The 52,669-nt window shown below is 39.5% G+C and overlaps 1 protein-coding gene across 1 annotated transcript; it reads left to right on the plus strand.

The window, feature by feature from the left end:
* The first annotated feature begins 9,239 nt into the window (after positions 1–9,239).
* Positions 9,240–28,689, plus strand: NAA30 (N-alpha-acetyltransferase 30, NatC catalytic subunit). The gene is made up of 5 exons (XM_026480310.4): positions 9,240–9,422; positions 9,696–10,467; positions 15,266–15,389; positions 17,184–17,239; positions 25,271–28,689. Exons 2-5 carry the CDS (start codon positions 9,697–9,699, stop codon positions 25,406–25,408), a joined length of 1,089 nt encoding a protein of 362 aa, XP_026336095.1. The 5' UTR covers positions 9,240–9,422; position 9,696; the 3' UTR covers positions 25,409–28,689.
* Positions 28,690–52,669: the final 23,980 nt, after the last annotated feature.

Consider the following 52,669-nt stretch of genomic DNA (forward strand, 5'->3'; position numbering starts at 1 on the left):
AGGACCCCTCAGGCGCACCGCAGCTGAAGGGCTGCTCTTGCCACCTGTAGTTCAGCGGCAGTCCTTGATTCCCTTAACTCGCATTCCCACCCAGTTTTCAGACTGCGGAGAGAGTGGTCTTTTCAAAGAACAAACCTTCCACAGATTCTCAGTACCTTTGGAGATAAACTCTAAATTTATGGGGGTTGACAAGGCCCTTGATGATCCGACGTCAGCTACACACAGCCAGCTTCCTCTTCTGCTTTCTCCCTCCACCTTCCAGGCATTCTGATCTTCCCCAAGCTTTGCCCATCCTGTCTCTTGTCTGGTTAACTCCTGCTTACTTTTTTTTTTTTTTAAGATTTTTTTATTTATTTGACAGAGAGAGACACAGTGAGAGAGGGAACACAAGCAGAGGGAGAGGGAGAGGGAGAGGGAGAGGGAGAGGGAGAGGGAGAGGGAGAAGGAGAGGGAGAGGGAGAGGGAGAGGGAGAGGGAGAGGGAGAGGGAGAGGGAGAGGGAGAAGCAGGCTCCCCACGCCAGAAGGCAGATGCTAATGACTGAGCCACCCAGGCGCCCCAACTCCTGCTTACTTTTCAAGTCTCTGGTTAAATGTTGCCTTCTTTGGGAAAACGCAGCTGCCCCTCTATGTGCAGCTACCATAATCCCAGCTTTCCCTATCACAGCCCTTTGTGTGTGTTCTTAAATTCTCTGCTTCGATTGTCTTTATTTGGACTGTAGGCTCTGCTCAAGGCAAGGGCTGAGTCTGCCCTTCACCTCGATACCTACGATGCCTAACAGGGGGGCAACAGGTGTTTGCTGGATAAATGAATGAATGGATGAATTAAGTGAGATAGCTTGATTCTATTCAACTTCCCCAAAACTTTCTCTCTAAAGAGGTTCTCTAATGGATGAAAGTGCGTATTAATATCAAGTGCGTATTAATATAAAGAGGATATGTTGCGATGATGGTGGTCCTGGGGACGCTGTGAGTTCTTCATTCAGCACTGCAGTTCTGAAGCCTATTCTCGCTTAACAGATACATGTGCCTGTGTGTATATGCTTCCAGAGATTTTTCAAATTAATTTTTCAAACCCCTTATGGGGGGAAAAGGGGACACTCTGATACATTAACCAATTGTTTCTTTTTTTTTTAAAGATTTTATTTATTCGACAGAGATAGAGACAGCCAGCGAGAGAGGGAACACAAGCAGGGGGAGTGGGAGAGGAAGAAGCAGGCTCACAGCGGAGGAGCCTGATGTGGGGCTCGATCCCAGAACGCCGGGATCACGCCCTGAGCCGAAGGCAGACGCTTAACCGCTGTGCCACCCAGGCGCCCCCTAACCAATTGTTTCTAATTGTTAAAAAAAAGATATTTTCATCCAACAATAGGGGAATAAATCAATTATGATTCATAAAATAATTACAATCTTTAAAGACATAAGAAGATAATATAATACCAAATTTTTATAAAAGTATTACAAACTACATATACAGAACAAGGTAATCTCTCCTACATATAAAAGTACATGTCATACATTTACATAATACAAAGATTGGAAGAAAATGCATCAAAATGTATATCGTGATTATTTCTGAGAGTCATCACACGTAACATAATTTTCTTCCTTATACTTTTTAGCATTTCTCAGAATAAGTATGTGTTACTTCAGTTAAAACACTGAAAGTTATCAAAAAATCTTTAGAATAAGACGAATTCCTTTGTGGGTAGGTAGTTGTTTCAAAAATTGTTTTAAGACTAAAGGCTAGGTATGAATATTTTTCACACAGCACATATATACTTAAAATATTTTACTGAATAGATTTAATAATACAAATATTTTATACTTAATAGATTTACTAATGCAATGACCTTTATTGCAGATGCTACTAGAAGACACTACAAAACTATAATCATTTTGAATTTGACTTCTCCGATATCCTCATGTTCAGAGTTTTTTGTATTTCTCGAGGGAAGACAAAGAATATTTTATGAAATGGTTTGGAAAGTCAATTAATGCACTTATTATTGTGCCAAGCACAAATGAGATGACATTTTTAAAAAAAGACTAAAGGATGGGCTGGAGGCAATTAACGAACCATATAGGTACCGGAAGTTGATTGGGGGAGAGGCTAACGTAGGCAGAATTACCTCTTGAAACAAGCCACCAGCAGCAGCAGTCCGACCGCGAGTCTGGGAAAGTCCCTCACCTGTACCACCTATCTCAATAGATCTAGGAAGTTGCTTTTTGTTGTTGTTTTTGTTTAACAATAGGTCCAGTGATAAGCAAAATTGCCCTGCTCCAAAGCTCCCTGAAGTGCAAAAAGACTAAGAAGATCAAAGGGACCATTAACCACTCCCTGAACTTCAAAGGTTTCTCGTGTGAGAATTCGGAGAAGCGGCTGAGTTTACAGATGACTTGGAGGCTTCGTCGGCAGTACAGAAATGGACCAAATATCTTGGTTATCATATTCTCTTTATTTCTTTCTGTGGTTGCATTTTAGATTTTACAATTTTGTCCACATACTAAAATGAGTAATAAATCAAAATATATTAGGACTAGAGACTTACACATTCCCAATGAGCCCAGCGATGCTAATAGCACTACTCTCTTTTTGTGCTTTCTAAACCTAGCTTTTTAATGTCTTGGCTGTTTCTATATTTTCCCATTCGGAAAGAAAGTAATAAAACAACCACTTCACATAGTTTGTATTTTAGTGCAATATTCGAATAAAGTCTACAAAATCACTTGCTTTTCCTGGACTGGTTTCCAGACTCTGGTCCCCGATGAAAGTTATCTCTTCACTAAAGCATTTCATGCAGGCTGTGATGACCTACAGCCCGAACAATTCAGTCTGCCATGTGTGTGTAGCATTCATTTTTATAGTAAAAAATGCATCTGTGATTTTTTTTTTACTTTTCGTGAAATTCTTTATTAAAAATTAAATTTTGTATTTATATCACAGATCATAAATTTATGGAACAATAAATTTTCACAAAAAGTATACACTCATGTAATAACCAGCACTCAGGTCAAAATATAGATTATAGAATATTTCTAGCACCTCGAAACTCTCTCTTGGACCCTCTACCACATTCCTGACTTCTACCCTGAGATACTGACTATACTAGTCAACAATGGCCAGACATATATAGAAGTAGAGCTCTGGAGGCGCCTGGGTGACTCAGTCGGTTAAGCGGCTGCCTTTGGCTCAGGTCATGATCCCGGGGTCCTGGGATTGCCCAGCCTTGGGCTCCCTATTCAGCGGGGAATCTGCTTCTCCCTCTCTCCCTGCCCCTCCCCCCTGCTCATGCTCTCTCTGCAAAACAAATACATAATAGAGCTCTAACCCACAAGCTGCAACAACCTGCCCACCAACCCCTTATCTATAATGAACTATGAACTGTCTATGCAGTGAACATAGAATGTCTATGCAGTGAACATAGAATGTGGCCTCCTAGCATCCATTCCCCATTCTTCTAACAGAAACTCCATTTTGTTTGGTATACACCCTTCCCCCACCACACATACACCTCCAAAGACGCTTACTCTCTCCTAGTTCCAGGTAGCCTAAGTGGGGGTACACTTAGTCTCTTTCCAGTGACAGACTTGGGAATAGCACATGACCAATTCTGATAAATGACACACCAAGAGAGGTCTGCTAGAGGCTTCTGGGAAAGTAACTCTTTGTGAGTTACTGAAAGCCTCTCCTTCCTCTCACTGGGCATGAATCAGGAAATACATAGCCCCAAACACTTATGGCAACCATATTATAACTATGAAGGAAGCAGCTTTAGGATGGAGCTGACTCTGAATGGCAAGAGAGAGAGAGAGAAACCTGGGTTCTCAAATATCATCGAACCAATTCAACCTGAACGTCGCCCTGCCTCTCATAGTCTTTTGCACGATCTAGTTCACTCCCTTACTTTTTGAAGAGCTAGATTGAGTTGGTTTTTCTGGTTTTTGTGACCACAGCACCCTAACCCAGATTTGATTATTAGGCAATGGGGAGTCACTGAAGAAGTTTAAGCAGGAGATGGACATAGTTTGCATTTTATGAGGACAGCAGTGGCAGAAATGTTGAGGATAGACGGGTGGGTTGGGAGACTGGCTAACATTTACTGAGGGCACACCATGTGCTTCTACTAGGCTAAACACTTTACGTATATTAATTCATTTAACCCTTCCCAACCCCTATGAGGCATGTAGTATTATCTGCATTCAATAAGAACAATCTGAAGCTCAGAGATTTTAAGTTGTCCAAGGTCACAGAGCTAGTACGTGGCAGAGCCAGAATCTGAGCCCCAATTTTATCATAGACATTTCTTCACATCCCTTTTACCCCCAATACTACGTATCAGGAGAAGCTCATCTTACTCTCAGCCACAAATAGGCCTCATTGATTTAAGAGTAAACCCACTGACTGGGTTTCCAGTGACTGACTCAGGAACAGGCTGGTGACCCAATTCTGGTCTGGCTTCTAACCCCCAATTCACACTGCGTATTTCATAGCATTATTGTGAGAACCAAAGTGGGCTATTGCCTATAACATAGTTAATATACGGTAGGCCGGCAATACATGCTCGCTGCTGCTGTGGCGATTACAGACCACTATATGTCAAGAAGAACTGAGAAGGAATGTTCAGAGAAGGAGGGCAAAGAAGTATGGTGTGACAGAAGCCAAGGGAAGAGTTTCGGAAGGGCATGCAAGATCAGGTGCCATGGGAACATAAAGTGACATGAGAGTTGAAGAGTGTAATGGGTCTCACCTTTGGGACATAACAGGTGACTTCTGCCAGGGAGGTGTTAGTGGAAGGGTTGAGGTGGAAGGGCCACGGATAGGCTAAAGAGCAAACTTGCATCTGAGTGGAGACAGTGACTATTATCGCAGATTAGTAGTTTCACTGTGCTGGAAAGGAGAGAGAGAAAGTTAGCAGGAGTCTCCGGAGGCAGGGTATTTATAAACTTTGAGGCAATAGCCAGCAAAGATACCACCGAAAATTCAGGAGAGAGAACAATGATGGGACAGGTACCAAAGGAGGCTGAAAGAGATGACATCAAGTTCACAGGTAGAGGGAGGTATAAGTCTTGAAGAAATGGGCCATCTTCAACCCTCTAATGTTTTTTTTTTGGGGGGGGGAGAAGGAGATAAGGGTAAGTTCAGATATAGATGCATTTATTGACATGGGGGGTGGGGGTGGAGGGAGTTCACCTTTGGAATAGTTCATTTTTCCTAGTGAACAGGAAGCAGGGTCATCTGCTGTAGAGAGTGTGAAGCAAGTAGTGGTCAAAGTTAGTTGCTGTTGGATGAAGCTAGCCTGGAAACTGGTAAAATCATCGCTAGAGTACTGATAGCTGAGGCCATAGCTAAATTGGAGACCAAGAATTTTCAATGGCTTTAATATATAGGAATATATGTTCTCTTCAGCACCTCTCACCTGCCCAGGTGGAGGTAGAAGAATCAGCCTGTCCGTGCCCTCAGGTTATGAAAGTATGAGATTGGAAGTAACGGAAATAGCGACCATTTGACCACAGTCTTCTCTGGTTCCTCATACACCCCCAAGGCCTTCGTCATACAAACGAAATCTATGCCAGCAATGGGACTGCCAACCACTGTTCTCAAAGGGTCAGAGGGTTAAAGAACAGACTGTCACTCCCTCAAATTCAAACAGAAGAATCAAATTGTTAATGAAAGCACTTTACCTGGGAATCTCACAGTGTTCCAGGATTATAGGTGGTAAAACAATATTCATCCTTTGATTAAATGCTATAAATCTCAAATATGATGTATCCCCTTTCTTTCATCTAGGATAAAACAAAGCGAAGGACATTCATATTCAAGGCTTTATGTATAATAGATAGGAGTAGTGGGATTAAGAGTCACATGGCATGTAAAATAAAACTACACAAATATTTAAATTATTCAGTATGTGTGCCTATGGCACATAACATGAGATCCTGCTGAGTCAGGAGAACTTAAACATCTCTCCGTTATTAACATCTTCATTCCCACAGCTGCCTTTCAGGTAGGTGCACAGCTAGGATTCCCTCCTCAACCTGGCCAACAAGAGAAAAATGTCTACCTGACAGAATTACGAAGGAACTTTGCTCCTTCAGGAAGTTGCTTTAGGATATTTTTTCAAAATTAATGTTGGTTATTTTAATTGATTTAATGAGTTTTTTCTTCTAAAAAACTTAAGGTGTGTCCTTTCATTGTTCAAAAGAGAACAAAGACAATAGTAAACAAGTGACTATTGTATCATAAGATATGACAAAACAATGAAAATACCAATTATCCAGATAGAAGACTATCACTGGTTATACCTCCCCTGTCCCGAGACCATTCCTTCCTCTGAAATCATTGTTCACAGAGATAGTTGTCTTTTCAGAGCCTCATATTAGGCAAATATGCCTAAAGCATTAGAGTGAACCAATCCTATTTCCATACCTAACATAATGCTGCCACAGTACTCCGAAACACGAGTAAAAAAGAAAAGACTTTTATGAATATAAAGACAGATTTCTTAGAGAAGTCTTCTGACTTAGGAGATCACCATTGGGATTTTAATACTGGCATATAAAGTGGAGTCACTGGAGCTTAGATATCAGAGATCTTATTTGCTTATTAACTAGCAAGGAGGCCAGAATTTACTTTGTAATGATAGACACATCCTAGACTGCTGAGAGAGTAGCATAGTGTAGTAAAAACAAACAAACAAGTCTCCTCTTATGTATTAGATACGTGAATAATAAAAAGACTCAGTTACTGACCTCAAGGAGGTCTTTCTAACTCTCATCTTTCTGAAAATACCTGTGAGACAACATTGAGTGCGCCCCTCCGTGTGAGAAAGCTCAGTGCCAAGTTACAGTATGGAAAGAATACTAAGACTTGTTGCCACTCATTCATTACAATGGAGTCACATCTTTTTTAGGACAGGGTTATAGTCCACAGATAAGGAGAGACATTTTTCTAAAAAATTAACCTTAAATATGTTTGGGGAAATTGTGTGGGGCCATTTTGGTCATTTTTTCCTGCATGGCTTGAACAGATCATTGCTTCTTTGGCTAACCACCCAGATTACACTTCAAACATGTCATTTGAAAAACACTTATTGTTAAACAACGTATGTACATTTGGAAATATGGTTTTGTTTTACTTTTTATAAACCATAAATGGGATCCCATTGTACTTATTAGTTTATTTTACCTCCTCAGGGTGCTTAGGAGATCTTAAATACCTATGACAACTTGTGCTTTCTAAAAATGACCGCAGCAATATTTCTGGTCCCACGTGTCCTTTAAAAACCTTGCCTTCCCCCATCAAGAAGTAGGATCTATTTCCCCTCCCCCTGAGCCTGGATGAGGCTGTGTGAGGGCCTGGAGAAATAGAAGACAGCAGAATTGACACTGCATGACTTCTAAGGCAGATAAAAGGTAATATGGTAGAAACCTGGCTCTCCTTTTCTTGGGATACTCACTCTTGGAACCTAGCCATCATGCTGTGAGAAAGCCCCAAACAGTCCATATTAAGAGACCACCTGGAGAGGTCTACATGGAGTTGAACTGAGGTCTCCAGCCTGCAGCCTCCAGCCAGTATCAACCACCAACATGAAAGTGAAAAGTTTTCAGATGCTTCTAATCCTCAGCCTTCCCAGTTGAGGCCCAATGCATAAAGAGAGCAGAGCAAAGTCATTCCTGCTGTGCGGTCTGAATTCCTTACCCACAGAATCCGTTGGCATAATAAATGGTTGTTTTATACCACTGTGTTGTGGGGGTAATTTACAATGCAATCATAGTAACTGCAAGTGTATCAATATATTCTATTATATTCAATCAATTTCAATCTTACAACAGTAACATAATTAGTTATAATAGTATTTAGGTATCATAAGCTTATTTTAATCATTCCTGTATTGATAGATACTTAGGTGCTTTGGACTTATTTTTTTCCAGTTATAGACAAGACTGAAATAAATAAGCAGCTACATCTCTATTTGTACACAAATATCAATATTTCTATAAAAATCTATAGTTTTTATAAAACCTATAAATGAGTTAATAAACACATGTAAGATACTTAGAGCAGTGCCGGCACATAGTAACACATTTTATTATTGCTATTTTTATCACTATAGATTGAACTTCTAGATAGGAGGTGATAGTTTGTCCTTGCTATCTTTAGTGACAAGGACCCTAACAATTTTATGTAACAGCTATGCTACAATGTATCCCACTTTCTAGAGTTTATCTCATGGCAGAAAGTTGCAAACATAATCAGTCATAGACTTATGTCCCTGAAAACATCCATCTGCTGCTGACATGACTAGCTCTACAAATCAGCTTTTGAAAAACTTAATTTGCTCCGTGTGATGGAGAGTTACAAAAACAGATCTGCTGGAAATCATCATTTGCGGACTAGAGAGGAAAGAGCGAAGCCACATGCTCCAGTGCGTGGGGCTGTTCAATTCCTTTTGCATCCGCTTGGGCAGACCACTTGGTGGAGTGAGTGAGGAGGAGGTTCAGGACATCACTTTCCCCGGGACAGTTTGTGTCACAAGTTTAGGAATGTGCTTTTCTAGCCGTTGTCACTCTAGTCCACCATCTCTAACTCTTCCCCGGACGTGCTTGTACCTGTCCAGCACTTTTAATCACATTTAAATCCAAATTCCTGGGTAGGATAAAGGGGGTAAGGAGAAAGAGGACTACCTGTCCACCTTCTCTTGTCTCGAAGGGGCAGACTAATCAAACTTAACTCACACTGCAAACAACCAGTTTTCAACAGCTTTTAACGTCCTTCCTCTTCCGATTTTCTCCCGTTTTGCTCCATTTTTAAGGGACTCAGGTAACCGCCCCCCCCCCCCCCCGCCTTACTCCCCCGCCCCTCCCCGCTTCAGGGCAAACGTAGTACAGCTGAGGAAGAGCATTTTTAGGGGACTCGTGTGCGGCCAGGTCGGCAGGCCACCAGCCGGCGGGCTTCGCGGCCGCTCCGTGGGGGCGGCGGGCTTGGAACAGGGAGCGCCGGTCCCGCCCATCTCTCCCCGCCCCAGCTTTCTGAGCTCCTCCGGCTGAGGAGTTCAAAGCCTAGGACGGTGGCCTGGGAGCCGAAGACTCCAAAGCCCTCGGCAACTTCCCCGCCCCATAGCCCCACCCATTAGCACGCGGCCTCCCCTAGAACCCACAGGAGACACCTTCGTCCCCGCCCCTCCACAGGTCACCTCCCTCCACGCCCCTTTCCCTTGGCCCCGGCAGCCGGCAGGCAGGGAAGTGTCGTAAAGCCAGGCCTAGGAAACTTTACCCGGGGTAACAGCCGAGGCGCTTTACGGCGACGGCGGCTGAGTGTGAACCTTGGCGGTGGTGGAGGCGGCCGCGGCGGCGAAGGAGGCGGCGGCGGCGGCTGAGGAGGAAGAGGAGTGGCGGCAGTGGCGGCGGGGACCTGTGCGGGGTGAGCCGCGCGGAGGGGGCAGGGAGGGGCCGCGGGTGACAGGGCCAGTGGATGAGTGCGGGCGGACGGGGACGGTGGCCGGCTGAACAGCTGGGCGGCGCTGAAGAGCGGGGGGGGTGCGGAATTGGGGGGGCTGCTCCGTGAGGGACGGTTTCTGCCTTTGTTCCCCCCCACCTTCGCCCCCCCCCCCCGCCCGCCCGCCCGCCGCCCCCTCCGCTGCGCGCTCGTCCGCCGGGTCTCATGGCCTCCCCTCTCGGTCTGTGTCGCCTCTAGGATGGCGGAGGTACCGCCTGGGCCTAGCAGCCTCCTCCCACCACCAGCACCTCCGGCCTCGGCGGCGGCCGAGCCCCGCTGCCCCTTCCCGGCGGGGGCAGCCCTCGCCTGCTGCAGCGAGGACGAGGAGGACGACGAGGAGCACGAAGGCGGCGGCGGCAGGAGCCCGGCGGGCGGCGAGGCGACGGCGGCGGCCAAGGGGCATCCGTGTCTCCGCTGCCCTCAGCCGCCGCAGGAGCAGCAGCAGCTCAACGGATTGATCAGCCCCGAACTGCGGCACCTCCGGGCGGCCGCCTCCCTCAAGAGCAAGGTTTTGAGCGTGGCCGAGGCCGCCACGACCACGGCCACCCCCGACGGGGGGCCCAGAGCGACTGCAACAAAAGGAGCTGGGGTACACTCGGGCGAGAGTCCCCCTCACTGCCTCCCCAATAATGGAAGAACTGCGCTCCCCAGCCCGGCAGAGGCAGTGGCGGCGAGCGATCCTGCGGCGGCGGCCCGCAATGGACTGGCGGAGGGCACCGAGCAGGAGGAGGAGGAGGAAGACGAGCAGGTGCGGCTGCTGTCTTCATCCCTGACCGCCGGCTGCAGTTTGAGAAGCCCCTCAGGCAGGGAGGTTGAGCCTGGGGAGGATCGGACGATACGTTATGTCCGATATGAATCCGAGCTACAAATGCCCGATATCATGAGACTGATCACCAAAGATCTGTCTGAACCCTACTCCATTTATACCTATAGATATTTTATCCACAACTGGCCACAGCTGTGCTTCTTGGTAAGTGGATGGAATGCAAAGAGGGTGAACCCAGCAGAGAGATCCAGGCTGTGCGGGGCAGGGAGTGTGAGGGCTGAGAGTGGCAATGGATGTATACTCCTGCGTTTCATAGTACGTTACATGATGTAAAGTGCGTGTACACACTACTAGTTATTTAATGAAACTGTTTTGAAGGTAAGACATCTTGAGCCGGCTTAACTTGATATGTAAATGCAACAAGCCTGTATGATGCATGTTGGGGGTCTTGGATCCTGTTTATATTAGCTTATAATCATGTTTAACCGTCTTTAATTACCCTCCCTCATCCTCAGAGCACTTTGCAATCATTTAATTTGAACATGGTTCTGTTCGGATACAGGCTTTATTAATCTCTCAATTACAGCCGTAATCAGGGAAGAGTGTATGCATAAACATGTTTTGGTGAACATGATTGTCAGTAAACTTGCTGTGGCCACATTGGAGAATTAAATCTTACAAGCATTTTCTGTAATTATGGAGATTGTCTCCTTTTACTTCAACAGGACAATTAACGGTTGTAGCCAGCCTGTTTTCTGGTGGTAGATTGTAGAAGGCGCTACTGACGCTTCTGGTGGCCGAAAGACTCCTGAAACTTGAACAAAATACCTTTTTGTGGAATACAGGAAACTAAGTGTGAAATTGTTACTAATCTAATTTTTTTCTTTAAGAAACTGGTCATAAATATACCTAAATACTAGTAGTAACACAGGCTTCTGTAAAGCATAGTCGACAGAATTTTTTTACTTATATGTAAGCAAGAAAGATTTGGCTATGAAACAAGCTAAATAGTTTTGTTTTGTTTTTTAATTTTTTTTGAAAATTTATGTAGTGGTGGTACCAGTCGTTTCTTCCCAATAATACTGATCAATTTTAGTCTGTATGAAACCTTTCACTTAAATATTAACTGAAGGTATATGCTTTATATCTGTGTGCTCACAAGCAATTTGTTTCCATTGAATTTCACTGAGGGAAGGCAACATGATTTTAAGAAGTATTTTATGATATGTAAATGGAGAAGCACTACTATTATGTATTGTTTTAGCATTGACTTAGTTGTACTTAGCAAATCCCTGCAAGACGTTTTGACAGTGCTTCAGAAATCCATCTTTTTGATTTTATATGTTGGTAATCTGAAAATATAACTTCAATATTGTAGATAATGGTAGTTCTGCTATTTTCTATGTTCAGTTTGCTAAACTTCAATTTAGTATGTTTGTTTAAATTGTGGGAACTATCTTATATTCTACAAAACTGCTTTTCCAGGATTCTCACCATTGTATCAAAATAGAAGTTCTTAGGCCTTTGCCAATGAATATGGGAAAGTGATTTTATAGCACTATTATACATGTCATATTAAATGCCAGTGTAATTGTTAAAAATTTATGATTGATTTAATTGTAAGTTTACCCACAAAAGCATACAATTGAGGCAAACCTTAAATTGACATATGTATTTTTGTTAATTACCAGAAAATAGATGTATATATAATATTTAGTCAACTTTGGGTTCTGATATTACCTCGACCTCTCTCAACTTGTGTGCCATTTTAGACTCTGATAAACTTAGTAAATTTTAGTTTTGATATTTCATGGACTCCTTCCAATTCACCATCTAATTTATACTTTAGCTTTTTAATAGCCAGTTTGTTTAACATTAAATTCTGAATATCTGGAAATTCAGATGTGTACAGGTGGTTGACATCTAAGATTTACTAGTGCAAATATGTATCTGGGGGTATTGAACATAAAACAGTAGTTAATCAGAGGCCTTTATGTTGGCATTTAAAAAATTTGAGTTTCCTCTAAGAACTAATTTAAAACAAATATAAGTGTATGTTGATTTTAAATCCTGTCATTTTAGAACTGTAAAGAATCTTAAATATAACCTAGCTCAACTTTACTTTTTTTTTAATACAAAAAAATTCAGGACCAAAGTGACTTAAAATGTTTAAATCTTCAAATATTTAGGGGTGTCTGGCTGGCTCAGTCAGTGAAACAGCCAGCTCTTGATTCTTAAGGTTGTGAGTTCGAGCCCCAAGTTGGTGTAGAGATTACATAAAAATAAAATCTTACTAAAAAAAAAAAAGCTTCAGGTATTTAGTGGCAGAGAGGTAAAGCTAGAACTTAACCTGACCTCTCATTATAGAAGTAAGAACTTGAAAAATTACATACTCTTGACAGTGAAGATCTTTGTGTTACCAAGTTATGCTTCATCGAGGGACAGTTGTCCTTGCAAACATGAGTAATCTGAAGAGATTGAAAACCTCCAAAATGCTTCTGGTTTCCATATAAACTGTAATGGATCAAATGGAATGTATGAGGTTGAACCTTAGAAAACTGCCAATACATGACCATATCTGACTAACAAAAATGTCAGTTTCTTATGATTCTTCCTAATAATTGTAACAGATGTGAAAGTAGAGTACCAGACAAATGGGAGACATTGTGAATTACTCTATTCTTAACTAATTTATCTGTCTTTTGAATTCATGGTATTTTCAGCTGTTGGTGGCTTTTTGAACTTCTTACTCTTATTACTAGTGATGTATTATAGTCTGCTTATTCTAAATTTAACTTTCTGGCTTCCTCTGTTTTCCCATGTATAGCATTCTGGAATTTGGGAATTTCTGTTTCACACAACTTAAATTTTTCAAGTTTTATAGATTGACAAGCATTTGGCCTTGTAGAGTTAAGTCTTAATCTTGCCAGGAATTTTTCAGTTCCCATCCTTGAAAAAAGAACACATTTGATAGTATGAGTTCCAAATATATGTGCAGAGCTTTTATTTGGAAAAACTGACAAGCAGTTTAGTGATTCTTGTAAGTGTATATCCATCAGCAATTTATCAGAAAAAAAAAATTACAGCATAGGCCTTCCTCACTACCAACATATTATTAGTAACAGTATATTGTATATTGGGCTTTTATTTTTTTTACTGATTTGTACCACTTGATTTTTGCCCCTACAGATTCTTCATTAGGAAGAAGTCAATCTAGTCCAAGTGTGAACTGATATAATACTTTGTTTGCCCGTTACTTCCTTGGTCAGAGGACAAAGATTTGTTTGCAATATCTATCCAATTTGAAAGTATTGTCCAATTGTATTGTGTCTGGTGGTTCTGATTTTGAAGAGACTTTTTTTGGATGGTTTACTAACTGTGAAGTGTAGCTGTCCTACAGTTTTGTATCATAGATTTATGTAGGTTTCCATTTTCCCTGACTTACGAGATCAGGTCAAAAAGTTTTTTAATGTAACATTAGTTCAAACATGTACACACAACCACATACATATATTTTGAAGTGAGTTATCTTCAAATCAGAAAAATGCTGTCCCAGTTGTTCAGCCAGCCAACTTTTGTGTATTTTTCAGGTCTTATTTCAGAAAGAAATTTTAGTTTTCAAAAGAATTTTGATAGAACCAGATTGATTCATTGTGAATGAAAATGGAAATAGCAGTTTTAGAGGTTTATTGGTTCAAAATAGTTTTAGATTGTGTGATAAAACAGAAATGAATTAGAGTGGATTGTTGAATTTAATATCCCTTCAAAAGGATTTTTCTGACCCAGTTGAGGTTTGTGTGAAATGGATTAGAATTATCTTGCCTACAAGATTTCTCCACAATTAAAAAAGGACTTTTTAATCATTTTACAGAATGATGAACTGAAAAATGTCACATCAAAATTAAGTTAAAATTAAGTATTAAGTATAAACTGAGCTTTTTAATTTCTTAACCTAATTCCTGGTTTTTGTTGTTGAAATAGCTCCTTCTGAAAATTAATTTTATTAAGAGAGAATTTGAAGTTTTCCTATTTTTTTAATGAGTGCTCTTTATAGCAAACACATATTTCTAGCGAGCTGACACATTATTAAACAATTGGGAGTATTGCCCTATTGATATTTACCAGAATACAGCATTAGTAGAACTTTTCATGAGTGACGGAACTTTTGAAAAACATTTTTAATGGTAACACTGGAAATCTTAATGAAAATGGGGGATGATTAGCATTTATGTAACATGTAACCGTTAACACTCTGGAAAGACATACTAAAATAACTATACAATTATATTAAAGCTTTGGCTTTAATATGAAGCTTTAATTTTAAGTTCTAGATATTCTCTGAGCCTAATGATAATGATACTGTCAGGAGAGTCCTAAAAATGAGACCATTGTATATCTAGTCTTCATAGTCCTTCACTAAAAAAACCCCTGGGGTAGGATCCAAGGAATACCTTAAAAACAATCTTTTTTCTGAAAATCATTTACATTTTTTTCCTGATCAGAGTCTAACTCTACTGTTTATGTAAAAATGTTTGTCTTTCACTAAAACTTTATTAGAATTAAGTTTAAATTTACAGTACTTTGATAAGCAAGTTTAATAATATTTTCTTATATCCTGATGAATAGACATTGTCTTAAAAAAATTACTTCACATATTTCCCCCTTCCCAATTCTTAAGCATGGAGGTCTTTATTGCAAATAATTATAAGCACCTCTTATAATGTACTTGAATATTTGCTTTGTGGGAATCTTGCTTTTTTTCCTCCCTAGGCTTTGATCATAAACATAAGCAGTTCATGCCCTAAACAATGTTGAACCATTTTAAACTGGAACATTTGAAGGATTTTTGGGATTTAGATTTCTGAAATTTCTGTGATTGCTCTCTTACTAGAATTCTTACCTCTTCTCAAAAATGTGACCAATGGTTGGTTGCTGTTTCCCTGGGTAATTGTGCAGTACCTGATGGCAATGTATTCTTCATAACTGTTTGTTTATTTTTAAGGCCGTGGTAGGGGAGGAGTGTGTAGGTGCCATCGTTTGCAAGTTGGATATGCACAAAAAGATGTTCCGCAGAGGTTATATAGCCATGCTAGCCGTGGATTCCAAATACAGGAGAAATGGCATTGGTAAGGAGAATATTATGTCACTAAAAGAATACATAAGTTATTTTCATTTCTGTTTTTTGAAGCAAAAGATTTAAATGTAAAGACGTAGAAATGAGAAAGAAGCTAAGGGAAGAATATTAAGACTGTTTTTATTTCAAAATATTTTTAAAATGTTCTTAAAATTAATTGTTTTCTTTATTAATGTTTGGTTTGAGAAATTGTCTTTCTAGCAAGTAACAGGTGATCAGTTTTTACCTCTAAACAGTTTTTTTTTATCCCATTCAAAATGCTTTGTGTTATACTACGTGCTGCAATTTTCAGTAGCATTATTGGGGCACTTGATCACAGCCCTCCAGGAGCTGTCTATGGCTGGGTTAAGTGGGCCTCAAGGCAAAATTATGGAGAAATTGTTACTATTATTTAGTACTAGTCCTCAAACATATTAGCAATTCAGGGAGGACCAGGAGAAAGGAGAATTGTTTCTTAGTATTCCCAATTTCATCTCTTTCTTGGGTCTACTTTTCCTGGCATTTTCAGTTAATCTTATACTTGTGATTTATAATGGTCATTAGAGTCATCTGGGTGTTTTAAAAACAGATGCTTAGGTCCCTCCTCCTGAGAATCTTGTTTGTCCTGTTAGAAGGAGGACTGGGGCTTCCTCAGGTGACTGTGATGTAAGCCTCGTTAAGAGCCACTGTCCTAGTGTCTGAGAGCTACTGGCTCTTTGTTCAGGATGGGGGATCAAGCACTTGTGTGAGCATGTCAAATTCTGGGAACTAATGAAGCTGAGTAAGTATTTGTGAAAGATTTAATGCCTGTACCAGTATTTAATTACTAGCAGTTTTTTGTCACTTGAATTTTTTTTTTAATACAATTGTTATTGTCCAATTTAAGACTGTTTCACACAATCTGAGATGTCATGAGAAATCATGAATAGGATGACTTAATACATTTGGTTTAACCAACCTTTCTTATTAGAGTTAAGAGTTTACTACTAAGGTTTTTAATGGATTGGACTTAACAAGCCAAGTTTAAGTTTTTGACACATTAAAAAGAGCTGATAAGGGCTCATGGCAATCGATAAGCAGTTGTCTGGCTAGTTCACAGGGCAGAACCTGGTGGCTTGAGGGCTGCATCCTAGCCCTCAGACATTTTGTTTGGCCCGTGTAATGTGTTCTTCCTCATGTGCATGGTTGGAAAATTAAGAGAATTCTTACAGAATTTGGATTTCTTAAAATCAGAGTTGGCAGTTGTTTTACCTTTTACGTACCAAATGTAGCTGACCTTAAACTAGGATACGTTTTGCTGGACATTTACAGAGACACCACTGGCATCATTTGGGAATGCTGGACTTCAGTATGCTCAGGCTAGCTATACAGTTTGTAGGAACCAGCCCAGTATCTTGGGCTGTGTCACAGCAGTTTCTGGTGTGATCTTTGGCAAGATTAGCTCAAGAATCTTGTAGTAACTTCTGGCTAGTTCAAGGGTTTCATGGGCTGTTCTCGCCACACCATATCTTGCCTTTTTCTTTTTCCCTTTTCTCTTACCTTCAAACAGAACAGCACAAACTCCTGCTTGGAGCAAGCAATTACACCTAAGAAAAAGGGATACATACGGAGATAGGTCTTTTAAAAGGAAGCTTATATTGCTATGTATAGGTTCTGTTGGCCTCTCAGTTTAAATTTTTTCTCACTTAAGATAGTCTGTATCTGTATTCAAGGTAGAACGCAGCATTTGGTATTTCTGTGCTTACTATAAACATGGTAATTTAAGAAACTAAATTTTCCTTCATTAATACTCATGTCTATATTCTAGGTACTAACTTGGTTAAGAAAGCTATATATGCCATGGTTGAAGGAGACTGTGATGAGGTAAGTCTTTCTAAATTTAAAACCTTTTACCCTGGTCTGTATTCTACCAGTTTTTTTTTTTTAAATAAATATCCCATAATAAATTATACTGCAGATTTCATTGCGAACTATTACTATATAATTGTAGCTTGTGGTGAAAATTATATTCCTTTTAAAAACATGTGAATTTTGACCCAAAACAAATTTTAAGATGATAATGAGAGCTAAAATTTGTTCTTTGTCAAAATGTAAAGGTGAAATCTTAGACATTTTTAATAAATAATTGGTATTCAGAGGAATTGGTATTCAGAGGATTTGTTATCAGTTAAAATCATTTAAGGTAGCTTTTATTACAAATCTTACTGCAATTTCCTTACATATTGGCCTTAGTTTCTCTCTAAGTTACATTTTTTTTTTGAACTGTGGGCCAGCTGTCAGCTTATATGAAAGACATTTCGTGTTTGAAAAAAATCTCTCAGCATAAAATAATGAGAAGGCTGAGGAGAAAAAGACAACCATTTTTTAAATGTAGACCTGTCTGCATATTAACCTAAGAGTGTCTTTTCTCGTTAGCTTGTTTGTACAGCCTAACCGCAGCTATAATTTCTTTGTATCCTACAGCACCGTGCTGTACACATAGTGAGTGCTCTGTAACTAATAGTGACGGTTGAAAATGTGGAGGGAAATAACTATAAACTAGAGAAGTATAGGTGTTTTTAATATAGCAATGGTGACTAAGAAGGAACAAAATTGTATTGTGCTAACAATTTTATGAACAGTACAAGTGACAATTGTTTTTATTATTGGAGGGCAACTATGCCTTAGAGAGTTCTCAAAATACTTGAAATTAGGTAATTTTTTCCTCAAAAGGCTGTAACCTGTTTTGACACTTTTTTTAAGGTGGGTTTTTTTCTGTACAGAATGTACGCAGTCATTAAGCATGATGTGTATGTGTGATTTGGGGGTGCAGAGTCTTTCATTCACCATCCTCACACTCTGCAGCTCTTCAGTCTTCTGTCCACTTATAGCTACTGTTCATCTTCAAATATATATCCTCCCATTTCTAAGCACCCATCTAAGCTGTGTAATACTTTTTCTTTACACAAATGAAGCCATAATTATTATTCTGCAATAATTACTTTTTTTATTTAACAATATCTCATGAACATGTTTCCATGCCAGAATACAGGGATTTACCGTAGAGTAGTCTCACGCTGCTTGTTCACATTAGTTTGTATTCTGACTGATGACACTAAGTAGTGGTTGTACGAGAAGGCCTGCAGGTACGTTGGGCAGCACAGAGGAAATCATCCTGGCATTTCAGGATATTCAGTGTTATTTCAAATAAGATAATTCACACAGAGTGAAGGATCTTATATTGTTCACAGCTTTTAATATAATGTCAAAAAATGAAAGATGCAGTGACCCTGATCATTTAAATGACTGGTAATTAAAATTTGCAGAAGAGAGTTGGACTACATATGTTGATAAGTATGAGTCCCTATGTTTGGACCATAGCCACACTGGTTTAGTTCATCAGGAGGAGAAATCAAGCTTCATGAAAGAGGAGAAATCTTTGGGTTGATAAGACCATGTTTTGATCCTCTACTTGCTACTGAAGAGAGTGGTTTCCAGCGAGCAGGGATGTTATGAATAGAGAGTATTATGTTCCTTATGGTATTACAACTTTTGTGAGTTATCCTAGTCACTACCTGTGAGACAGGGTAGTGTGCTTTACCTTAACAAATGTTTAAATAGTATTGGTTTTCCTTTGAAAGTTCTGGGGATTGATACGGAGATTTGGGTTATATTTTAGTCTCAAAGTTAGATCCTAAATGAGTGACACATTTTATGGTAGAAATACTCTTTTAATTGTGGGCCTAAAAATCTAATTCTGATTTATTTTTCTTACTTTTGAAGCAAAGAGTTTTACCTAATCTTAGTCTGAAATGGGAATAGTTCCATAAACTTCTTTTGTATGATTTTTTTTTTTTTTTTTACCAGTTTGAATAGCTCTGCCTCTGGATTAGAGAACTCTTCTATGTTTAAAGAAAATTGTGCCACATTGCTCATATAACATATAAAGATTTTGCTCTATGAAGGGATAGAACCTTTGTTTACTCTTTATAAGGCTTTCCCTCTCCCTTTCATTTTGTGTTAAACTATGTCAGCCACAATTCTATCCCATTTTCCCTTCTAATTTTTGATAGTTAATTTGTCTTTATTGGTTCCACTTCCTTTATTATCATTTCACCCCATTTGGTTTGGTTTCTTCCTCCTCAACTCCAGGGTAACTACTTCTCAGTCTTTAAGATCCAATACAAATATCAATAACTTTTTAAAGTTTTCCTTAATCCTTCTAGACAGAATCATTTATGTGGCTTCTGTGTTTTTTTTGGCCTCTCTTTTTGTAAAATTTACTTCATTGTTCACAGTCTGTGCCTTAGCCGCTAAGGAGAGCAGAGATTCCTTTTCTTGTTTACTGCTGTTTCTTAGTACTTAGTGTGGTGTTTGTGATAGAGTACAGTGGTTCTTAAATTTGTTGGCTGATTGGTTCAGTGCTTCCAGCGTTGTATTTGTACCTCTTTTTTTTTTTTTAATGCAGTTGTGAATTTCAACTTGTGTAATTAATTGTTAACTTGTCTTCCCCTCTGAACTTTCTATAAACTTTCTAGGAATGGCAGTCATCTTACTTATTTAGTACATAGTAAGATTTAAAAAAAGGTACAGAGTTCATCAGTTGTTAATACCTTTTCGGTAAAAACAAAATCATATGTAAAAACAGTCTTGTGTATAATTCATTGTTCTGAGGAAAACTGAAATTTTAATTTCTAAGAATATAGTAACCAATTATAACCAACATGTGATTTTACTTTTATTAAGTTGGGCCAACCTTCTTTTCTCTTTAAAGTGTTAAGGAATTTTGGCAAATTATTGGAAAGTCATTTGAGAAGAGATTTAAATTACATTTTCCACCACTTAGGTTGTACTGCTATTTTTTTTTTTCTTAAAGAGATTTTTAATTCTACAAGCCTATAGAAAGTTCCATTTGGAAATCTCTAGGAGGCCTTACCATGCACATTCAGTCAATTTTTACTTCCTATTCTGTTTGTAGAATTTATATGTGACCTTGAGTCATGTTTATATTGCTCTTGGTTCCTCTTGTCATTTTTAAGATAAATTTACAGCATATTAAACCAAAATTAGTAATCACGGAGTTGAAATGTAGATTATGTTTTTGTTCGAATAATAATGAAATACTCTCCCAATCTAATAGTTATTTTCATTTCGCCTTACTATGACTTTCCTAACTTTTTATGTCAGAATTAGACATGTTAAAACAGCTAACTAAAAGATCTTTTTCATTTTCTGTATATTTGGAGCTGTCTATAAAGTTATAAAAAAAAGAAACAAGTGGATTTGTTGCTTCCTGAATGAGAAATGCATTACCCACATTGCTAACCTGGCTTGACTTTGTCCCCCCCCCCCCCGGCTGCCAAACATGTAGTAGCTACTAGGACAAGCATCTTGGGTTTGTGTGTTACCTTAGGGGAAATAGTAAGAAAAATACATATAAATAGCATGAATAGTTTTTTAGAATGTGGGATTGCTGGATCATATAGTAGTTCTGGTTTTAATTTTTTGAGGAGTCTCCGTAACTATTCCATGGTGGCTGTACCGATTTACATTCCTGACAATAGTGGCCTAATTTATTATAACCAATAATAAATCTGTTAACATATTAACAAAATACATATATGTTGATATGTACAAATACATCTCATGTATTTTTATGATTTTTTGATATTGTACAAAGAACTTTTATTATAATGTACAAAGATGACTTTTAAACCTTTTATGTTTAACAGTTCTATATTGACTATTTTTAGTTTCACTGGAAACATATTTTGTCTATGAGACAGAGGCTGTAGGTAAAGAACAGAGTAAAATGGAGAGATTTAAGCTGTAAGGACTTTTGGTTGAGTAGTTTGTTCTAATTAAAGAACTGGTTATGAGAAGCCTGGGTGCTAGATCCATCTTCTGTCACTTAGAATTGTGATTGTAGGCAAGTCATTTAACTTGTTATAGTCTGTCTCTTTGTCTATGCAATCTGATGGTAATGCTGATCTTAAAGGAATGTTAAAAAGAGCAATAGTAGTATTCAGTCATTGATGGAAGGTCTGTGAAGTGCCAGACTATAGGCTAGTGCTTAGGTTCTAGCAGTGAACAGCTTGCCCTCCCTCCAGCAGTTCCAGCCTGCAGTATTAAAAAAGTCTTTCTAAACTGTAAGTTTGGCTTATCCTGACAATCGTTTGTTGCTAAGTGAGTCTGTGGAACTTCACAGTAATCCTTTTTCTGTTAAGTAGAATTCTACTTTGCCAAATTTCTTTGGGACCAAAGTAGCCTCATTATCCTTTGGCTTCCTATGTAATACTCCCATGATATGGACTGAAAGAATAGTTTTATATTGAGTTTTCACTATAAACCCAGATTCTCTTTTAGTGTATTTGTAAGAATTTGAGTGATTATTAAAAAGTAGTTACTTTTTTTCTGACATTTTCTATTTTGTCAAATGATCTCCTTGTTTAGAGAATGTGAGTGTACCGGGAGAATCTGTTCAATTTAACTAAGGTTAGCCCTTTGTGTAATTCCGTTTTTGTGTAATTGGGCTGTATTTCACTAATCTGTTAGGGTGCCAACAAACATGATTAGAGCTCGTTACCACACCTTACATGTGTATTTATGTAGCCATAATTAGCTTCGGATGAGTCTTGAATATTTTCGATTGCCAAATATTAACAAACATAGGCTTAGATCCCCTTTATTGTGTCTTAAGTAGGTTAGAGCTCCCATTTGCTGCTTTCTTTTACTCTGGGAAACAAGCAGGGGGAGGCACATCAGAGTGGATACTATGAAGCTGCAGTTCAGATTTGGAGTCTGGTCTGTTTTTGCAGTACTGGTGGCCTTGAGTTTCATTCTTTTGTAAATTGGAGAAAATCGTATCTATTTCATAGGGTTATTGTGAAAATAACATAATGACAAATGCATGTAAAATGACATAACACATGTAAAACGCTTTACAAAGCATTTAGTAAACCTTCAGTAAATATTAGCTTAAAAAAACCCTTACATTCCTTTTTCTGTGAAATCAGGTTCCAAGTTTTGAGTTGTCGTACCTTTATTGCTTCACATATTAATTGTTTTGATACATTTTAGCTAGCTCTGATTAGGTGGTGGCCTAAAACAGAATTCTAAGAGTTCCCAAGAGAATTGTTCAAAATTGAAAACCTGTATTGATCGGACTGTAGTGTCCCATACTGGAAGATGACATACATTACTTAAAAATAAATTCCATTTTTTTAAGAGCAGAGAAAAGTTGTTGACTTTTATTCTTAAACCAATTTATTTGTTGTACAACATTTATTTAAATGTTCCTTCTTAGTAATATTTTCTCTTGCTACTGAAATATTCATTACTTGTTTTTAGATCTTTTAAAAGTCCAGATTTAGCATTTGATTTGCTTTAATGAGTTGATTGTTTAGTAGTTGCTTTAAGATGATGCTTTCTCTTTCAGTACATAGGTCATTTTAAAAGTTTGGTAATACTTTTGTTTATGTAATGTTTGTAATATAATGAAAGGTGCTTGGGATGTATATAATTTACAAATATTTAAGAGCCTTCTGTGTGTTACGCAGTGTGTTAGGTACATAGGAAACGGCTGTGAAGAAGGTACACATGATCCCTGCCCTTGTTGGGCTCATTAGCTAGGAGAGATGACACAGTCAGTAAATGTTGACTGAGAATGCAGTTGAATAAGGAGCAGTGCAGAGTGCTGTTGGGGTAATGTAAAAAGAAAGGGATACTTCACCCAGTCTGGAAGTGACAAGCTAAGGCCAAAAGCAAGGAGGACAGGAAGAGCATCCTTCCAGACAGAGAAAACAACTTATGTGAAAGGTCTAAGGTGGGAAAGATCATGGTGGGTTCCAGAAACTGAAAGTTCGGTGTTGATCACGGAGAGCCGGGAGAGGCGGGGCGATACCTAAAGTGAAGGTGGCAAGGTAGGTACAGGCCGTGTTTTGATGGGCCTTTTAGGCTTCTTCGGATTATTTTTAGATTGTGGATTTTATCTTGAGGACAAAAGGGAGTCAGTAAATGGTTTTAAGCAGGGTGTTAACAAGAGCATCATTCTACTTAAAGAGAATGGGAGACCTTTGAGTTAGGAGGATCTTATAATTACAGTGAAAGTTGACGGCAGCTTGGGCTAGAATAGTGTCATTAGGGATAGAAAGAAAAGGGTCGATTTGAGAGATTTAAGAGAGAGAGTTGAAATACTCAGTGCTTGGATGTTTGTGGTTAGGGATAGAGAGGAAAAAAGTTCAACGATGACTCTTGGTTTCAGGTTTGAGGCATTGGTAGGTTGGAGATCTTGCTACTAAGATGTGGAATTGTGGAGGAGGAGTTGATCATGAGTTCAGTTTTGGACAGGATGAGTTGACGTATATTCTTTTCCCTATTATTTACATCCGTTTGAATTCTTGTCAAATGTGTCGATAGCTTGACATAGAACAGAGAGACTCGTAGGCTTCGCTTGGGCCTTTGTTTAATTATACTTTGCTCTTTTTGTCCCACTTCAAACACCTGAGGGTTATGACACCCAATAGTAACTGTGGCTCACTGTGTTGGTAATTCTCGATGAGGTAGATTGAGAATCAATAGACAGGCAAATAGAGCCGTGTAGCTAAGAGGTGGGAGGATGGGATAGAGGATGTTTTGGTAGAGGAAGGTAGAAACAAATTTAAAAAAATCACACAATATCAAAAAGTATCTCTTATTCATTGTCATTTTTTTTTTAAAGATTTTATTTATATTTATGTGACAGAGAGACAGCCAGCGAGAGAGGGAACACAGCAGGGGGAGTGGGAGAGGAAGAAGCAGGCTCATAGCGGAGGAGCCCGATGTGGGACTCGATCCCGGCATGCCGGGATCACGCCCTGAGCCGAAGGCAGACGCTTTAACGACTGCGCTACCCAGGCGCCCCTCATTGTCATTTTTAATGAAAATCTTGGTTTTGTTCGAGATAAGAGGCTGTTCAGTAATATTAAAAAAGACTCAAAAGTTAATACTTTATGTGTTCTTCAGTTAAGTGTTGATGTCCATAATGTGTAGTCCCTTGTTCTCAGACTCTAATCTCCCAACTAGCAGCATCAGCATCAACTAGCAATTTTTCAAAAACACAGATTCTTGGGCTCCAGCCCAAATCTACTCAGAAACTCTGGATGGGGGGTCTCAGCAATCTGTTTTAACAAGCCCTCCAGTTAACTAATGTTTGGGTACATTTGGTCTAGAATCAGCAAAGGCTCAGAGGAGTAAATATTTTAGACTTTGTAGACTATAGCTCTCTGGTGCAGCTATTCAGTCTGCTCCTTGTATTGAGAAAGCAGTCCTAGACAGCATGTAGACAAATGGGCATGGTTGTGTTCCAATAAAACTTTATTTACAGAAACAGGCAATGGGCACATTTGGCCCAAGGGCTATAATTTGCAGATTCTTGTGTAGACTCTAGACAATATGGTAGTTGTTGCCAGGATAAATGATGACAATGAAAATATAGGAGTCAGAGGTCAATTCGAATAGTTTCAAGTACTGGTCAGTTTTCTTCAAAGTTTTTGTTGTTGATTTTTTTCTTTTCTTCATTTTTTTGTCACGCTATTTTTCTCCACAGGGAAATAATTCATCTTTGTTTTAGTATAAAACATATATTCACATTGCTAGAACTTTCAAACATCACAAAAAATCAATAGAACAGAAAATGTTCACATTCCTACCTCCCCTTGCCCTAAGAGAAAATTACTATCACAATTTCAGTGACCATTTTTCTGGGTACTTTCTGTACATCATTAACATTTATTGTTTCAACATCAATTTTAAAACAGATACAGTATGTTTTTCTTCAATATTTGAAATGTTTATATGTGATTTGTCAAATTATGAAATTATAAAATTAATTTCAAATATATAAAATTGTAACCTCGTTTTCTCATTTTTTTGAAGGTTGTTTTGGAAACAGAAATAACGAATAAGTCTGCTTTGAAACTTTATGAAAATCTTGGTTTTGTTCGAGATAAGAGGCTGTTCAGATACTATTTAAATGGAGTTGATGCACTGCGACTTAAATTGTGGCTGCGTTGAGAAACTGACATCAAGGAACAACTTTCCAACCACGCAGAATCGACCTTTGCATGCAATGCAATTTGTACAGAATTGCTTTGCAGGTGGATTTAGTAATTTCCATGCAGCTCTTACCTGTCAGTGTCTCATTGAGTGTCGCACAATATTTGTTGCACTTTGGCATGGCGCATTTGTTCTGAATTAAAAGAGATTGTTTTAAACTTAAAGAGTTCTTTTGGTACCAGCAAGATGTGCCAGTTGATAGCCAAGATTTGTTTGTTCATTTGCAAAGTCTGCTGACAATGTCATTTACACAGTGATCATTTTGTCACAGAACCAGTAAGTGGAACATGATTTTTGTTCCTTAAAAAAGCCAATGTAGATTGTAAAAATCTCTAAGTATACTAACATTTCACATGAAACCTGCCATAGTTTTCTGAAGGGGGTGGGGGAAAAGCTTCAATTTTAGGTTTTATTTTTTCAATATTAAATTTTTCATTCTTGAATATTGGTACCTCAGTGATTAGTGAATGAAAAAAATGTTCTGTAGGGTTGGGTGTGTCTTACAATGAGTACAGATAACAATGACATTGCGTCTGCCAGTGCCTGTGTAGATAAGTATATTTGTCTTCACCTCTAGTTTTTGAATGCATGCTATCTTTTCCTTTTCTTTAAGGCCTTTGCAAGCAAACTTTTGTTTTTATTTAAATTCTAAATTTGATAATAAATTATTTCAGATTTTTATAATTTGGATACTTTTTTCCAGGTGAGTGATAGTGGTTTACTGTAAAGTCCCTTTTTTCCTTACAGTAAGAAGTTGAATCTATTTGGAAAATCTTTGAGAAATGACTCAAAAGGGATGAGAAAAGTTGATGGAGCCGGGAATTGCTGGGTTTTTGGATGCACTTTTTTTTTGAGAGTGAGGGAATTTTTGGAAAAGAATAGAAAATTAATGTAAATTGGTATGATTTTATTTAATCAAAATTATCGCTAAGCTGTGAAGAACAGCTTTTACAAAGCAGTTGGAACTTTTTTCCCACTTGATTTGGATTTCACATCGCTTCTGTTTCTTAAAATGCTTCACTTTTGGTTCTTAGTCTTGGAAATAAATTTCAAGGTGCATTGTATCCATTTTAAACTGATTTTATTTTCTTTTTCACTTATTTGAGCAAATTCTTGGGGAAGCTTTGCTTAGTTCTCAGAAAAACAAAAGGGAAAATTGTAAAAAATTTTTTGGAATGAGTTCTATGGGTTTTCTTAATAGTTATCACCATGTTCAGTTACATTGTATTTTGGCCAATCTGTGCAGTGTAACAAATTTTCAAGTTAATTTCAATTGAGTCAGGAAACCTGTGATGGATAATTTAACTGGAAAACCTAGGTACCCTAAAAAAAAAAAAAAAAAAAAATAAGATTGATGCTCTGTGAAAAATGTTTTGTAGGATTCTATGTTGTATTTTCTTTAATTTGAATATGCTTTACTTCTGCTCTAGGATTTGGTTTGAATTTTATTTTATGGCTATAATTACTGTATTTTTAAAAACCCTACCTCCATTAACAGTTGGTAAAAGCCCCCTTTCAGGAAAGTTTGTTGCCTTTTTTTTTTTTTTTTTTTTTTTTAAGGAAAGCTGCTCCTTGCTCAGTGTCGTGTCTTGAAAGTGAACTGGGTATTAAGTACTTTTAAAATAATGACACACAGATTTGGTGAAAATAAAATCTTCCTATTGGTGGGATCATTTATAGTTCCTTGTTTTTAAAGACAACTTTTTCTTTCCATTTTATGTTGCTCTTGAAAATTTAATGGGGAGAGTACTGATTACATTAAATATATGATGATTACACAATACTCAGCTTTCCAGCTGACGATTTTGAGTCCTTTGCTCAAATGTCATTTGGGCTCTAACAGAGGAATGCCAGTCATAGTGATGCTTCTGTTACTTTTAATATGGAGAGAACTGAGCTAAAACAGTTATCAAATTTTATCTCACCACTTTATTGAGTAATGATAGTTGATGAACGTACAGTTGTTTGACTCACTAATGGGGACAGTTCTAAAGTAGATACATGCTAGATTTTCATTTCAACCATTATGTTTTTGGCACATTATCAATGAAACCATCTCTGCTGACCTTTTCCCCCAGAATTGACCAGGTTTTGCTGAACTGACTGGGTGTTGTAAACATAACCTTAACATGTGGCTAAAAAGTCAGATGGTTGCTGTATTGTTCAGTTGGTGTATGTTGAATATAAATGTCTCCCTTATGTCTTTCATTGGTTATGCAAAAATTGTTTACTTAAATAGACTAAAATTTTAATGTCCAGCATGATAACCCAGCATCAAAACTAAGTCTCCATTCCAGTTGAAGTAGCATCATACATTAATTTACTTTCTGATAGTGGACTTTCATTTTTCTTATATAATCTTAAAACAGTCCTATTTAAAATTGATAGAGTGAGTTCACTTGGCTAAAACTGAGCAAAATTGGTGCAACTTTCTTTTAATGGGGTGCTGCCTCTTTAAGACTGACTGTACTATCCACTGACACTGGTTTGGCAGTTGGTACTGCTGAACATTTTTATACATGCTACCATGAAGCTATATATGTTAGTATTGAAGAAGCTAACGGGTATACTATCATTTTTGATATGTGGGCTGATTGTAATTTCCCTTACATTAGGATGAAACTACTCTAGAGAAGTCCACAGATCAGAAACCAGACAGTAGTTTTTGAAGTTGAAGCCAACAAAATAAAAAATAAAAAAAAAATTACTATTAAAAAATTGGTTTTAATATTTTCTGACTCTTCCCCAAATTACCCTCCCTACTTGCTTGACAAATCTATGTAAAGGAGTTTGTTTGTCACATGTTTTAATTTTACCTTGCCCTGTGTTTATGGTATTGGCTGACATGTATAAGACTGGATGTGTATATTTATTATGGTGTCTAAAAATCATGAAGTTCATCACTTTCCAGGAGCATAGATAAAAGCAGATTGGTAGTGCATCAGAGTTAACTTTTCAGTGCACCATGACATCACTAAAATGAGTTTATAATGTTACAGGGCTTTCAGGTTTGTAAAAACATAACCATAAATTATATTGACGTCAGATATGAGTTGAGTATCTATAAAATATCACGTGTATCTCAAAATATTGGACTGCTGTTTGATGACTGGATATTGCTGCATAATTTTCTTCTATTGTCCCATATCCTTTTGGAGAGAGAGATTTAATGGGATTTGAAATGTGCAAGCTGTCTAAATAAGATGCAGTCAAATAAAGTTGGTTAAGTTGTGTTTGCATTTTTCTTTTAGATACAGCTGTGTGCATTTTATGATTGAGTTGTTCTGCTTTTACCTACTAAGAAAAAAACCAAGCATTCCATTCAGTTTCCCACTTCCGGCCTCCCATCCAAGAATTATTTGGAAGAAGTAATATATAATTATTATCTACTTTGTGTTCTGACAAAGTAAATTTGAAAATAACAACATGAATTTGATTTTCCTAAAAGTATTCAGAGTTAGTCAACTCAGATATCAGATATCAATACGAATGAGAGCATATTTGAAAGTATAAAACCAAAACTTGGTTTTTTGTCCTTGTGCCATAGCAGTTTATTCCTAAGACTGTTTTCATTTTAATTTACTGCCTTTTTTGTTTGTACTTAAGTAATGTTTTTCCCCCCTTGCTAAGACACCAAAGTAAAATAGAGCAATATCTGGGCTATTTGCCTCATTCTTGTGAGCAGCTTTAAATGGTAGTCATGTATGCTTTTATATTTAAAGATTTGTGGATGTTAGTGGAAGAAAGAGATGTTTTAAATATGAGTAGTAAATTACTTTCATCATCCATGCAGTATTCACTTTGTTCTTTTATAACTAGTAAAAATGTCTGAGTTCATGTTTTACTTGAATCTTATATGGAACTCCTAATACCTCATAAATTGTCTAAATAATGATAAGAAAGTTGATACTGTCCTTTGACACCTATGAACAGAGATCACTATTAATCTGTAGCCCAGAGATACAGTGATATTTTTAAACAACTTTTAAAAAGTAAAAATCTCATGAGCATATAGCACACTGCACTTTCTTCAGAACAGTGCTGTCCAGTAGCACTTTTTACAATAACAATGTTCTTTGTGCTCTCCAATATGGTAGCCACTAGTCACATGTAGCTAGTGAGCCCTTGAAGAGTAGCTAGTATGATTGAAGAACTGAATTTTTAATTTTAATTGAAATTTAAGTAGTCACACGTGGTTAGTGGCTACTGCGTTGGACAGCATAGCTTTAGATAACATTTAAGCAGTAGTAACTAAGGAAAGTATGTTTTCAATAGGATTTTTAAGACTACTAATTTATTGAAATACAAAATGGAAGCATCAGGATTAAAAATGATCTCTGAGCAAGGGCACAACCGCACTGTTTATGTTGACCGTCTGTTGCATCCGTACAGTATTTAACACCACCTCTCTCCTGCTTCCGTTGTGATACAGCCCTGAGAAAAGCAGCCCTTTCAGTTTTTATTTGCAAGTATCCTGGGTTGCAGAGATGCACAGATTCAAGTGCCAATAATTAGTTTCTGATGAGACTGTCACGTCTTTTTAGTGTTAAAATATTTCACATAGTTAAACCTAATAATCTCTCATTGTAGATGAATTTGAAGTCATTTCACCTCTAAAAGATTGGTCATTTCTCATTTTACCAGTGGACAAACGAACATGGAAGTATATCATTTATACTTTAATTCTGGAAGATCATTCATGCTGATGCAAAGGCAAGTGTTTTTTGGTTTTTTTTTCTGAGAGAACAAGATTTTGCTGTGTTCTCTGGCCATGTCATGTGTCATTCTTGATTCTAGCTGGTCGTGGAGTTTGTAATTCATCAAAAGGGCAGGAGTGGGGTTGGAAAACACCTGGCCTAGGGGGGTGCCAGGCTTGGTACAGTTTCTTCCCACTGCTGGGGAAAGAGCTCAAAGCATATGTTTGTTTGATAGCAATCAGTGTTTAATCATCATATGAAAAGACCTAGGGACAACAAAGACCACCAAAGTGCCAAAATCTATCTTCTACTACTTAAAAAAATGTAAACAATGTAGGGGTTATAATGTAAGGTTTTTATAATGCTAAGAAATAAGCTTATTTTTAGTTGTGGATTTTCATTACTACCTCTTTGCTGTATAAATATATCTCAGTTTTCTAATACTTCAATTTCCTGAGAATCTGTATGTATGTTTTTGTAAATAAAAGAATTTACCATATGCTAGGGGAAGGACCTGGCTTTTAAAGAAATTGTATAAAGACCTTTGTTACTGGATTTGTTAAACAGTGAATCGATTTGAAACTTCTTTAAACATTTTATAGCCTTTTCTGGTCCCCTTGACTGAGGTGTTGTTTTTTTTTGTTTTGTTTTGTTTTTTCTTTTCTTTTTTCTCTCTTTTTTTTTTTTAGTAAACATATTCTTATTTAGTGAGATCTGTGTTCAAGGAAGCGTGTATGCTCATTTGTTAAATTTACAATTGCAAAGATTTGTATGTCTCCTATGTTTTCCTTTCATGCCAAAGAAACACTTTTTTAAAAGCCAGCAGGTTGCACGAGTGGACAAAACTTTTTTGCCCCTTAAACAGGCATTCTTAAGTTTTATTTCCTGGGATTTAGATATTTTCCAGAAGAAAGTCTCTTCAGTTTTTTTAGTTAAAGCTAGTGGTAATCGTCTGTGAAAATACATGTTTTTAGGAATGCCTTACTTCCATTAAGGAAGTAATGACGGTTTTAAGGAACTGTGCTGCATTCAATGCACACTTGCGTGAACCTTTTTAAAGCCAACATGAGCTATAATCGCTTAATTTTATGTGTGTATGTGAACTTCTCAGGAGTCCATGGCCTAACGTGTAGGGGATCGACCGCCGTCACCTTTAGGGCCAGATTTGCCATGATTGCATGCGGCTGTTGATCGTTTTAAGGGGGCTCAACCTGCTGCCTTTAAACTTTGCTGTCTCCCTCCCTCCACCTGTGGCTGTAAACAGTGACTCTGCACAGTCAGCTGGCAGGATACTTGATTCTATTGTGAATGCAAATAAAATTTGTGAAGTCCATCAAGTATTAACTAGGTAAATGTAAACTGATTTCAACCTTGTCTTTGGCCAAGTCTACTTGATAGCTTATGATAATTTGGAAATGAAGTACATCAATATGAATGTGAACATTGTGTTTGAGTTATTGTGGGAATAATTATTCATATTTGGAACCGATAACATTTAAAGTGTTTACTTCCATCCTCCTGGGGCAAGTTTCTTAACTTCTCTGAGCCTTTAGTGATTACTACCTGAAAAGCATATTCTGAAGAATAAATGAGATAATTTATGTAAATTAACTTAACAATTCCTGGTAGCTTAGTGCACAGTAAAGAATAAATGATAATTTATTATTGGTATTTAATATTGGTATATCTATTGTTAATATGCATACCAAATTAGTATATAGTAATTTTGTATTTTGGCATTGGGTTTTGTAGTATCATTTAAACAGTGAAAGTCATCTAAATATTATATTAGATCTTATGAGAGTAGCCCAAACTGTAGCAAGTGAAGAAAAAAAACTTTTTGCCTTTTTAGTGTAGAGAATATTAAACTAGGTAGAAGAATATAACTAGGTCCAACGCCCATGGCCAGTCTGGCCCTATCCATTCCCTACCATCTCTTCTCACATTTTTTTCAAAACAAATCCCAGAGATTATATCTTACCTATAAATATTTCAGTACTTAAATAGTAAGGTCTCATTTTAAATGAAGCCACAATACCATTACACACAGTAATCCTTATTATCGTATAACCAGTATTAATTTTCCAATTTCTAGGAAATTGTTTTTAATAGCAGTATTGAGATGTGTAAAAAGTCGAGGGTAAATACAATGACTACAGAGGAGGCTACTTTTGCAAAGAGCATGAAAGATTTCTGTTACGAGGACAATAGACCCCCAAGGAGGGAAATTTGGAGGTACGGACAAATGATTAAGGGGGAAAAGAGTGGGAAAGTAAGGTTGAAAGCAGGGGCTGTGTCTTGCATCCCCACTACCTAGCGTTTTCCTCTGGGTATAGTAAGATGCAGATGTTTATTGGGGGAAAGATGGAATTGATAAATCTGGTGAAACTGCCAACAGTGACAAAGGAATGACTCTTAGAAGAAGGGTTTGGTTGGGCTTTTGAAACTTAAACCGTGGCAGAAAAGACACTTGGGTGAGCAGGGGAAAAAATGGGTGGTAAAGTAGGCAGAAAATTTTAATGGAGATGGTTCAGCAAGTGAATTCAGGGTGTTTGTTTTCTTTCAGAAGAAGATGAGGTGGGGAAAAGATAAGGATCACCTTATAATCAAACAGCCCAAAACTGTGGTCAAAGGGATCAGTAGAGAAATAATTCAGGGTGAATCTGTCACAGCCATTATCAGAATTTATAAGGAAGTCATAAACTACATGGCTAGAGTTGCCAGAAATGCATCATCGGGAGACTTTTGCTTTTTTGTACTGTAGTTTACACTAAATGCATATAGAGTGTGAATTACATACACAGTTGTGACGCTCATCTCAAACCAGTGAGTCCAATTTTCTTTTTGTTTAAAGAGCATCTGACTGGAGACACAGAAGAACACCTGGATGTGTTTGCACAACCTACTGAGGAGAGGATCTGTGTTCTGGCCTCATACAGGATACTTGGAGCTGCCGGGGTGTGACCCCCTCAGCTCGAGGTGGAGAGACCTATGATTAATGTTCTCTTCTCCAGTGCTGGGAGGGCGGTAGAGTAATAGCAGTAGTAAGTCGGATATCGGCAAGGCTGCCTTCTTGCAGTTTTCAAAGCAGTTTCACCAACTTTTACTCAATCTTTCAAAAGGTCTTTTGAGATGGAAAGATGAAACTGATACTCGAAGTGCTTAAATGACACCTGTGTCCGAGGTCACACAGCAGTGGTGAGACCCGAACCCAGGCCTCCTGAGTCTCCTCTATCTTGTTTTCTTGCCACCACACTCAGTGTTTGATGAAACCCAAAGACGACAGAGTCCAGTATGTTTAATTCTGGTGGATAAAGTTAAAACTTTAATGAATTCTACTAAATTATTTAAATTCATTTGTTGGATTCAGCATAAGCTTTCGATGCTCTCTTAAACTGTTTAATAGGTCCAATTTGTAAAATCCATCGAAGGATTTAGGATCAAGTGATTCTTAATATCTAATTGGTTTCTAATAATTAGGTGTATCGTATCCTTCAAGAGGACTGAAATTGGTTTCTTTTTTAAAACAAATCTTCCTTATGCATTGTCTCATTCTGTGAAGGTTGAAATGAATACTCATATTTAATTTTAAATTTTCCAAATGTGCTTTAGCCTGTGACTCTCTTTTTTTTTTTTTTTTTTTAAAGATTTTATTTATTTATTTGACAGAGAGAGACAGCCAGCGAGAGAGGGAACACAGCAGGGGGAGTGGGAGAGGAAGAAGCAGGCTCATAGCAGAGGAGCCTGATGTGGGACTCGATCCCGGTACGCCAGGATCACGCCCTGAGCCGAAGGCAGACGCTTTTAACGACTGTGCTACCCAGGCGCCCCTAGCCTGTGACTCTCTTGCCATATTTCCAGTAAATTTTTACTTGTCAAATTTCAAATAAGCCCATGGAAATACTTTTTCTTAAAGGAAAGAATGAAGTTCATAGAAAAACTACCTTGATTATTAACCAAGTTGGAAGTCTAAATAAAGTATGTAAAAATAGTTAAAAACATCGTGCAAAATCAGGGTCCTGCTAATATTCTCTTTATAGTGCTAAGCCTATGTTAATGCAAACATTAGGAAATTATTTTTGTATATATATGTATGTGTGTGTATGTATCTGTGTGTATGTGTATGTATGTGTGAACATATTTTTTAAATAGACCCTTTTCCTGGTGCTAAAAACTTGCTTGAATTAGAGTTATCAACTGCTGGCTATCCAATGTGAAGTGACTGGGTTTGCCTAAAAAGCTGCCTTCAAACACAGTAGGACCGCTAATTCGGCAAATCGGTGCCACTTGATAACACGGGGCAGGTCAGGGATAGCAAGCATAGGGTGAAAGAAGAACTTTGTCATCTCCCTACTCATAAAAATGGGGTTATCAATATTTGCCTTTCAGGTTGGTGCTGTGGGTTCCACTGGAGTGTAACTCCCGGACAGTAGGGAATTTGTTCATGGCTGTATGTTTTCACTGCCTAGAACAGTGCCTGGAACATATGAGGCATAAACTAGTTTGTTACATAAATGTATTAATGGATGCAGATCGCTCTTTATGGTACACAACAGAAAGTTTTCAGACTTAAAATCATCAGAGGTATCAAAGGTGTTAACTGGCTTGACAATCAGTCTTTATGTATTTGCTTCCCTCCCTTTCTCTCCCCTTCCTACATTCTTCAAGGGAAGTATACATCCTCTCCTGACGTTCTTTACCTCTACAGCATAAGGTCATGAGAGCTTGTGTTCTGCCAGGAGGCAATAGCTCTCTTCCGTTATCTATTAATTACCAAGGACCTGCGCTGAGCCAGGCATCATGCTAGGCACTGAGATGACAGAGTCCATTGAATGGCTCCTGAGAGGTTCCCAGGCCAACCTGCTCTGTGTGACACGCAGAGGTGATCACCAAGTTATTATGATTGCAGAGATGCTGACAAGGCAACAACTCTGGAGAATCAGTGAGATCCCAGGTATTTTTCTTTCTGGATTATTTTCCTGCACTTTTTAAAAGTGTGTGAATATAAAGTATAAAGAAACCTATTGTGAATATAAAGATTTTTTTTATCATGTCAGACATTCAAATCCTCAGACACATAAATCCAAATACAATTAACCCTGAATCATAAATTAGACCTAAGAATTTGAACAAGAAAGTTTTATGGAAATTGAGATATCTGATTTATATATTTTATCCCGAATGAACTAACTTTTCACAAACCTAATGCAGTTGGACACTTATTTATTTTAAAGTTATTCATACATAACCAGTTATGAGGAATAACTTCAGTGCTTTTATAACTAACAGTGCTTATTAAAAACTTACAGTGTGCATGTTCAAGTTTGTCTAATGTGTAACCTAAATTTTCCCATTCCTTGGCCACCTGATATTGCTGCTTCTGTCTCCCCCACCCAAAGAACCTTGTCAAATCAGTTCTCTACTCCAGTTGCTGGTGAAGCCAAGAACAGGAACATACATACCTTTCTAGCAAGCAGCCTACTGACAGCAAGGAGAATCAAGGCCAAAAAACAGGGTCATTTTTATATATAGAAAAATAGATGGAAGCAAAAGGGACCCAGTCAGCTCGGGCCAACAGTCCGGTTACCTATATAGGCAGAAGAAGGGGAGAGAATAGTAGTAGAGATTTTGTGGATTGAAGTAGAGTGTTCTGAGTCTTAATACAGAATGATTTTACAAAAAGACATTTAAAAATATTGTAAGGATATAATTTTTGTCCAAATGAATGTCAGCAAAAATCATTACATCTACTTTGAAAGGTAGGCAGCCTTTTTGCTTCGTTTGCCTTAACCAGGGAAAAATATGATTGACTTCTCTGTGTGTGTGTGTCAACCATATTTTCTTTTCTTTTCTTTTTTAAGATTTTATTTATTTGACAGAGAGACAGCCCATACGTAGGGGGAGTGGGAGAGGGAGTAGCAGGCTCCCTGCCGAGCAGAGAGCCTCATTCCAGCTGGATCCCACACCTTGAGATCTTGACCTGAGCCGAAGGCAGAGGCTTAATGGACTGAGTCACCCAGGCACCCCGTCAACCATATTTTTGACTTGGTTGGGAAGTACTGAATTCTCTGAATGGTCCATAACTATTGTGTGAGCCTAACTTTTTTTTTTTTAAACCTTAGGGATTTGATTGAATTAACTACTAGCTTATGTATTTCGATACATAGGTAGAGGGATACCTGGGAAGTAATTTTAATCCTTTCGGTCCCACGTCTGAACATGGAAAATGAATCCACATTGGGCAGACAGTGGAAAACCATGCAGCACAAACACGGAAGGAGCTGTGGGTTGTTGCCGGCATTAGAAGAGATGTTTCAATTCCCAACTGGAACACATCATTTAGTCATCTGACTTTTACTGATCAGGTACTATGTGCCAGACATTGAGCCTGGCCCTGTAGAAGAAAACCTCCATTCTTTTCACATCAAACCATCTGTGAGGTCCAAGGCGGCAGAAGTCCAGGGAAGGGAAGATGAAGTGCTAATGGAAGGCCTGGGGGTCCTGCAGTTTCTTGTATTCTCCAAGCAGACAGTCCCTATATTCTAATGGAAAGCTCGGGAACACTTCAATAAAGGTTGGGATGTGTGGTGAGTCAGAGCTCTGCAAGACAAATTTTGAAAGATTAATTAGGAAACAAGGGAGAAGTCCTCTTCCCTGTAAGCAGTTTCAGACTGGGCGTTACAAGTAGTGCAATTTGGCTGGATCTGTGCAGCAGTTTAATTTCCTCTTTTCAGGTCGTAACCAGCGTGATGGAGCCTCTCTCTGTCCCTCCTCTTCAAGGCAAAATTCCAGAAGGCACCTGCGAGTACCTTGTGTGTGTGGTCCACCTCCAGCAGCGAAGACCTTCAGCTGCCCGCCCCCTTCCAGAAGCGTCTCGGCCACAGAGCGCTGCTGGGCCCCATGGTAGGCGTCGTCCTAGAGCTGCGCGACTCCGAAGGCTGAGGCTTGTGGCCAGTCAAGGCCCAGCGGCCCTGCCCCGGGCCCCGGCGCCGAGGGGGGGCACGCCGGCTGCCCTCTGAGCTCAAGCCGGCTTGCTCCGGGTCCCTGCAGACGAGCGCCCCGAGGGCTGGTCTACAGGGCACATCTGCTTCCCTAGGAACCCCGCTGGCAACGCTGCTCCGCGTGTCCGGAGGGCTCGGAGGCTGGTGTAGCCACCGAGGCCCTTTCCGAAAACAGCGTCCGGACTAACCATCTTTGTGTTTCTGCCCATCACGGACGACGGGCTATTGGAGGCCTGGGGCAGGAAACCCAGAGCCGCCTCCAGGGCTGTGGTTTAAGGGAAGGATCGTGGAAAGGCTCAGCCTGATCCGAATGAAGTCAGGGTGAAAAGCCCTGCTGGGAGTCAGAGAGCTTTGGATTCAAATCATGACTGTGTTTGAATTTGGATGAGTTATTTAGATACTTGAAGCCTCCATTTTCTCATCTGGAAAATAGAAATAATTAAAGTGCATATATTTGTGGTGATGATTGAATGTTAGCAACAGCGGTGACGTGGTAGACTCAAATGTATCAGCACCCTCGTTTAATGCTGAAGTATTCAGAGCCTGTTTCACGCAAGGCAGTCCCAGGACACAGCATCAACTTGTCCAGCTCTCCGGGGTGTGAGGATATAAGGGTAGAACCCATAAGACCACACAAGTGGTGGCTGCCACCTGGGCTGAAGAACCCATCCTCTGATCCTTTTGGACCTTTGGGACAAATGGGACCAAAGTCAGGCCACCAAGGCCTGGATGATAGTGTTCTACAGCCAGAGGAGTCCTGTGTGTGGGAACTACCGAAAGACAAATACTGCACGGTCTCACTTATACAAGGCAACTAACAGAGTGAAGCCCGGAGAAGCAGTGTGTAGAATGACGGGTGCCAGAAGCTGGGGCGGAGGATGGGGAACGGGAAGAGGTTGGTCAAGGGGTATAAAGCTTCACTTTTGCTGGATGAATGAGTTCCAAAGATCTAACATACTGCAAAATGTTTACAGCTAACAATACTGTATTGTATACTTGAAACTTGCTAAGAAAATAGATCTTAAGTGTTCTCACCATACACACACAAAAGGGAAAAAGGAAATACTAACTCTATGAGGTGATGGATATGTTATTTATCTTGATTGTAGTGATCATTTTGCAATGATATGTATATCAAAACACCCAACGGTACACCTTAAATATATACAGTTTTCATTTGTCAGTCATACCTCAATAAAGCTGTGGTGGGAGAGAGGGAGAGAGAGAGAGAGTCCGAGCTCTGCTTTCCATATCCCAGTCCTCGCTCTCCTTGTCTCCCAGCTGAGGATGGAGAGATCCAGACTTGACGAGTATGCATTCTTGGGCAGGAGCAATTTCTTTCTTTCTTTTTTCTTTTTTTATTAAAGATTGTATTTATTTTTTTGGCAGAGAGAGAGAGAGGCAGCCAGCGAGAGAGGGGACACCAGCAGGGGGAGTGGGAGAGGAAGAAGCAGGCTCCCAGCGCAGGAGCCCAATGTGGAGCTGGATTCCAGGACCTTGGGATCACGCCCTGAGCCGAAGGCAGACGCTTAACGACTGAGCCACCCAGGTGCCCCAGGCAGGAGCAATTTCTAACAGACTTCGTGCTTCCACTATACTTCCCTCCAATCTGCTACGGTACTGTGGTGGTGATCTAGGTAAGATGAAATAATTGCAAAAGAAGTGGGGATAGGAAGCAATAAATTTCATCTAGAATAACTACAAATAATATATATCACATCCATAGCTATTTGCGACTTATTCCTGACAGTAGTTAACACATATATCTTTGCAAAAGGTGTTCTTTTTCATAGAGTTAATGGCATCCCTATAATGATGTTCCTTGAGCTTACGTGAGTGATTCTGATAGCCTTCCTTGAACGGAAGAGAAATGAGTCGGGTTCCTCCAGGAGACATGGAAGGAGGTGTGTCACACTTTCAATATCATCCATTGTGTATGGGAGCAGGAATAAAGGTTTGAGAGCCGCTAGGACTGAACTAGGAGTTGGGGATCATGATTTTCTTCCAGTTTGGTCCCAGCTCTTGGATGCTCCCGTTTTATCTTAGTAAATACTGTCCAGGAGTAGCTATCTGACATATGTGACACTCAGCTGGGGAAGAAAGGATGTTGAGTCAGGAGTCTCTAATTAAGAATATAGAGGAAAATGAATTAAAAATGGCAATAAGTATTTTTTAGTATCTTTTATTAACAACCTCTTCCGTCTGCCTTTTAACCAAAGTCAACTAAAGATAGCTAAACACTTACCAGTTGGCCAGTGAGGCAACCAGAGCCACTGGCAGAACGGGAATCAGCTCTGACCTAAGGTGGCTCTTATTTGCAGAGCGCTACCCCTCTTGCTTGGGTTTGGGTTGAGATGGTTTCCTTGAATTGGTTTCCACTGGGGCACCTCAGGATTTCCCTTCACTGAGATGGTATATCTGTCACAGAATTTTGACCCTGAGTTATTAGCATAAGCTGGAGGCTAGAGAGAACCAGAGAATGCTGAGGCATAGTGCACAGCATCTTGTATTGTGGTTAACTATACGGGCTTTGAGATCAGAAAGTCTGGATTCAAACCCAGATGTAGCTGCTTATCAGCTCTGTGATCCCGGACAGGTTAATCGCTCAGAGCATCTGGTTTCCTTTTCTGTAACATGAAGAGCATAATGATAATCCTTATTTCACAGGAAAATAGGCAGGATCAAATAAAACAACGTAGGTGATGTATTTGGGAGAGGGCCTGCCGCAGAGTAAGTATGTAATACACACGCGGTGCTTGCATTATTGTTATTAGTGGAAAATATCAGGACTTGGCGTTTTGCAAAATAAAAAACAAGTACCCATTGTAGCAGTGAAGATCTGAACATTATGTGAGTTTCGAAGACGGGACTTGGGGCAAGAGAATCAGACTGTGGACACAAGGGCCATTTTTGCAATGGGTTATGTCCCAGGAAGCTGTCGGCAGAGCCTTCAGCTACGTGGTTGTCCCACACTCAGCCGAGATCCGTCGTCTGACGGGCGGGGCTGCGTTTCTTACTGCAGAGCGCTGAGCATCCTGGGCAATACCTCCTTCCACCTGGATTGGGTTACGAGTGTTCCTTACAGGGCTCTCTTCCCCAAGGGTAGATGGGTACTACTCACTTATTTATGGAAATTAAATCTTTCCTTTTATATTTAATCCACCCTTCAGAGTTGGCACTTGGGATGCCTTTTTTTTTTTTTTAATGAAATTTCCAATTTCTGAGATTAGGGTATGCACACTTAAAAAACTTTTTATTTTAAAATAATCTCAAATTTACAGAAAATTTGCCACAGATAATACAAAGGACTCCTATATATCGTTCATCATGATTTCCCAACTGTTAATGTAGAGAACGATTCAGAACCTTAGAGTTGGTGTAAAGATTATTTTAAGCTGAAGATATTTGAGTATCAAGTGATGCAGGAAGAAACCTTCTTGGGGCTTTCCTTATCTGACTAAATGCAGCAATTTCTGGAAAGTAAAGCTACCATAAATTCCTTCTTTTGGGAAGATCTACTGGGAAAACATGAATAAAGGCTTCCCCAAATTCCTTCCTTGAGGAGTTTTATGGCCCTGGGGGAGACAAAAAGACCATTCCTACCTCTGTAGACTAACACTATCACTTTCTTATCTCAATTGTTCTCCTAAAAACCCATTTGTTTTTCCTAAAGAAAACTATTTATTCTTCCCAGAAAAGCCTTTCTCTCTCCTTTCCATCAAGTTCGGTGTATAAGCCTCTCAGTGAAACCATTTAAGAAGCCAGCTACTTCTTTGGCTTGTTGCCAAGTGTACACGAATAAATCTTTTTCTTCTGTTAATCTGTCTTTTGTCAGCTTAATATGCAGGCCCCAGGGAAGGAACCTCACAGGACAGATGACAAGTTTGCTTCCTTTACAATTAACATCTTACCACGTTTGCCGTATCATTTCCTCTCTCATGGATATTCCCTAATTTTTTCTAAACCATTTGAGAGTTGTAGGTATAAGCCTCCTTTGTCCCTTAATACTTCAACGTGTATTTCCTAAAAAATAAAGGCTCTCTTTTATATAACCACAACAAATTGATGTTAAACAATACTATCATCTAATCCTCAGACCTCACTGAAAATTTGCCGATTGTCCCAGTAACGACCCAGTGATACCCTTTATAGGCCCAGGATCCAGTCTAGGATCATGTGTTGTATGTAGCTGTCATTTCTTTTAATCTTCCTCAATCCAGAACAGTTCCCAAGTCTTTCCTTCTCTCTTAAGACATCGACAGTTTTAAAATTTTACTCTGTAAAATATTTCTCAATTTGGTTTTCTTTGGTGTTTCCCCATGACTGGATTCAGATTATACACTTCTGGCAGGAAGACTACCAAAGTGATGTGTCCTCAGTGTATAAAATCAGGAGGCACATAGTATTTATTTGTCCAATTACTGTTGTTGCTTCCTTTTGTCATGTGATTAAGAAGGTATCTGCCTGTTTACTTTATTATAAAGTTAGTAACTATTACTCACTGATCTATTAGTAAGCAATGAATAAGCATTTTGTGGAGAGATGCTCTGAGATTATCTAAATATTACACTCCTCATCAAATTTTCACTCATTATTTTCACATCCATTGACGATTCATGATTAAATCAATTAGTACCATGACAGTTGCCAAATGGTGATTCTCTTATTCCATTATTCCTCTGTATTTGGTATTTAGAATCCTCTTATAAGGTAGAGTTTTTCATTTCCTTTCATTTATTATATATATAATATATATAATATTTATTTATTTATTTATTTATTTATTTATTTATATCCATATGGACTCATGGACTTCTATTTTGTGCAGTGTGTTATAACCTGTTCCTATTATTATTTGTTAGCCCCTCAAGCTGGCTCCTGGGTCCTTTTGCCATGACCCATTGTTCTTTGAGCATTTCTTCATTTCTGGCACAACAGGGTGTTCTAGGCTTACCTACTATTTCCCTGCAACAGCCCTGGAATCAGTCATTTCTTTAAAGAGTTCTGGATTCTTTTAGTGGAGAATGGAATTTAGAAATCATGAACCTGGTGCTCATTGGTACTGGAATATCACTGCTCTTAGGTCTTCTCAGCAGACTAGGAAATATGACACACTCACATGTATACACACATCCATCTGTCCGTCCATCCATCCACCCATTCATCTCTCTATCTATCTGTACATCCTAAAAACTGTGAATTTACACTGATACCTTCAATTCCAACCCAACAACACAGGGTTTATCCTTTGTTCTCTAACCTATTTGTAACTCCCTTCTCCATCACTGAAAAACCTGGCTCCCATTAGCCACAATACATTTACTTAGTTGGTCAATTCTCCTTTGTGTAACCAGTGTCCTAACCACACAGCCAACCTCTTTGGCTCCAGCCCCACTGACCAAATTTTTACCTTAACTACAGGAAATGGAAGGGGAAGAGACGGTGTATTTATCTTCTTTAATGAAGCCTGAAGTGGAAGTTCTGCTACTTAGCGTAACGTAAAATGTTCTTCCTACTTAAACCCAATTCTAAGTTCAAAGCAGACAAGTAAAAGCCTGAAGTGAAGGTTCACATTCAATTCTTACAGCTAGTGGTTGACTGGGAGAGTGGTTATGTCCTGTGCTTATTCTTATCATCAGAGGCTGATGTAACACCCCACTGAAACCATTAGTCAATCATTTTTATTACCTTATAGACAGATCTGCCCATCTTAGTGCAACCAGTGTGTTTGATTAATGTAGGAAAATACCCAAAATCAGATTTTGCCACCAGTTTACACATCTCAGATTGCACTCATTTCGAAAATTATAACCACAGTTTTGGAATTCAGCGCTTCAATATACTTAAACACTGTTCTGGCTTAAAGTATTATCTACGATATACAGCCCGTGAAGCCTTAGTAGTTTGATGAGTTTGCTTAACCAGTCCTCAAACTTTAACGAGCACCCAAACGCCTGTGGTGGTGGTTAGCAGTGCAGGTTCCTGAGCCCACACCCAGAGAGTCTGACTCAGTAGCGCTGGGGATTGCCTCCATTTTCCTGAGATTCCCAGAAGTTTCAGGAGCAAGTGGCCCAGGGACCACACCTGGAGAAACATCGAATTAGCACGTTTTCACTCAAGTTCAGGAGAATTCTAGTTTAGAAGCGGTAGTTGATCACAGGTAGTCACGTGCAAGGTAGAATCGGTCATTAGTGTAGCTGAGCGGCAGGTTGCAAGAACACCTGGCTCCGAGGACCCCAACCAGACCGGGTTCGGCCACTTGTCTGCTGACAAAATCCAAAGACAGAGACACGAGTGGTGGTAAAACAAAAAAGGGATTTATTTCAGTGAGGCCAGCACCGGGAAGACAACAGACTAGCGTCTCAAAGCCTGTCTCCAAAGTGCCAAAAATACTTGCAGGTTTCTATGAGGAAAATGTGGGACAAAGGTCAGTGGGTACGTGCAGGTGAGCAGTGAAAGTCAAGTCGATCGTTGTCTTGGGCTCAGTCACACAGGGTCTTGCTGGTTCAGCACAGTCCTTATTACGTGAGGGGGTAGTTTCAGGTCCCATCAGGATATGCTTTGCCTGAAGAGACTTTTGCCTGAGTTAAGAGATAGGCTGGAAGAAAGAACTTAATCAATTAGAAAGTTTGGGGTCAAGATGGAGGTGGTTGAAGTCCTTTTTCACGAGGACCCATGGAAGTTTTTGTAGTCAACAAGCGTTATCAGTGGGATGCCACTTGGCTTCTAGCGTGTACAATTACAGGATGGGTATATCAGTGTGTTCTTCAACGTTCATGTGTCAAGGCTGTGCTAGTGTTGGTCTGACAAGGGTGGCGTCTAAGCTGGCCTTGGTCGACCAGGCAGAGCTGCAGCATGCCGTCCCCCAGGGGGCGGACCCGAAGGGCCAGGCTTCCAGGCCTTTGGGTTTGGCTGACTAGTGTTCTTATTAACTAAGACGCAGAAGTGACTGGAGACAGACTGAGTACACATGTCACATGATCCTGGTTACAGTCTGTTTCCTTTCTTTGGTTTTCCCCGTGGCACAAGGACAGATGACTGAAAAAAAGATTGTCTTCAGCAGAAAGAAAGCAACTATCAATCAGCACGTAGTTAATCATTTATGCTGAGCGCTTTTACAAGAGTGTTGCGTTCATCGTCATAAATTACCTGGTGAGGAGGTGACTTTACTATCGCAGTTCCACAGATGACGAAAGGGAGGTGCAGAGAATATGAAGTTTGCACGTGATCACACGGCTAGTAAGTGGGCATAAAGAGCTTTGACTCTTGGTCTTCTGTCTTTAAATCCAGTGCTTTGTGCAATGAACACCACATCGGGCAACCTCTTGTATTTTGATTTTGCTTTTCCTTTCCAAAGGCTGCTATTCAGGAAAACAGACACTGTCATGGATGAAAGTAAGCCTAACAGTAGGACTTGTGCGTACTAGGAGCATCCACCCTAGCCTACTTCTCTCCTCTACATGTCTATAATCATTAGAGAAAACAGTAGATTCTTGTCTGCTACAATCCTGGGTCTTGCCTTCTCATGGTGGAGTGGGAACCAGGCTTTGGTTATGCAAAGTGAAAGCAAAGATCCTCTTCTGAAGTGGAAATATTTCATAGAGGGTTTTTTCCTTTACATTTGTACAATAAAAAGGACCACTTGCATGATTTCACAAGAAAAAACCAGCTCGGCCTCCAAGGAATACTATGGAGCTCATCACTTCCAGATCTAAAGTGCTGCTTTGGATACCTCCCACCTCCACCAACTTCTTCCTCTCAACATTTCAGTTCGGTGCCCATTATAGGAGTCAAGGGTCCCATGGTCCTTAGACTTCAATGGCAGCACTTGAGTTCATGACCCAGAAACTTGAACTGACCAACATCCCCCTGCTTGTAAGAGCCAGAACCAGAGCTTAAGCCAGATCTCCTGACGTCAAGAGAATCCTCTTTCCTCAGAGCCTGTCAGTGGGTGTGAATGTGTGTGAGTGTGGTGGGTGGGGCTGTTGGGAGGCTAGACAGTAGTCCCCAGCTCTCTCCTAATAGTCTCCCAGAGTTTGTGTAAAATACTTGGATCAGTTCAATTCATGGTCCCTTTTCCTGGCACCTGACAACTCAACCCACGCAGTGGTATACCAGCACAGCAGCCCCTGAAACTCAGTGCTTTGTGGGGTACCACAGAAATAATACCAAGAGTATAATATGAAACATCTATACCCATCATCAGATCTAATCCATCATTAAGTTGGACTAATTTTACTCCATAAATATCTGCCCAATGAGTCCACTTCTCTCCATCTCCATTGCCACTATTCCATCATAAACCACCATTGTTTCTAGTGGGGCTGCTGCAAGAGTCTCCTTCGGTCTCCCTCCTTTGTATACTCTGGTGCTCCCTGAATTGTATTCTCCTACCTGCATCCCAAGGTCAAGGGCTTCTCCCTTGACTATCCTAAACAGCTTTCCCCTAACCGTTTTGTCTGTGTAATACCCACTTATTCTTCAGATCTCAGCACCAGCAAGAGTCACTTCCTTAGGGAGGGTGGGTGTCCTTGCCTCGCAAGTTCTTGTGCTGTTTGCTGTTATAGAAATTTCCTCTTTAACTTCACGGCATTTACCTCCATTGATGATTAAACAGTCATCTGCATGAGTATTGCGTTAATGGATGGTTCCTCTACTAGCCTATGAAATCCACAAGAAACAGGGATACATCTGTATCATTCTCTTTCTCTCCTTTCCCTCCTCTATTTCTCCCTACTTCCCTTCTCCCACCTCACTTGTTTTTTTCCCCTATAGGAATTCTGTCTTCTCAATGAGCAAAAGGTATGAAGTATTCAAATTATTCTATGTTGAAAAGGAAAAGATGGAAGTTATTCTCTTGAAGGGCAGGCTTCCAAAGAAAGATCTGAGATGTTCCACTAAAGTCTAAGCCAAAGCAATTCTGCCAGGGCCCCCAACCACCTTTTATGCTTACAACTCATTTCTCTCACTTTTGTTTTTGTTTTTGCTTTTTTCACTCTTCCACAGTTTTATTTATTAAATTTTCAATGGAAAATTTCAAAATTAAATAGGCGAAAATAGTGTTATGAACTTTCATCTTCTGTCACCAGCTTTAACAATTAACCACGTCTTGCCAAGCTTGCTCCATCCTTCTCCTTCCATTTTTGTTGGTGTTGGTGGTGGCGGCGAAGTAATTTAAAGCAAATGTGGACATCATATCATTTTGTCCGCAAATAGCTCAGTAATTAACACATAAGGATTTTAAAAAACATGACCCCTAACAATAATAATACTTTCATGTAATTTTAATAATATATAATTCCCCATCCGTGCTCAAAGCTTTACCATTTTCTAAAAAGGGCTCTACAATTGGTTAATTTAGGTTAGGATCAAATAAGGTCCGTACGTGGCATCGTTTCCTAAGTCTCTTTTAACCCATAACTATTCCCTCTCCTCCCATCTTTTAGAATTCCACTTATTTGTTGAAGACATTGGGTTGTTTATTATGTACAATTTCCCATCTTCTAGATTTGGCTGGTTGCCTCCTCGTCCAACTTGGTCTTTTACCGCCTAGTTCTTCTATTACTTTCAAACTAGCACTGAGATCTCTAGACTTGATCAGGTTCAGATACACCCTCTTCGGCAAGCAGAGCTCCTAGGTGGTGCTGCGTACCTCTTGCATCACATCAGCAGACATATGATGTCCCATTTTTAGTGATGTTAAGATTGATCTGGAGATTAGACTAACAGGAGACAATTCTCCATGGGGCTCTTGCATTTCCCTAGGTTTTGCAAGACAGGATTTTAACTGCCTTTTGTCTACATTATTTTTTCAAGGATGTTTGCATATGAAGAAAGAGATAGTGTCCGCTGGTGGAACAAAGGACAGACAAGCTTGCTATACAGCATCAAATACAGAGTTCCCTGCGCTTGGGATTCCTTTCCTGCAAAGCAACCCACTGCGTGTACAAGGTCATCTGACCCTTTTCCTGTTGCTCTATTAGAATTGAGGCTCAGGGAACCCGTGTAAAAATGATGATACTAAAAATAGCTGCGGCTCTTGCTGTGAGTAATTGATGGTCCTTGGTCTCTGTATTAGACTGGATTCTGCAGAGAAACACACACACACACACACACACACACACACACACACACACAGCAGGAGGTGGGCAGGGAGAGAGACAGAGACAGAGACAGAGGTGTACTGTGAGGAATTAGCTCACATGATTATGGAGGCTGAGAAGGCCGAGACTGCAGTCACGCAGCTGCGAGACAGAGGAGAATCACTGGTGTAAGTTTCAGCCCAAGCCCAAAGGCCTGAGCAGCAGGAGAGCCCACAGTGGGATAGTGGGAAGTTTCAGTCTGATCCAGGTCTGAAGGCAGGAGAAGGCTGCAATGTTTCAGCTTGAATACAGAAATAATTTTTTTGTTTCTCACCTTTTTGTTCTATTCAGGCCGTGGGTGGAGCGGATGAGGACCCCCAAGAGGGGAGGGCAATCTGCTTTACTCAGTCTACCCATTCAAATGTTAATCTTATCCAGAAGCACCCTCCCAGACACACCCAAAAATAATGTGTAAGCAAATATTTGGATACCCCATAGCCCAGTCAAGCTAACACATAAAATTAACCCTCATACTCTTTAACCCAGAGTCTATACTTTTAATCAGTTTCCATGAAATTTGGCAGTTTCATCTGTAAGTTTGTAAACAGAGTAAAATCTCAGACCCTTCACAGCTCTTGATGCATACTTGAATAAAAAATAAAAAGATTGGTCAGTGGGTTCAGTTTATATCAGCCTGATCGCTCCATGATGAAACTTCCATCACCTTTTCATCTCAAGATTTAGTGTCCATTGATTTTCATTGCTTAGATTCGTAATTTTATTAAGGGCTGCAAAGTCGTGTCCATCTAATTCTCTATCATTCTGTTTGCATTTATTTAGTAGGAATGTTTCCTCAAAGAAGAATTTTCTTTCACGCTATTTGGTTATGCTGAAATCCAATTTATTCAGGAAAGGCAGGATTAATTGCTAGTTCTTTCCCGTTATTTACTAATTTTAGGAATAATGAGTTGGTGTGGTAGAAATCTCCAAAGTGATCATTATGTTTGTCTTTATTATCAACAAATGGATTTCTTTATATTTCATGTTTTTAATTCATTGCAGTTATTTTCTTTGGCCATTTGGAACCCCTTTGGATGGCTACTGTCACTTTTAAATATGATCGCAATAGCACTTGACAATTTCTTTACTTTCTTGCACAACAAAGTGGCCCAGGTCATCTTGCACCCTCCGGCTGTTTACTGGAATTAGTCATTTCTCCAAGCAGTACAATTTCTTTTGGTAGGACATGGTCTTTAAAAGACATGATTTGGGTGGAAGGGGTGCTCAAAACTACTGGCTTGTTATTGTTTCCAGGGCTTTTTAGTGGCTAGAGCTGGGAAAGATACATTTTTTAAAAAGATAAAAAGAACCATGCATTCATATTGAAATTTCCAATTCCAATTTTGGAGTATAGAGTTGTACTGAACTTCTTCTTACTGAACTTAAATTTGTCTTTTATGCTGAAAAACTTGGTTCATAATTATTTACATGTTTTAGTCTATAACAAACACATGATCATTTCAAATATTACTACTATCAGTAAGATAACCAGGATGATTCATTTTCCTTATGGTTCTTTTACCTACTTAGGATTTTATCTTATATCCCGCTCAGGATATGGAGTTAAAATGCTGTGTTTCAGACTTACTTGAAACAATTATTCTGTGTGTGGTTATGCCACCAATTTGATATACGTAGGTTTATTTGTTTTCAATATTTAGACAATGCTTTTTAATTTTTGATTTAATTTTATTTTTGCTTATATGAAATATTGATACTATTCCAAATCCTTTACCTATTCTGTTCAGCTGCATCAAAACTTGAGGTGGTCTTTTCCGACCACCTATTCATTCATTCATTTATTCAGTCAACAGACACCTGTGAAGCATCCGTGCTGGGTTAGTGCAGGGTTTTTTAGTAGGGAACAAACCAGATGGCAATCCTTAGCCCCGCGGAGTTTGCATCTTAGTGTGAAGTTTGGAGAAACCACTCTCCAAACAGACAATCTCTGCAGTTCTCCCTTACACCTTCTCTTCCTGTCCCCCTTTGTTTCTCTCCTCTTCTCCAGGGACTCCGCATGAAGCAGAAGTTGCAAGTGGTCTTGGGCGGTGAAGGAAAAAGAAAATTTCCCTCTGTGCCTTTTTCGGTTTTCTCTCAATTCACATGATATTACCAAGTTACTTAATATTGCTGAGGCTGAATTTATACATATGAAAAATGTATTCCCCATACTCTTGAATCTGGGTTAGGCCTCTGACTGCTTTGACTAACTGAATATGACAAAAGTAACACCATGCCAGTTTCAAGTCCAGCCTTTAGGAGGACTGATAGTTTCCATTTCCTTCTTGGAAGCAGTTGCCATGTCATAAGGAAGCCCAAGCAGCCACATGGAGAGACTCTGATTGAAAAGAGGGAAAAGAATGGAAGTCTTGGGCTGACAGTTCCCAGCTGGTAGCCATCAACAATTTGCCAACATGTGAGTGAGCCATCTTGGGCGTGAATCTTCTAGTACCAGAAGTGCCCCAACTGTCATACGGTACAGAGATAAGCTGCCCTAGCAAGCCCCATCCAAATTGCAAAATTTGAGCAATAAATAATGATTTGAAGCCACTAAATTTTGAAGTGGTTTGTTGGGCAGCATTAGAGAAGTAACCTAGTAGGTACTCATTGGGAAGTAGTCCTATTCTAGAATATTTAAAAGTATTTACAAGGCTTAGATGAAGCTTAAATCTCTGGCCCAAAACCACGAGTTTCTGCTCAGGGTCTGATGCAACTGTGTGACATCAAGGATTTCTGTTACTATCTTACCATTTAGATTAAGAAACTGTGACAAAGACTGTCACCTACAGTTCAAAGATTTCTAGCACTGGCAATACTTTTTCTTGTCTGTATTTGCTACAATCTCCCTATTCCTTGTCTTTGCACCTCCATGTTGATTTGCTGATGACAAGTTTAATTATCATTAGTATGGTGACTAACATAACCTAATAAAAAATTTAAAAAAAAGTTTTATTATCATTATAATCATAGCCCTTTACAAGTCATAGTTCTTATAGGTCAGTCCTCATTAATTAGTTTTCATTTATTGAAAAAACTTGCAACTCATTTATGTCTATATGAGTATTTTTAAAAATTAATTTATTTGAGACAGAGAGTGAGAGTGTGAGTATGTGTGAGCAGGGGAGAGGCAGAGGGAGAGGGAGAAGGAGAGGGAAAGAATCTCAAGCAGACTCTGAGCCAAGCACAGAGCAGAGGCGGGGCTCCATCTCACGACCCCACGACCACGACCTGAGCTGAAACCAAGATTTGGAAGCTCAACCAAATGATCCATCCAGGTGCCCCAATATTAGCATGTGGGAAATCAGATCTGCAGCGGATTGATTGATCACCAGAGAATCAGACGACCACAAGGGATTTCAAAACCCCTCTGGCTTAGCTTTCCCTCACCTGTAGACAAATAGACAGATAGTTCACCTCCTAATATTTCCAGGCAGATGTCAGCCTGCAGGGTAAAGAAAAGAGATGGAGAGTAGCCCAACAGATTCTGAAGAGGAGATAGAGATGGGGAAAAAACAAAAAAATGGGAGTAGGGAAGGCAGACTAAGTAGCGGGAGGACTCTGCCCTCAGAATTCAGTGGGTGATGCACTTTGTCCTGACGTGGCCGCAGCCTGGTCTGCGGGGCTTCACAGCACCTGGGAATGGGGTAGCACCTGGGAATGGCTCTGTGTGTCGGCCTCCGAGAGCTCCCAGCTTACTGGCCATTAGATATTATTTTCAACACTGGGTATGTCCTACATAGCCTATATTTAGGAATACCTCGGAAACACAACGTCAGGAAAGAAGCCATCAGCTAGATAACATGGACTTTGCAAAGAGTAATGGGAAAACCGAAGCCAGCTCAGTACAAAGCTGAAGGTCAGGGACAGATCCACTGACCCGTTTTCCAGAAAAGGGGATAAGGAATGCCTGGCAGCTGACTCAAGCCCCAGAGAGGAAAACAAGCAGGGAAAGAAATGCTGGAGTGGGTGAGAGGACCGAAAGATGGTAGAAAACAGTCTCACTGTTTCAACCTTTTGTGATTACTTTCCTTTTTTTCCCTCTTAAACGAAGAAGAAATGTAATGAGGGTGGCCAGCAGAGGGCCTTCAGATGAACATTAGCACTGAACATTTTCAGAGCTGTGTGAGATCGTCGAGCTTTTGGTTCTCTTCCCTATAGGATTTTAGTTCAAGAAAATGAAAAAAAAAAAAAAGCCTCTTCACATTTTATTGGAAAGTGTTTGTAAAAGACTACAGACCTCGATGCATGTTGCTGGTATTGAATTATGACTGCAGGATTTCAAGTAGAACCAGGTACTTCAGCAAAAGGTCAGTAGGTGGCAAACTCCTACAATCCTTAGACTGAAGGCCTGTATTGAGTAGATCCCATCCTAGAGAAATACTGGGGGTTCTTGCTTCATTTTGGGGGGGATGGGTGGTGGTTGGTGTGTCTGTGTGTGTGTGTGTGTGTGTGTGTGTGTGTGTGTGTCTGGGTTATGTTGTAAAATACACTGAGTGAAAAATAAGTCCCTTCAAATAGTTATTAAGACATTTACCAATTAAACGAAATCGGCATGTGTCAACATCAGTCACCCAGTCTCTCCTGAAGGTCACCTCTGAGTGCTTGGTTATCTCAACCCCTGTGGGAGAGAGGGTGGAATAGAAGGTCCCTAAATTCTCCTTCATTTAGAGACTGTGGGGTGAGGTGTTCCACTTGATCCTAAGTCTTACCTGCCCTTAAGAATCCTCCCTGTGTCTTATGAGCCCGAGGTTGATGGAGAGAGTACCCAAAGTTACATGGTGAGATAAAGCTTGGATTATATTTTTGGAGGAAATTATTTTTGGGCAATGCTGAAGGATGACAGGAACATCTGAATAAGTCCATTGGCGTACAAAAAAAAAAAAAACACAACAGGACATTGTCAAATAACATTGTGTTTCTTTCCTGAAAACCTGGATTAAACGTTAACACCTTCTTTCATTCCTGGAATCTCCAAATTTAGAGTTTGTGCTAATGAATTCTGAAGAGGAATTATTTCTTTATTGTTCTCTCAGAGGGGCATTTCCTGGTAAAAGGCTGTTTCAGAACTCCCTCTATCTCCTCCATCACTGACGTGTTGTTCTTGGATGGGATGGTGCCACTGCTTTGCTTTACACCTGCGTGATGTGTTAGGGACATAGCAGTCCCTAAGCATCCATTTGTCGTGGGCATCTGCTGTTTTATTCCGTGTCCTTGAATGCCTTCTTGGGGAAACCGTGCATCCCAACTCCATGTGGTTCTGCAAGGCTCTCAATCACCTGGACCTGCCCTCCCAAGGGAGGGGAGGTGATGCAGCATGGCCATCAGATTCCTTTCGGGGATTTGATTTTTCATGCTGGGAGGGCAAGCAATAGGATATTT

The sequence above is a fragment of the Ursus arctos genome, unplaced genomic scaffold (genome assembly GCF_023065955.2).
Source record: "Ursus arctos isolate Adak ecotype North America unplaced genomic scaffold, UrsArc2.0 scaffold_25, whole genome shotgun sequence".
NCBI classification, from domain to species: domain Eukaryota; kingdom Metazoa; phylum Chordata; class Mammalia; order Carnivora; family Ursidae; genus Ursus; species Ursus arctos.

Excerpts from the sequence above, each read along its gene's own strand:
- NAA30 (XM_026480310.4), top strand. The coding sequence starts at position 9,697 with ATGGCGGAGGTACCGCCTGGGCCTAGCAGCCTCCTCCCACCACCAGCA. Across the intron at positions 10,468-15,265 it reads GGCCACAGCTGTGCTTCTTG|GCCGTGGTAGGGGAGGAGTG; the intron begins GTAAGTGGATGG and ends TTTATTTTTAAG. Across the intron at positions 17,240-25,270 it reads TTGAAGGAGACTGTGATGAG|GTTGTTTTGGAAACAGAAAT; the intron begins GTAAGTCTTTCT and ends ATTTTTTTGAAG.